Source organism: Pongo abelii, chromosome 4 (assembly GCF_028885655.2).
Source record: "Pongo abelii isolate AG06213 chromosome 4, NHGRI_mPonAbe1-v2.0_pri, whole genome shotgun sequence".
NCBI classification, from domain to species: Eukaryota; Metazoa; Chordata; class Mammalia; order Primates; family Hominidae; genus Pongo; species Pongo abelii.
In genome coordinates, this window is record NC_071989.2 from 10,321,633 (window position 1) to 10,382,580 (window position 60,948).

Consider the following 60,948-nt stretch of genomic DNA (forward strand, 5'->3'; position numbering starts at 1 on the left):
AGCCTCTCAAGTAGCTGGAACTACAGGCATACACCACCATGCCCAGGTAGATTTTTTTTAGAAATAGGATCTCACTGTGCTCTCCAGACTGCTCTTGAACTCCTGGCCTCAAGCGATCCTCGCGCCTCACCCTCCCAAGTACGTGTTTATTCATTAATTTTGCCCCACTGACTCCCTTTTCTCAGCAAGTTTTACCATTTTACAAAATATTAATATTTGATCAGTGATGTTTAAATAAAGCACCAGCCATAGTTATGACAGTATTTTCAGAGACGGAGTTCTTTTCTTCAGTTTCTGCACCTTGCATCTATTCACTGACTCATTGAAAATTTTACACATTTTACAAATTTTACCATTTACACATACTGTCTGTGTATGTATGTGCTTAATTTTGTAAAAACAATTACAATCAGGTTAAGGAAATAACTATAATCTAATGTTCATTAAAGTGAAGATCGATCTCAAAAGATAATTATAAAACTACAGCTTAATTCTCTCATAACCTCAGATGTACAAATTGATCTACAAATCTAAAGACCAATCTTTTATTCTTCCCCAAATGGCAGTGAAAAAGACTAAAGAGGCTCCTGAAGGTTTAAAACACTGGAGGATAAAATTTCCATTATGTTTAATATCATTCTAGCAGTGATACTCTGGATCTGTGATAGATTTTAGAGGGCACTGAACATACTGGATTTGAATTATAATGATCAAATCTATCAATCATTATCGTAACAGATTTCTTAATTAAAATACATTATAATTATAATGGTTATAATATCTTTCTTATAAGAAGCCTGCTTTTCAGACTTCCTTCACTAATCCATGTAAAAGGAGGGAGGCAACAGATACTATTAATAATATCTCCATTTCATATTTTAAATACAGAAATGAAATGCTTAGCACAATGTCACCTGACATCACAAACATTTTTAACACTAGGCCAAAGGAGAGAGAAAACAAGCATAACAAACTAAGCATCTGGCACCTGTCATTTAGGGACTAAAAATTTCTACTCTAGGTCAAAGATTTTACAGGTTGAATGTGAACATAACAGTATGAAAGCCCATACAAGTATCTCTGAACTGTGATGACATTTAGATGTTACTAATACAAATGGGATAAAAACACTGAAAATGCCCTCTTTGAAACAACAGCAATGAAAAATATAGCGGTTCCTACAAAGTTTAAGAAAGTTGTTCATAAGGGCCAGGCACAGTGGCTCAAGCCTGTAATCCCAGCACTTTGGGAGGCCGAGGGAATTCGAGACCAGCCTGACCAACATGGAGAAACCCCGTCTCTATTAAAAATACAAAATTAGCCGGGCGTGGTGGCGCATGCTTGTAATTCCAGCTACTGGAGAGGCTGAGGCAGGAGAATTGCGTGAACCCGGGAGACAGAGGTTGCGGTGAGCAGAGATCCCGCCATTGCACTCCAGCTTGGGCAACAAGAACAAAACTCCGTCTCAAAAAAAAAAAAAAGAAAGAGAAAGTTGTTCATAAAGATTTTAAGTTGTCAACAGGAGAATTTTCTGAAAATAAAGGAGATAAAGAAAAAAATATTTAGAGCTAGCACATACCTACATATTTTCTCACCATCCCACTATCTAGCATACAGTCAGAGAGCTTTTTTCTGCAAATGGAAAATTTCACATGAATATAGGCAAATTGGAAACCTAATTCAGTGATGACACTATTTTCACACTTTTTAAATTTCTGATGGTATTGATAAAAGATATGTATTTGTTCTGGTAGTTGCCTTTATATATTTATAGTGCCTTTATACACCTTTCTTCTCACCATTTTACTATCTGCTTTTCAGTCTTCACTGGAATCCTTTGACTGCCACATATTAGCTATATAACAAGCAATGGTCTTTTACCATTTTCCCCTTTCTCTCTTTTTTCCTATATCTTAGTAACATTTTTTCAACTTTGTCAGAACCTATGACTTTTGCATATTTTTTATACTCACATTTCCACTCTAGTTTTAGTCTTAATTCTACAATAATATATATTAAATTGGCATCATTAGTCCTTTTGCTAAAATTTCCCTAGTTGTTTGTAAGTTTGATGAAGCTCCTCTTCTGGTAGATACCTCAGAAAAGGTTCCTGAGTACAGTATTCCCTGAGTTCCTGTACACGTAGAACTATTTTTATACAGCTTTGATTCTTAACGAACAGCTCAACTGAATGTAAAATTCTTGGCTTGCACTTTCTTTCCTTGAGTTTCTTAAAAATGTTGCTTCACTGTTACTTTGCTTTGTACACTGCTATTGAGAAAGCTAATGCCAGCCTAATTTCCTTACCCTTCTAAGTAATATTGTCTTTTTGCATGGAGGCCCTGGGGAATTTTTTCTTTGTCTTTAAAATCTAAAAATTTTACTACACTATTATAGCCTAGAGTTGATTATTCCATTCCATTGTTCCAGGCATATCATGGGCCATTTCAATATTTAGATTAAGGTTTTCTCTTATTTCCAGAAAGTTTTCTTGAAATATAGTTTTAAGTATTAGACCTGTTTCATTGTTTTATTTTTCTTCTTCTTCAAATATGCTTTCATTTATTCTTCTTTCTTTAAACATAGTTTTAATATTAGTTCCGGTCCATGGGTGGTAGTAAATCTTCTTCTCTTTCTCCTCCTTTGCTTCCTCCTCCTCCTCCTCCTTCCTCAGTATCGTCTTCTTCATCTTCATTGTCTTCTTCTTCTCCTTCCCTCCCTCTTCCTCTTCTTCAGTTTTACAAATGTTAGATCTGCTTTGCCTCTCTTCCAATTCAATCACTTTCTATCTGACCCTTTTTACTCCTGTCTTTATCTCATTGTTATATTCTTGGTTGTTTGCCTACCTTTATTTAATAGTCGTATTAAAATTTCCAGGTACAAATAGCTTCACTAATAAATTTTACCACTGCTTAAAGAAGGAATAATAGCATTTGTGTGTCTAATTCTACATAAACTCTATCAGAAAAGAGAAAATAAGGAAACACTCCTGAACTAAAATGGCCAGCATTGTCCTGATACCAAAACCCAAAAAAGACCTTCGCAAGAAAAGAAAACTAAAGATCACTATTCTTTATGAATATAGGATACAAAATTTGTCACCAAAATATTAGCAAATGAAATCAAGTAATCATAAGAAAGATTATTCATTATAACCAAGTGCAATTTATCTTCGCAACACACGGCTAGTTCAACATTCAAAAGTCTATTAATGTCATTCATCATGTCAGCAGACTAAAAAAGAAAACATGCGATCATCTTGACAGAAACAGAAAAAGCATTTTGAGGAATGCTTTTAATCAAATGATTGACATCAATTCATTATTTGTAAAACCTCAGCAAACTAGGAATATAATACAACTTTCTCAAGCTGATAAAGATCATGCTCAAAAAAACTACAGCTAAAGTTAACATAAAGCTTCATGGTGAAAGATTGAATACTTTCTTCCTAACACACGATAAAAGGCATGGATGTCTTCTTTCCCCGCTCTTATACAACATCAAAGTGAAGATCTTCAACCACGGCCATAAGGCAAAAAAAAAAAAAAAAAAAAAAAAGAAGGCATACAGATTAGAGAAGAAATAAAACTGTCCCAATTTGTAAACAAAATTACGTATCTTAAAAATCACAAAGACAGCTTCACCAACATGACGAAACCCCATCGCTACCAAAAAATACAAAAATTAGCTGGGCATGGTGGCACATGCCTGTAGTACCAGATACTTGGGAGGCTGAGGTGGGAGAATCGCTTGAACCCAGGGACAGAGGTTCCAGTGAACTGAGATCACACCACTGTACTCCAGCCTGGGTGACAGAGTGAGACCTTGTCTCAAAAAAAAAAAAAATCATAAAGAATCTACAAAGGAACTACTTGTAAGCTTAGCAAAGTCATGCTTAATATATAAAAATATATAAATATATAAGTACATAAAAATCAGTTGTAATTCTATGTACAAGGAATAAAACAATTCTAATTACAAACTGAAGTTTTTTAAATACCATTTACAATAGTACCCAAAACATAAAATACTTAGGTATAAATCCAAAAAAATGTGCAAGATTTAGATACTGAAAACTATAAAACACTGATGAAAAATTTTAAAGACCTAAATAAATGTGAGATAGACCATGTTCATAGATTAGAAGACTCAATATTGTTCAGATATTAATTCTCCCAGTTTAATAGATTTTATGTAAACCCTTTCAAAGTCCCAAAGACTTTCTGGTAGAAGTTGATAAGAAATGCCAATGAAAAGACAAAGCAATTTCAATATCGAAAACAATGTTTAAAAGGAACAAAGTTGGAGACACACCATCCAATTTCAAAATGTACTATAAAGCTACAATACTTAAGACTGTATAGTATTAAATAAAGGATAGACACATAAATCAGTGGTACAAAATATACACTTCCGAAATAGACTCACATTTACTTTGGCCAATTAATTTTCAACACAGATGCAATGGCAATTCAATGGAGAAATAATAGTCTTTTGAACAAATAGTACTGTACCAATTGGGTAGCCATATGCAAAGAAATAAACCTTAATCCATACCTTATCCCATAAAAACTAACCCAGAATGAATCATAGGCCTAAACTATAAAACCTAAAACTATAAAACTTCTAAAATTACACATAGAAGAAAATCTTTGTGACTGTAGCAAAGATTTCTTAGATACGACACCAAAACACAATTCATAAAAGAAAAGACTGATTAAATTTCACTTCATCAAAATTAAAGACTTCTGCTTTGCAAAAGACACTATTAAGTGAATGAAAAGAAAAACTAGGCTGGGCACAGTGGCTCATACCTGTAATCCCAACACTTTGGGAGGCCGAGGCAGGAGGGTTGCTTGAAGCTAGGAGTTCAACACCAGCCTGGGCAACAAAGCATGACCCTGGTCTCTATTTTAAAAAGAGAAAGGAAGAAGGGGGAAAAAAAAAGAAAGAAAGAAAAGCCCACAAACTAGGAGAAAATACTGGCAAAACACATTGAGCCAAGTGCAGTGGCTCACGCCTGTAATCCCAGCACTTTGGAAGACCGACAAGGGCGGATGACCTAAGGTCAGAAGTTTGAGACCAGCCTGGCCAACACGGTGAAACCCCATCTTTACTTAAAAAAAAAAATTATATATACAAAAATTATCTGGGCATGGTGGCACACACCTGTAGTCCCAGCTACTCGGGAGGCTGAGGCAGGAGAATTGCTTGAACCTGGGGGGCGGAGATTGCAGTGAGCCGAGATTAGGCCACTGCACTCCAGCCTGGGTGACAGAGTGAGACTCCATCTCCAAAAAAAAAAAAAAGTCTCATAAAGGATTTGTATCCTAAATATATAAGGAATTATCAAAACTCAATAGTAAGTAAACAACCCAATTTTTAAAATAGTCAAAAGATCTGAACAGACACTTCACCAAGGAAGATTCATAGGTAGCAAGCAAGCATATGAAAAGATGCTCCAGAGTATGTCATTAGAAAATGAAAAATGAGACCCTAATAAGAAACCAGTACATCAGGACAGAAGGGAGAAAACCAAGAAAACCACGTGCTGATGAGGAAGCACAGCAACCGGAGCTGTCATACACCGCAGGTGAGAATGCCAAATGGAACAGCACACTCAGGCAGCTTGGTGGGCCAGGCCCAGGGGCCCCCTGCTCTGTGCAGCCTGGGGTGGAATTATATGGTTTGGCTGTGTCTTCAGCCAAAATCTCATCTTGAATTGTAATACCCATAATCCCCACATGTCAAAGGTGGGACCAGACGGAGGTAATTGGATCATGGAGACGGTTTCCCTGTGCTGTTCTTGTGATCATGAGTGAGTCTCACGAGATCTGATGGTCTTATAAGCGTCTGGTATTTCCCCTGCTTGTACTCTCTCTCTTCTGCCCTGTGAAGAATGTGCCTGCTTCTATTTTGCATTCTGCATGATTGTAAGTTTCCTGAGGCCGCCCCAGCAATGCGAAACTGTGAGTCAATTAAACCTCTTTACTTTATAAATTACCCAGTCTTGGGTATTCTTCATAGCAGTGAGAGTGCGGACTAATACAGGTAGCAAGCAAGCATATGAAAAGATGCTCCACATAGTATGTCATTAGGAAAACACAAAATGAAACCCTAATAAGAAACCAGTACATTAGGATAGAAGGAAGAAAACTAAGAAAACCAAGTGCTGATGAGAATCCAGAGCAACTGGACTGTCACGCACTGTGGGTGAGAATGCCAAAGGGTACAGCACACTCAGGCAGCTTCTCATAACATTCACATATAACCCCACTTACTTACACAACGTCAACAAAAACTCATGTTCACAACAGAAAACCTGTATGCAAATATTTATAGTGACCTTATCCATAATCATCAAAATGGGGAAAATCCAAATGTTTCCCTACTGGTGAATGGATAAACAGACAGGTACATCCACACAATGGACCGCTACTCATTGATGAAAAGTAATTAACATGCAACAACATGGATGAAACTCAAATGCATTATACTAAGGGAAAGAAGCTGGACTCAAAGGGCAATTACATTCTGTGCGATTCCACTTATGTGGCATTATAGAAAAGGCTAAACTAATTGCACTCCAGCCTGGGCAACAGAGTGAGACTCCATCTTAAAAAAAAGAAAAGAAATACATAAAAGGCTAAACTATAGGGACAGAAAACAGATCAGTGGTTACCAGGAAGTAAGAGTTAGAGAGGAGCTGACTTAGGGGGCACAATGGAATTTTGTGGATAATGGAATTTTTCTGCCTCTTGATTTGTGGTGATAGTTATGTGACTGTATGAATTGTTAGAACTCACAGCACTGTAAACCAAAAAGGGTGAATTTGTCTCTATGTAAATCATACCTCAATTTTTTTAAGTGTATGACTTTCATATTCTTCTGTTAACACCGGGAAACATTAAACTAAAACATTCCTACGTAGCACTTACATAACTTATCATTATCAACCTACACTCAGAAGATATTTCTATTTTCTCAGGACAGAATATTGGTTTTTTTGAACAAATGATTGAAAACTGAAAGAAAATACTATCAAGCCCACTTTGAACCTTTCTCCTGCTGTGGGGGAAAATTGTCTATAAATTGCAAATCACTGTCCTTCATCATTTCCCTTCACACACAAATTGAGCAGTAAAATCCTGTTTCTTGTTTTAATTTCAGCAATAGTTCATTTGCTTCTGGGAAAGAATTCATCATAATCAATCTGATTATTTTCATGTTTGCTAGCAGTTTGCATGATTTGACCAATAGTCATATGGATAATTTGAAATACTTGTTCGTTCAGATCAGTCTAACAATAATCCATTGTGTTCTGTAGCAAAGTAATTCTTTATGCCTGAAAAAAAAAATCAGAATCATCTGTTTTAATGCAAACTTTCCTGATACAGGATAAAATTCCTGTCTTAAATGGCATTGAGTAAAACCAACCTGAAGAAATAATCACCAAATGACTGAAGACACAAAACACCTACTCGTGAGCCAAACCGTGAAGCAGAATAAAATGTAAATCTATCATGTACTTATCTCATCTCAGAGAACAGCCGAGCACTCAAGCTTTTCTTCTTCTTTTTGCCTAAGTGGGTGGAAATGTTTTCCTTTCATTTACTGGAAACAAAAGTGATGCCGCATCAGCAGATAGACTACAAAATAAAACATTAAAAAAAAAAAAAGATGATGCCTAGTTAAATGTAAACAAGGCACATGACAGGAGACTCCATTAGGGCATGAATTTTGCAATCAAAAACTGTATTGGGAGCCGGGCTCAGTGGCTCACACCTGTAATCCCAGCACTTGGGGAGGCCAAGGCGGGCAGAGCACCTGGGATCAGGAGTTCAAGACCAACCCAACCAACATGGTGAAACCCCGTCTCTAATAAAAATATGTGCCACATGGTGGCACGTGCCTGTAGTCCCAGCTACCAGGGAAGCTGAGGTAGGAGGATCACTTGAATCTAGGAAGTGGAGGTTTCAGTGAGCCGAGATCGCACCACTGCACTCCAGCTTGAGTGACAGAGTGAGACCCTGCCTCAAAAAAAAAAAAAAAAATTGTATTGGGGAAAATGTACATGTGGAAAGAAAAGGCCTATGATCCTATCGAGGACAGAAAGAGCACACAGCACATGCCAGGACCCACGGGGCCCAAGATGCAGTATAGATAGGACAGCCAAAAATACACCAAGTTAGCAGTGGAGGGAGGACGAGAGAAGTCAGCTCAGCCAACCAGTGAACAGGAAAAAACCAATAAGTGGAAAAGAATTCATAAATTGTAAATAAAATCAGAAACATGATCAATGTGAAATAATTCTATTTTGGGAACAAAAGACATGTTTTGACACATCATAAATGAAAAATGTTAGTAGAGTGAAATGTTCTCTCAATTAGTCATTACGCTAAGAGAAAATTTGTTATTAAAAATTCCAATTTGGACTAACTGGACTTTAGGAAGGTCCTTATAGCCAAAACAGAGAAACAGAAGCTAGAAGAGAGCATCGAGTAGATTATTAGCTAAATAAACAATCAGCCAGGGTGCGGTGGTCCCAGCACTTTGGGTGCCCAAGGCAGGTGGATCGCTTGAGCCCAGGAGTTTGAGACCACCCATGGGAAATATGGAAAAACTCTGTCTCTACAAAAAAAAAATTAAAAAATGCTAAACTTAGCCGGGTGTGGTAGTGTATGCCTATAGTCCCACCTACTCAGGAGGCTGAGGTGAGAGGATCAATGGAGCCCAGGAAGTAGAGGCTGCAGTGAGCCATGATCATGCCACTGCACTCCAGCCTGGGCAACGGAGGGAGAGCTGTCTCAAAAAAATAAATAAGTATATAAATAAACATTCTCCTAAGACTGCTTAACAACAGCACAAATCAGATACAATTTGTCAGCTAGGGAGGTCTCAGGTGTCTGATCACAGCCCTGTCTCAAAGTTTGCATCTGTTCCTCTCAAACAACATAGACAAGAATACTGATCGCATGGTTATTAAAGTCACATGTAGCATAAAGTACACAGAGATTACCAAATGATTGATTAAATTTACACCCCAAAAGCCCTAAATAACCCATAGCAATGGGGCAAATCTAACATGATGAAATTTAAAAAGGAATATATTTCAGGTTCCTCTCTTGCTTCAAAAACATAAAACCCACTTGGGTCAAAAATAACTCCACTTACGTGGTTTATATAAGATATATTATGTGGCATATGTGGCTTATCAGAAGCATAAGCAAAAACTCCACAGAAGTTGAGAGTGTGATGTCCCAGCCTCGTTCAAGAGCAAGGAAAGGGGTGGTCTGTTCTCCTCTGCACTAGGTGGGCCACACCAGCGGCTGTGTCTGGCTCTAAGAGCCACATTCCAGAAAGATGATTTACAACCTAGCTTCTGTCAAGTAGAGTTACCAGCCTAGGGGACCATTGGGTTATGTAAAGAACTGTAAGAACAGAAGACTGACTGGGGACACAAGAGACCTTCCAGCATTCCAAGTTCTAGCCCATAGTGAAAGTGTTAGATTTGCTCAGTGTGGTCCCCAGAGGGTGAAATTAGGGCCAGTAGGTGGCAAATTCTAGAGAGCCAGGTTTTAGCCAGGTATAGGAAGACATTTCCAAGCTAGGTGTGGTCCCTGTAATCCCAACACTTTGGGAGGCCAAGTGGAAGGATCATGTGAGCCCAGGAGTTCAAGGCCAGCTTAGGCAACATAGTGAAACCCCATCTCTATAAAAACTTTTTTTAAAAATTAGCCAGGTATGGTGGTGCATTCCTGTAGTCCCAGCTACTCAGGAGGCTGAAGCAGGAGGATCTCTTGAGCCCAGGAGGTCAAGGCTGCAGTGATTGCACCACTGCTCTCCAGCCTGGGCAACAGAGCAAGACCCTTTCTCCAAAAAAATAAAAAAGAAAAGAGAAAAGAGGAAGACATTTCTGACAGGGGTGCCTCAAGGTAAAACAAGCTGCCTTAAGAATTGGGAGCAAATTGCCAGTTTCTGGACACATTTCTGCAGAGGCTCCAAAACCACAAAAGAAATATTTCAGATGAGGGCTGATGGTCATTTGGGGTTACAAACCTAAAGGTTCCCCTCGGTGCTGTTTGTGTGTGTCATTTGCTCTTCACCCAATATGTCCACTTTTAGACAATACAAAAAGCAAAAGAGAACGTGTCTTGTCTTTTATCCTGCTGTCAAAATCTGGTGCGGGGCATAACCAGTTCTAAAAGGTAGCATTAAACTTTCAGAGAAGGCAAGAAAGGACAATGGGGGCCAAGGGCAGAGGGAGGGCCACTGGAGACCAGACATCACCCACCACGGCCAGGGGATGGGAAGGACCCACCGAGAAGGGGAGTTCCGCCCAAGGCTGCTCCCTGGCTCCTCCACGCTGAGTCTGAGGCCTTTCCCTGCCCACCCACCGTCTGCCTCTTGCTAACCTTTTTGGCTCTTTAAGCTGCTGGCCTAAATCTCACAAATAGTGTGTTTCTGTCTTTTTATTTTATTATAAAAACGTAACAGAAAAAAAGGGAAAAGACTAGTTTTAAAAAAATCAAATCATGAACTATTTTCCCAATGCAAGTCATCTGAAATTCCCTTCTCCATCTTCGGGAAAGCTTCGCTCTGAATGCTAGTGGATTTGCCCTGAAGTACCCCAGCTCTGATTTCCGGAGCATTATTTACTACTGTATGTGGTCACGACAGTTCAGTCTATTTCAGTCCCACAGCAACACTGAGTATTTCTCTCTTCCATACTTGCTTTAAAAAGTTGCAATTCATATGTGAATCAAAGCTAATCTTCTATTTAAATATGCAAGCCTTCAAAACTTTTTATTGAAAAGTCATGAACACAGTAAAAAATGCAGAAAATATTTTAAAATATATAATGAAGAAGAAGTCTTCCTTTCATGTCCCAATCCCCATCCACCTTCCCCAAAGGCACAAGTGATGACCAATTTCTTGTATTAAACTATGCATAGATTATTTCTTTCTTTTATTTATTTTTGTTTGTTTGTTTGTTTTTGAGATGCAGTTTTGCTCTTTCACCCAGGCTGGAGTGCAGTGGCATGATCTTGGCTCACTGCAACCTCTGCCCCCCGGGTTCAAGCAATTCTCCTCCCTCAGCCTCCTGAGTATCTGGGATTACAGGCACTCGCCACCACACCTGGCTAATTTTTGTATTTTTAGTAGAGACAGGGTTTCACCATGTTGGCCAGGCTGGTCTCGAACTCCTGACCTCAGGTGATCCGCCCGCCTCAGCCTCCCAAAGTGCTGGGATTACAGGCGTGAGCCACCACGCCCGGCCTGCACAGATTATTTCTAACATGATATGCAAGTGCATGTGTACGCTCACACACACATATGTGTGCATGCATCAACACGTGAACACTCTTTTTCACATAAATAGAAGCAACTCTCACACTGTTCTGCCCTTGTTTTTGCACTCAACAAGGTGTGCTACACTGGTCACTATACCACCAATTAACTCACACACCACTGGCATGCAGAGGAATGATGTCAGAGTAACCTGAAAGTTGCGTTGGTTCATAGGCAATGTTTTCTAGGCAAGGGGAGCTTAGTTTTGAATTACGAGTGTAGAATAAGGACCTTCAGCAAGAAAGGAAATGGCTCTCCACATGAAGATCTTTCAGTAGTGTCTTAAGAAAATATAAAAGGAGTGCCTGCATGGCCCCAGAGAGGGGCACCCCACCTTGCCAGTCCCCACCTTGTCGGTCCTGGGCTTGCAACAAGGTGTAAATCCTTCAGTGCTCATGTGCCTGTCATCCCCAAAGCAGCATCCCCACGCCACTATTATTATTAATAGTATCATCATCCCCTCAAGCAGTTTCAGCTCCACTGAGCTACCTGCTTGGACTGCCCAAGTTACCTCCCTATGTACCAGGATTGCTTCTGTCAGTGTTCAGGTTTGGAAGCTGCACATGTCTCGAGAGGGGTCCCAATAACGCTGCCTTTTCTGTAAAGCTGGTTAGGTTTAATGTGTGCCGGGCAGAGTGCATGTGATGGCAGAGAAGCCTGTATCTTGGGAATCCCACGTGAACTGGTGCAGGTCACTGGACAGTCTTCCTCACAGCTGCTCCATACACTAGCTGTGTACTTCACTAGTCCCCAACCAACGCCCGTCTAGGCTGCATGCAGTGACTTACTAATTAAATGATACTGTAATTAACCTGGAAAGACATGGTTATGAACTGAATTGTGTTCCCCTCCAGAATTCATATGCTGAAGTCTTAACTCCCAGGACCTCAGATCATGACTGTATTTGGAGACAAGGTCTTTAAGGAGGTAACTACAGGGCCGGGCACAGTGGCTCACGCCTGTAATCCCAGGAGGCCAAAGCGGGTGGATCATCCGAGGTCAGGAGTTTGAGACCAGCCTGGCCAACAGGGTGAAACCCTGTCTCTACTAAAAATACAAAAAACTTAGCCAGGCATGGTGGCAGGTACCTGTAATCCCAGCTACTTGGGAGGCTGAGGCACGAGAATTGCTTGAACCTGGGAGGTGGAGGTTACAGTGAGCCGACATTGTGCCACTGCACTCCAGCCTGGGCGACAGAGTGAGACTCTGTCCCACAAAAAATAAAAATAAAATAATAAAGATATAATTAATATAATATATAAAATATAATAAATATAATAAAATAAAAACAGCAATATGTAATCTAACACTTAAATCAAAGATCAGTGGGCACGTGAAAAAAAAAAAAGCCATGTGATAAAATCACAAAGGGTAAGTGCCTGGGATGAGGCGTAGGAAAGCAGAAAGGGAAAATCCCCTGCAAGGTGGCAGCTTTACCTGCCTCACAATCCTGCTAACTGCTAGCTGTGCTTTACCTGGATTTAGCCTAATGCATCATGTCACCCTGTTGCTCCTTTAACTCTCACAGTGAACACAAGAAACACTACAAAGCCACTTTACAGCAAACCCTATCGGACCGCGCCACTTTCATGTACCACCCCGTGTGGGATGCACATGCATTTTGTGAAATTATTCTGACATTTGGATTCTTTTAAAAAATAATTGTGTGGCCCACTTTTTCATCCCACGATATTACAGAGAAGAAAGCTAACTTGATTCCTTCTTTCCGGCTTCGAATTAAACCTAGTGATCAATGAACTATTGTTTTATCAGTCTTTCCTGGATAATGTTCACACCATAATATTAAATTAGAAAAAGAAGACATCTAATTTCCCTCACCTATAAAAGTTATATGATCTTTCTGCTCATGTTCAATTCACATCAGTCCATTGAGTCACAAGTGTTCCAACTCCAATATAATCGTGATGTGTCATTATTACAGGAGCACCTCATTCTGAAGAAATAAGGTGTTCTGCCTAAGAGGAGTCCCAGATAACTGAAGTTTGCTATTTGAGCACAGGAACTTTATTGTGTTATTTAAATGCAGCTATCCTTACATTTATATAAATGTACAGTTTTCTATTTAAATATATAGCCCGCATTGTCTTTGGGGGATAATAAGTTCCTTGTGTTTAATAATTGCCATGGCAAGTGGTATTTCCATTCATCATGAAATCACTTATTTCATAAGTGGAGTTCTTCCAGGAACATGACACTCAATGTAATCAGATGAGGAGACAAGCCAAGACGTTCTGAGGTTCAGCGGCAGCTCTGCTCCTGCTGAACTCAGGGCCAAGGCCCCACTGGCCAGTGGATGGAGTGAGCCCCTGGCTTGGTCTTACCCCTCAGGATGGTGGCCTGCTCCCCAGACTCAGAGAAAAGCCTGACTGTTATTCTCCCATCTCTCTCACAGCCATTGCCATTCCTCTGGCCTCAATCTCGTAACCTTAATTCTATGTGCCCAATCTTTCTGTTCCCTAAATTCTCAACATGGAAGCTGACATCTCATCTCTTCCTGCCAGCCACTTTGCTGGCCAGCCTACAGCCTGGCCTGCTTTGGCTCAGAGGCCCAACACTGATCCCATCAGTTGGGGAAGGGCTGGGAAGGGGCAAGGGTTGGTCCTCATAAGGCTGCTCCCTTGGCAAAGAAGCAGTGTCACTTAAAAGAGGATGAGACACCACTAGTGACATATTCCCACCAGGGGCTTCAAGAACAGCCCCCCAGTTCTAACTGGCATGGAGTAAGCATCACTGTGTTAGCTCCAGCTAAACCCTCTGGGATCTGACAGATGCCAACTTTCTCTTCTGAGCATCCACACTTCTGGCTGGATTCTGATACAGTTTACCTTCATCCATCACCTTTGCCAATATTTTGGCTACTTTGTTAGGCAATACCAGAGTGAAAAACTGCCACAGCGCCCTCATGTTTGGGGGGATGCTAGGTTTAGATGGAGTTACGTGACACACTTTTATTGCCAAAGGCTGCTTTAGTGCTTCACAGATCTTCTGCGGAGGTCTGCCGAAAGGATTCAGGTGGCCCTGCTCAGACTGGAAAACTCCTCATTGTTCAGGGTCATTTTAGGACTCCACGCCTGCCTGTGGATGGATCCCTTCTACAACATCCCCACCAAGTGGCTGTCCAGCCTCCGCTCTGCATCTCCAGGAAGAAGGAACTGCGCCCACAGGCAACGCAGTCTAACTTTTAATGACTTTGTTAAGACGGTACTTTGTATTGAGCTTAAACTTCATATCCCTTCAACATCCACCCAGTGACCCTACTTTGCTCCCCAAAGCCAATCAGAACAGGTTTAGTTTCAGGGGAGCAACTGAGTGTAACAAAGACCTGGTGCTCCTGTGTCTGGCTGTGATTCTGAGCAAGTTAACTACCCTTGATTTAAAAAAAAAAAAAAAGGAAGACAGGGCTATGTCCTTGCGGAGGAGAAGGGTATACAGTGCATGGAAACCCCTGGCACACAGTCGTGTCCACTACCTTCCTTTCATCTGCATGGCAGCCCTGCAGATATGTGAAAATATCTGTCATGCTGCCGCCAAACATCCTCTCGTCCAGAGTAAACATTCATAGCCTCTTTAATTGTGCCGCCTAGGATATGTTTTCAAGGCACTGACCATCCGGAATGTATTTCTGTTGATTAGTGTGGCTTCTGTTCCTTTTTCTATTTCTAGTTTTTTATCTCATCCATTCTAAACCATTGTTAGTTTAGGGACAGGCCATACCAAAGGCATCCCCCATTGTGAACCAGGAAGGGGAGGCTCAGAGGAGAACTCACCCAAGAACCCCCCCATGGAGGGATGGTGCCAACTGTACCCCCAGTTGCCACCCACAGGGACAGTGGAACTTCTGCAGCCTGTTTAACCAACCAGCTGGACTGTCATGCTAGAAGTATGGTTGGCCTCTTCCCAGCCATCCCACCGGAGAATCCTTTGGAAGTATGGCTCCCTCCACTTCCCATCCTAATGAGGGCTAAGGAGATGTTGACTAGAGCTGGGAGAAGAGTGGATAGTGCCAGGGCTCAGGACTTGGGGTGGCTCTTCTAAGTTACCAGCTCCTATACTTGCTAACCCTATCTGCCAAGAACGACAGTCTGAAAGTGACCTTGGTTTCCCTAATTCCTTTCTAATCCTGAGAAATAGTTTCCTCTCCTATAAAGCTCTCTGTGGTATGAGGACATGGCTGAGGCTATGCTGTGGCTTTCCCATACCCCTAAGAACAGGACGCCCTCCTGGGGTGACTGGTGTTCCTCAGGAGCCATCTGATCACCTGGGAAGTCTGGTTCAAATGCACAGCCCTCTTGACTTGGTAGAGTTCCCCCAGACACCACTCCTAGGAGCTACTCTGTGAGTAGGGCTCCCTCCGCCTGGGAAGTCTCCATCCCTCACATGCTCCAGACGCACCTTCCAGTCCTCTAGTCCTCTCTGGGTGGGGAGTGGCCTCTCCATGCCTGCACCACACACTGTCGGCTCCCCTTGCCCCAGGTCAGCCTTACAACCCTCCTTCCTCCTTCAGGATGATGTAGGGTGCAAATGACACAACATTCATGTAAAAGCAGCATAAAACATGGGCTTATTACTTCACATAACAAGACGTCTTGCAGTACGAGACTCAGGGTCAATGCAGCAGCTCAGCAGCATACCCAAGACCCAGGGTTATTCCGTCTGTCTGCTCCACCAGCCTCGGCATCTTGGCTTCCATCTTCGCTTTCCCCTGCATGGTTACAGAGTGGCTGCTAAAGCTCCAGGCATTATCGTCTTACATAGCATGTCCAAAAATAGGAAGGATGCTTGCTCATTTAACACCTTCTATTAGCAACAAAAGCCTTTCCCAAAGCTCCTAGCAGACTTCCCCTCAAATCTCACTGGTAGGAACCAGGTCACATGCCCACAGCCCACCCTAACACCCATGGCAAAGGGGAATGGAATTGGGTAATTGATAGGGCCTCTCTTCCCTGAGCACATTGATCCTGACACCTGAGAAATGGAGGGCTCTGCTGGCAAGACAAAGAGACGGGGGTAGGAGGCAGGCAGTGTCTGCACACCGTCTTCCCGGCCCCCTAGTGTCTCTGCTCCAGAACAGGCAAGCTGGGTCAGAGGCCTACAGATGTTACTGCACAGCCAGGTGAGAACAGCTCCATGGTCCAGATGACTTCAGGCGTCTTAATTAAAGGCTGGTCACACTAAGGCACATAGGGCCCCAAGGGTACTTCTTGTTCTTCTGTTTGTTGACTTAAGTAGACTCCTGAAGTATGCACTGCAATGACTACAGTTTTTCCCAGAATGTGCTCAGCCAGCGATAAGCAAAGAAATAAATGCAACGGCACAAGCTCAGAAGACTCCTGGACTTCAGAACACTTATTTCTTCACAGCCAGGTCTTTAACACCTTTGGCCACCAGGGAAAGTACTTTGGCAGAGGAATGGAATCCAGCTGCATGGCTTAAATGTCAAATATCTTGCATTTCTTCTATTCTGTTGAGCTGTAATGTATGTTGTGCATACCATCTCTCAGCAACGATGAACACAGTGTATCTGGAAAGTCTCATTTCTTAACTATTTTGAACTTGATCTCTCGTGCACTTAATGGAGCTAAGCATCTGAGGGAGTCTGAACACCAGAACTAACCGAGGGTCTGAGGAGTCCACCTGAGACACCTGGGGAACACAGGGTTGCATTCCTGGGGGTCATGCTTTTGGAGGAAGATGCATTCAGATGGGAGTTTGCTTAAGTCATCAGCCCAAGTGTTCATGGAAACCCCCATTTCTGTTTATCACAGGTCCTGTAAGGCTACATCACCCCTAAACTATACTTCTTTTATTTTCAATTTTATTGAGATAGAATTGGCCCCTGATTTCAGTCTGTACCTGCATTTATAAATCCTATTTTTGACAGCCAACACAGTAGCTCTCATTACCTGATTCATGTCATGTACAAATTTGATCAGCGTCCTTAACCTAATAACTGATAAAAATTTAAATCAGAGAAGCCACACTAACCTCTGCAGGAAAATCCTTACTGTACAGTTTACTTAACAAGCCACAATTTCAAAAAGCAGTTAAAGATCCTGCAGACTCCAAATCACAACACTTCTATGAAACAGCCCGTTTGAGGTTGAGAGACAAGCATCATCTAATTCTTGTGAAAAACTAAATGCTAAGTTATTAGTAACTTAATTAAAAACAAAAATGCTAAGTTATTAATAACTCTGCACATAGCTTGATGCCTGTATTAGTCTGTTGCCATGCTGCTGATAAAGATATACCTGAGACTGGCCAATTTACAAAATAAAGGGGTTTAATTGGACTTACAGCTCCACATGGCTGGGGAAGCCTCACAATCATAGCGGAAGGCAAGGAGGGGCAAGTCACATCTTACGTGCATGGCGGCAGGCAAAAAGAGCTTGTGCAGGAAACTACCCCTTACAATAACCATCAGATCTCGTGAGACTTACTATCATAAGAACAGCATGAGAAAGACCTGCCCCCGTGATTCAATTACCTCGCACTGGGTCCCTTCCACAACACATGGGAATTCAAGATGAGATTTGGATGGGGACACAGCCAAACCATATCATTCCATCCCTGGCCCCTCCCAAATCTCATGTCCTCACATTTCAAAACCAATCATACCTTCCCAACAGTCCTCCACAGTCTTATCTCATTTCAGCATTAACTCAAAAGTCCACAGTCCAAAGTCTCATCTGAGACAAGGCAATCCCTTCCACCTATGAGCTGTAAAATCAAAAGCAAGTTAGTTACTTTCTAGATTTAATGGGGATACAGGCATTGGATAAATACAGCCATTCCAAATGGGAGATATGGGCCAAAACAAAGGGGCTACAGGCCCCATGCAAGTCCAAAATCCAGCAGGGTGGCAAATCTTAAAGCTCCAAAATGATCTCCTTTGACTCCATGTCTCACATCCCGGTCACACTGATGCAAAAGATGGGTTCCCATGGTCTTGGGCAGCTCCACCCCTGTGGCTTTGCAGGGTATAGCCTCCCTCCTGGCTGCTTCATGGGCTGGTGTTGAGTGTCTGTGGCTTTTCCAGGTGCACAGTGCAAGCTGTCAGTGGATCTACCATTCTGGGGTAGGCCCTCTTCTCACACCTCCACTAGGCGGTGCCCAGTAAGGACTCTGTGTGGGGGCTCTAACCCCACATTTCCCTTCCGCACTGCCCTAGCAGTCCTCACTGCCCACGAGGGCCCCGTCCCTGAAGCAAACTTTTGCCTGGGCATCCAGGCATTTCCATACATCTTCTGAAATCTAGGCGGAGGTTCCCAAACCTCAATTCTTGACTTCTGTGCACCCACAGGCTCAACACCACATGGAAGCTGCCAAAACTTGGGGCTTCCACCCTCTGAAGCAACAGCCCGAGCTGTACCTTGGCCCATTTTAGTCATGACTGGAATGGCTGGGACACAGGGCACCAAGTCCTTAGACCGCACACAGCACAGTGACCCTGGGCATGGACCACATAACCTTTTTCTCCAGGCCTCCAGGCTTGTGATGGGAGGGGCTGCCATGAAGACCTCTGACATGCCCTGGAGACATTTTCCCCATCATCTTGGGGACTGACATTCAGCGCCTTGTTACTTATGCAAATTTCTGCATTCAGCTTCAATTTCCCCTCAGAAAATATGTTTTTCTTTTCTATTACATTGTCAGGCTGCAAACTTTCCAAACTTTTATGCTCTGCTTCCCTTATAAAACTGAATGCCTTTAACAGCACCCAAGTCACCTCTTGAATGCTTTGCTGCTTAGAAATTTCTTCTGCCAGATACCCTCAATCATCTCTCTCAAGTTCAAAGTTCCATAAATCTCTAGGGCAGAGGCAAAATGTCACCAGTCTCTTTGCTAAAACATAACAAGAGTCACCTTTGCTCCAGTTCCCAAGTTCCTCATCTCCATCTGAGACCACCTCAGCCTGGACCTTATTGTCCATATCACTATCAAGCTTTTGGTCAAAGCCATTCAACAAGTCTCAAGGAAGTTCCAAACTTTCCCACATTTTCCTGTCTTCTTCTGAGCCCTTCAAACTGTTCCAACCTCTGCCTGTTATCCAGTTCCAAAGTTGCTTCCACATTTTTGGGTATCTTTTCAGCAACATACCAATTTACTGTATTAGTCTGTTTTCACGCTGCTGATAAAGACTGGGCAATTTACAAAGAAAGAGCTTTATTGGACTTACAGTTCCATGTGGCTGGAATATCTTACGTGAATGGTAGCAGGCAAAAAGAGCTTGTGCAGGAAAACTCCCCCTTATAATAACCATCAGATCTCATGAAACTTACTCACTATCACAAGAACAGCACAGGAAAGACCTGCCCCCATAATTCAATCACCTCCCACCAGGTCCTTCCCTCAACACGTGGGAATTCAAGATGAGATTTGGGTAGGGACACAGCCAAACCATATCAATGCCTCTATAAATCCACCAGGAACACTTCTAGAAAATGTTGAACACCTCCAAGGCCCCACAGAACCCTCCTCTACCCACATCTTCATGGCAAGGAGCTACCATGGATCCCCCTCCAAGTGTGCCCAGACCAGTTACAGGACTGGCTACAGTGGAAGGCAACTGAGAGGCCCACAGTAAGAGCTGCCCTCCCACTAAAGCCACACACCACAGAAAGAACTCATTCTTCATAAGGCGACTGGAGCTACTGGAAAAGGGACAGACACTAGCTGCCAAAAACCTGGCTGAAGTCCACAACATCGCATCCCCTCATCTCAGACTCACACAGGTGCTCTCTACACCATCACACACTGTTTCTTTCTTTCAGAGAACTCCACACACACTAAGATTCCCTTGCTTGTTTGTTTGTCTCTCCTTTCCAGAATAGGAATTCCATGAGGCCAGGGGATTTGCATGTCTATTCACCACAGAATCTCAGAGCTTCTTCTACGGTAGATACTGAATACATATTTGTTGAATAAATGAACGTGTCCCCAGATGTTTCTCATTTAAATGAAAATTATCAAACTGACCAATTTTTATAAGTTTAGTTAAAGATGTGACCATCTTACTTCATTACATCTCCATTAAGACAGTTTGGTATTTCAGTTACAGGTGTACAACTGGGAGTTCAATTCTTTTCCGTGATAAGTATGAATGACTCAAGCTACCATTCAATATTCACTTTACAGATATATGAAGCTTGTGTACTCATATTCAAAGGTTTTCATTAATTCATCTTTTATCTAAATCAGTCAAGTCTCTTCACATAAATGAGAAATATTAAATAAGTGGCAGCTCTCAAGAAATAAAAAAGTGACTAGCAGAAATAATCTGCAACTTCTGTGAATAAGATTTTTCTCAGTGTCTAAAATAACAAACACCATTTATGGACCACAGACTAGGTGCCATGAGTTTTAGAAATTGGTCCCCAGTCCGCTTTTATGTGTACCATTATCCCAATGGCAGAGATACACAGAAAGCCAAGGCTCAGAGGCAGTAAGTCATCGGTCCAAGGCCTCTTGCTGATGACAAAACTGGAATCTGAACCCACGTCAGGCTTACATTTACACATACATGTATACAAATGTACACATATACAGCTTAGATTCCATAAAATACAGTAATCTAGTGGTGGAACAAATTATTTCTAATAAATGTTATAAACTATAAACGCCTCTCTGAATCCTTTAGAAAATTAATTTTGCCATGAAGTACAAAAAGGAAAGAGATACAACTTAAGTATGAACAAAGTTATAGGAGACTGCAAACATTTGGTAATATATACTGTCTTTAAAAATCATTTCTCCTTATCGAGGCATTAAGCCATATTGTTTATAATGTGAAGAGCTATTGGCATCTTATTTTCCTACCCATAACCATGACCATCACTTATTCATCTTTTCATGCATCCAGGTGCATGGAAAGGCAGTAAGTACATTTTTTAAGAAAATAGCATCAAAAGCAGATTTTAAATCTACCTGTTTTTCTTCTGTTTGTTTTCTCCAACAGTTAAGGAAAGTAACAGTAATTTCTCATTCCAAACCAAAGACAATTACGCTCCTTTGCTAAGGACACAGCTGTAAGTCTCTACAAGATCAGGGATGACTACAACATTTCAGAACAGCACACTCAGTAAGGTTTATGCTTGAATGGGCGGCTGCAAATGCATCGATGCTCAGGGCCTCTTTTCAAGGCCTCTAAAAGTGCTCGCATCATATGCCCACACTGTGTCTATCCCCTCCCCTGTGATGTGGTCCGGAGTCCAGTGTGGGAAAGGGAACCGGCAAGCAATGACTCGTGCATCATCCTCAAGTTCAAGTTCAAGTTTCTTCTCCAACTGCAGCATCTGTGGGGAGTAACAGCTATTATTTTAATGAGCAGTGAGTCAGAGGAAATGATCCCAAAATTTCCTCTGTATTTAAGAGTCCCTGAAAATACCTGAGCAAAAATTACTACTTGTTAAAAAGAGCACTCTGGGACACAAACACATGAACAAACAATCCACTGAAATACAGAAGATACACTGACAGCAGTTGTAAGACTATCTTCTAGCATTAATTATAAAATATGCCATTTTTAACAGATGTCTATCATAGATTTATAGTTTTCTAAATAAAATCAGGATGTGGCAGTAATTATAAGAAGAAGAAGTTTTAAATAACTTACTTCAACACTTCAATATACCTAGTCTCATATATTTAAGACATTATTTTTCCACAATTTTTTAAGAGAGAGGGGTCTTGTTATGTTGCCCAGGCTGGTCTCAAACTCCTGGGCTCAAGCAATCTGCCCACCTCGGCCTCCCAAAGTGCTGGGATTACAGGCGTGAGCCACTGCACCCAGCCACATTTTTCCACACTTTTAACATCTCTGAAATCAGGACACATCACACAACACTAATTGTCTTAGAATTATAATTAGCAATTTTTTTGTTTCTCAATAGCAATGGTGCATCCTAAAATCAAGATCTACAGTCAATGAAATGTGATACAGTTAGACCACGAAAAAATATACACAATTCTACTAACTGGAAATATCATGAAATATTTCATAATTTTTAAAAATGTATCCATAATATACTGATAATGAATTTCTTGATAGTTAGCCTAACTTATACCACCGTTGTACCATTTTATTATCAATCTACCAATAAAGAAGAGTTTTTATTATTTGCCAAAAGTATTGATATTTTAATTACATCGACAAATTAACAACTACTTAAACATTTATCTGCAGATCCTAAAAATATATTACCACCTTCACCATCTTCACATCCTAAAAATACTTTTTTTTCTACTTTCTTCTTTTAACTTGCTATTTTGGGATAATTTCAAACTTCCAGAAAAGTTGCAATAACAGAACAAAGAACTCCTGTATACCTATACCCAGGTTCAAATAATTTTTTTTTTTTGAGACAAGATTTATCGCCCAGGCTGGACTGCATTGGTGTGATCTTGGCTCAATGCAACCTCCGCCTCCTGGACTCAAATCATCCTCCCACCTCAACCTCCTAATTTTGTAGAGATGGGGTTTTACCATGTTGCCTGGGCTGGTCCTGAACTCATGAGCTCAAGCCATCTGCCCGCCTCAGCCTCTCAAAGTGTTGGGACTACAGGCGTGAGCCACTGCACCTGGCCTACAAGTTTACCGATTTTCAACATTTTGTCACATTTGTTCTCTTCCTCTCTCTTTGAACATTTTTTTCCTAAACCATTGGAGAAAAGGTTGCATACAATATGCTCCTTTACTTCCTTAATACTTCAGTGTGTATTTTCTAAGAAAAATATTTTCATACATAATCCCAGCACAGTTATATTCAGGAAATTTAACACTGTATTCCAATATAATAATTCCAAACAACACTGCGATTCTGTCACTGTCCCGATAATGTTCTGTATAACATTTCCCAAGGGTATGATCCAGTCCAGGATCATTTTTGCATTTAGCCATAACATTCCTTTGGTCTCCTTAGATGGAAAACAGTTCCTCAGTCTTTCTTTGGTTTTCGTGACAATAACATTCTTCAGTTATCGGACCGAGTGGCCCTGGCGGTGGGTCCTCTGATGTATGCTCATGAGCAGTGCGGTGTGTGGTCTTTGGCAACACCCCACCTGTGAGGCTGTGAACTTACCAGGGCTCCACAGACACCCAGGAGGCCCTTCTGCTCTTGATGATGGCAGTAACCACACAGTGAAGGTGGTGTCTCCATTGTGCAGTTGCTATTTTTCCTTTTATAATGAGTAGTTTGTGGGGAGATGCTTTGGGATGATGTAAATCCTGTTACTCATCAGACAGTCCCCACACTTGAAATAGCACTCACGGATGATTCTGGCCCGAATCAATCTGCTAATTCTGTCCTTTCTTCTAGATGTACAGTTGGCACTCTACCGTAAGGAACGGCTTTCCCCTCACCTGCTCTGCCTCTCTCTCTCTCCTTATCTACCGATCTGCTATAAGGACAAACACCTATATTCTTATTTCATTTGATGGGTTATAATCCATTACTGTCCTTGTGTATTCAAATGCTCAAATTCTCCTAATTTGGCCACTGGGAGGCTCTTGCCGCTGGCTTCTCTGTCCTTTGGACATGCTGTTATCAAATACTGTGAGCACTTCCTTACATTCAGGCTCAACAAAATGTTCCTGGCTTTTGTATCTTCCCTTCCACAGTCCTGATTCGGCCTTTTTCTCAAAGATTCCTGGTTCCTCTTAGTGAGAAGTGATATTTTGAAAACAAGATCTAAGCAAAAATTACTCCTCTAAAACGAAACAGATTAAATCAAGATGAAATTCACAGGGCTTTTATGATAGGGCTTTTATTCCTGGCCTATATCTTATAAAAGTGCTTAGAAAAACTCTTCTACATGACCTACGGCTGGAATGAACCAAATTCTAATTCTTCATTAGAATCAATGCCAAGATAACACAGAATAAATTCTATTAAGGATGGAGGAATTTCTATTCTTTTAACAGCCAGTATAGGATTAAAAAAAAAAAAAAGTTTTGTTCCTTGAGGGAAAAATTAAATAAGCAAAGAATGAAACAATATGTGTTTTTCCAAAATATCAGAGATTTCTTATGGTAATTTTGTTCATAAAAAGGACAATTGTAAACTTATTCATGATACTATTATTCTTTTCTCTTTTATAGTTTCTTTTATTTCCAAATGATTGTCATATGCTAAGTCAAGATAAACATAAAAATGAAAGGAGCTATTTCCATCATAAGAAATTAACTGACTAAATTACACATAAATATGCAACGAACCTGGTGCTTGATATCATACACAAAGAGAAGCCGTGATGTGTCATGTCTGCCTAACGGAATTCAAAATTATTCATACAATTATAGGTTTCAAAGTGGCAAGAACTCATCCTATTCTAATTACGTCTACAAAACTTTAAACATAGTTCTCAAAGGTATAAGATAACCCAGCCCTGCCACACACACACACCCCGCCCCCCAGGAACCCCGGTTTCACTGGGCCGCCAGGGTAACTCACTCCTGGCACTTCCTCCTCCCCAGGATCCCCTCTCAAGTCCTACTGGTTGCCCCTAATTTCCCAGACCTCTAATGCCAGGGTCCAGAGCTCAGGCCTTCAACAGCTCATCCTCATGCTCCCCAGGGAATCTCAGCTACTCCCAGGCTCCATCTGTGCGGATGCCCAACAAACCTACATCTCCAGCCCGCCCTCTGGCCCAAACCCCAGACTCCTTCTCACCCACCACCGCCAGCCTGATGTCATGTACACCCAAACTTCACATGCCCATGCTGACTTTCCCAGCCAGCTCCGCCTGCACCTTCCCCAGCATAGTTCAAAGCAATCCCAAGCGTGTGGCAGGATGGCCCGGTGGTCTAAGGTGCTAGACACAAGCTTCCACTTCCCAAGGCAACTCCAAACTTCCAGTAACTTGGGCCAACACCCTGGGGCTGCCTGTGACCCCGCCTTTGTCTCTCTCCCCAACGTCAGATCTGCCAGCTAGTCCTGTGGATTTTATCTTCATAATGCACACAGAATTTGATGCTTCTCACCAGCTACTCCATGGCCTGGACACCTGCAAGAGCTTATAACCTGTCTCCCACCTTGTACCCACCCCTGCCTCCACATGGCAGCCTGTGACCCTTCTCAAGCCCAGCCAGCCCTGCATTCCTCTCTGCTCACCCAAGGCTACTCCCCTTCCAAGGGCTGGTGTCCTTCCCATCCTGCTTCCTCTCTGACCTCCCCATGCACACTCATGCCACACCTGCCTGCTTGCCGCACTGCCCCCCACCCTGCCCGAGGCGCTCTTCCCTGCACGCCCCCTCCCTAACCTCAAAGGTCACCTTTGCAGGGATCCTGTCCCTGCCCCACCCCGCCCTTGCTTTACTTTGCTCCATAGCACTTTTGCTTCTGCTGTATGATGCATCTTCTACAGGCGTCTCATGTAATATCTGCTCTCCCCACTAGCATATGAGCACCTAGGGCAGGTGTGTTTTCTCTTGCACTCACTGAAGTATTCCAAGCGATTAGAACAGGGCTTGCTATGGTGGCCCCACTTGTCAAATGAATGAAGGAAGGAAGGAAGAAAAAGTGATTCAGCTATGAGTTATTTTTCTTTACTAGAACATAATGATAATATTTTTGTTCATCAGTTCATAAAAGCCAAGCATGGTGGCTCACACCTGTAATCCCAACACTTTGGGAGTCTGCAGCGGGAGGACTGCTTAAGCCCAGGAGTTTGAGACCAGCCTGGGCAACATAGTGAGACTCCGTCCCTACGAAAACTAAAACCCTTAGCTGGACATGGTGACACACGCCTGTATTCCCAGTGACTTGGCAGGCTGAGACAGGTGATCGCTTGAACCCAGGAGGCTGGGGCTGCAGTGAGCCAAGATCACACGCTACTGCACTGCAGTCTGGGCAACAGAGTGAGACTCTGTCTCAAAAAAAAGAAAAAAAAATTCATAACAGAATTTGTAACTAAAATCAGTCATTCTTTGAAATTATGAAAGTAGATAGCTTTCTGGGAAAAGTATAAATAATGGGTATACTTAGACCACATTCATTCATTCAACAACCGTTTACTGAGTGATGCCTGTGCCAGGGCTGTAGTGCTGGAGGCCTGGGCCAGCTAGAAGAAGAAAGGCCTGGTCCCTGCTCCTGAGCTGATGGTGCAGTGCACACAGCTAGCACTGTCGAAGCCTTCAGACAAAGAAATGCACAATAACCCGTCTAAGGACAGGGCAACAAGGTACTATATGAGAGCAAAGCGGGCCGCTGGAGCTCGTCTCATTGTCATCAAGGACTGCCTTGCAGAGGAAAAGACAGCTGGCCCATGAGTGGTCAGTGCTGTTCAACGAAGTCCAGAGCCAGGGGGACCACAGTCAGAAAGAAGGAAACACCCCAGGCTCTGGGAAGAGCAGCAATGGCGAGGTCCAGGGGGCCGAGAGAAGGACGGAGGGCTGGTGCAGAGAGCTGAGGGCAGCATGGCCCAGGGGAGGCTGGAGGAGAGCAGGGGCCACTGCACGCCAGCCTCAGGGCCACAGTGAGTGTTTGGGCCTTATCCCTAAAAACAGCAAGAAGTCACAGAAGGGTTTTACACAAGAAGAAGGTTGATCTGCTCTGCACTTTGAAAAGATGCTCTCAGTGCATAAGCTCACGTTAAACATGGATGTTCACAACCCCACAACTGGCTTGACCAGATCCAGATGGGATTCCTGCTCCTTTTTGGAAAGATACATACTTGTGTGGAAATGCTAGGGCACCTCTGATTTTGAGCTACAACTGCAAAGAGCTGTTAGGGATCATCAGTCTGGTATCAGAAGCAGGGGTGAGGGTTTACAGCCCCAGGGATTCCTGGCTCTGAACCTCCCCAAGGCTCCCTTGGCTCTCTGAGTATCTACCTGGGCATCAGCAGGGAACGTCACATGGCATGCTGGCTTTGTGGAGTCACCCAGCCACGGCTGGGATGGTCGACTGGCACAGCACACACCGCCTCCCCTCATGGCCTCCACTGAGACACAGCTTGATGAAGGCTGAAAGTAGGGGCCTCCACGCACAAAACTCAGCCTTCCAAACCAACAGAAGCCATCCCAGCCTCCGCACCCCTGACCGACCCACCAGCGAGAAGACAGCAAGCTGGCCAAATCTCTACTACAGGGAATGTGGACACTTTGTATCTTTTATCTTTCAGCTGCTCCCCTTTCTCCTTGGGAATAGTGAAATGCTACATGTTCCTTATTTCAGATTTCTCTACATACAGAAGAAAGGACAGTAATCGCAAAAGTATTCATAAATAATAAGACTCTTATTTCCCCTGATTGAACAGCTCCATAAAGTGAGTCAGTCTACTTCAAACATGGTAAGAAGCACCCGGAGTCGGCTCCACAGGTCCTGGAGTGACGATGACTACCAAAGGCCACTGCTGCCCCCCGCTGGGACAAGTAACCCTGATTTCATCATCCTGCCTCTCCACAACGCATGGAATTTCCAGTAAATGCTAACGTTCTATTTTTATAAAGCACAGATTCAAATTAAAGTTACTTGTCTCCAAAAAGCTAACAATTCCATTTTAGAGCGAAAGCCCAAACATCACAGGTAATAAATCACCATCAAAATTACATATCAATCTATGATCCCAATCCGTTTTTTAAAAATGACCAGGGAGTGTGCCCTTCTACCTCATTTCACTCCTATAAGAAAAGGCTGAATACCAAAGTTTGGTCTTAATTTTAGGCCTAATGAGAATTATAAATGTACAGGATACTGTCACTTTCAAGAACATTTTACAAGACCCGGCACAGTGGCTCACACCTGTAATCCTAGCACTTTGGGAGGCCGAAGCAGGCAAATCACTTGAGGTCAGGAATTCCAGACCAGCCTGGCCAACATGGCAAAACCCCACCTCTACTAAAAATATAAAAATTAGCCGGGCGTGGTGGCAGGTGCCTGTAGTCCCAGCTACTCAAGAGGCTGATGCAGGAGAATTGCTTGAACCAGGGAGGTAGAGGTTGCAGTGAGCCGAGATCATGCCACTGCACTCCAGCCTGGGCAACAGAGCAAGACCCTGGCTCAAAAAAAAGAATATTTTACAAAAGCATTTCTAAATTATATTTTAAAAGCAAAGAATATGGCATTATACTGAAGGTCGTAGTAGTAGAAATACATTTCTCAAGCACTGAAATGTCTTATACAAAAATTTGGGTATTAATTAAAAAACAAAATGTAAAAAGGTAAATTGTCTTTTTAAAAAATGAAAACCCTATCAGCTATACCACAGCATTTTAGCAAACATTCAATTCTGCCAATTTTATTATGGCTACAACGATAGACTTTGGAAAGTGAAAAGGGATTTCTTTCCACGGTCTGTGCAGCAGCAATACAGTAAACGCTTCCCGCCACGACCATCCTTCCAAAGGCTAAGGAGGGCCATTAACACTGTGGCATTTTCACTCTTGAAAGTACATAATCAAAGTTCAATACGCCATCCTTTAGCAAATCAGTAAACTGAGGTAAACTGAAACTACTCAATGCTCATCCACCCAGAAAATTATCTTCCTTCCAAATGGGAGGAATGATCAATTCAGAGGGAACATCCCATTAACTTTCCAGAGCGATTTCGGCGAAGTGGAAGTGAGCGGCTGTGAAAACTGCAAACTACATTAGATACGGGGACCTCAGAAAGCAGTTTCCAAACTGGAATGTTTAAGGCTTAGGGAAATCATTGAGAATTTCATCTGAAGCCAAAGTTTAAAAGTATGACTGAATCTTTTATGATTAAACTTCTAAGACTCTGAAGTATTTTATTAAACCAATGAACTGAAATCCAGTGTTCCCTAAAACCTCTGGGAGGCCATCACCCTCACACGGGTGAGTGGTGGTATTGTGGCTGGAAGGGCCTTCAACATCATCTAGCCCCAAACAGAGAGCAGGAAAGTGCGTACTCACCATTTGAGGCACACCGAAAATAACAACGTTCGAGTACTGCGAAAAAGTAACCTGAACAAGGTGGGAAAACAATCGGTAGATTAAGTGCAAAAAGCCAAACGTGAAGCTTAACTTGTTTCACAGAAATGGGTACCAGTTTTCCATTTTACCAAATGGTGGGTTTTGACAAACTCCTAAGAACAGCAGCCCTCCTTAAGATTTCACAAGGAAAAGAGTAACATGTTCATGCTCTCATTCATTTTAATTCAATCCATTACAGTTTTCCAAACGCTACCCTGTAAGTCATCCCATCTCATCCTCAGGGCGACTCCATGCAGGGCACGCCCCAGTGGTCATGTGTCAGACAGCTAGTGACCCCACTGTGACCCCACTGTGACCAGCTGGTGGCACCAGGGCCACATGTTCCCGTACCAGTCCACTCTACACCACCAGTTTCCCCAGCACACAGGAGACTTCAGAACCATCTGTTTTTTTGTTGTTGTTGAACCATCCTTAAAATTCGAGTCCCCCTCCTCTTCTCTAAAATACTATGTAAAAAAGTGCAATAAAATGGTCTTTAGTCGAAAAACTGGGGGGAAATGTGCTTTGCCAGTTAAAATTCTTATTGCCCAATAAAAGCCTTATTTACTCTACAGAGAGATCGTTTATGCACATATGGCATAAAAAAACAATGCAAGCAAAACTCAAGTGAATTTTTGTAAGCTACTGATGACAATATTACAATGGAAAATTCTTATTTAAGAAAAAGCATTTTATGGAACATTCCTAAAGCAAAATTACAGGGCATTTTTAGAGTTTTTAGAGTACAAATAAATTTGGAAGTATCTTATACTTTATGAGGATAAGAAATAACCGTGATAGCATGATTCTCTAGCAACCATCTCTGTGTCTCTCTAAATATACGAATATGCATACACACAGTCACACAGGCACACAAACGGAAAAGTCTAATATTTATCAATAATAATTTATAGGATTTCCAAATAAGATGAAAAATCTTATTATTTTGTAAGAAACAGAAATGACAACATTTTAATTTAGTAAATAAATTCTTGGAATTCACAAGACCTATCATACAAAAACTTTAAGCTTCTCTCTAAAGGAGACTATTTGGAAAATGTATCAATTTTACATATTTCATTATGCCAGAATATTCACTTGGATTTTAATTATTTTTCTTTTAATACATTTTTCAGTTCTCAGTCATACTAATTTTGAATAATAAAATTTTCCCTTGGATTTCTCTAAGGCCATTCTCTGCCTTACATACCTTCCACAAATCCGAAATATAAAATTTGGCAGATCCATGCACACCTTCTCGCCAAGCACGGTATCTGGAATACCAAACTAGCCATGGGTTTAATTCATAACCAACTGCTGTGAACCCTTCCTTCGCAGCCGCTATGACCTGTAGAGAGAGGCAGGATTTATTCAAAATAAGAAGAAAAAATGAACATACATGGTCAAACAATATGAATATTTCCTATCGATGGTTTAAACATCCAATCAAAAAGCGCCTCCTGTGACTAAGACATCATTTAAAAATGTGTCTCTAAAGCGATATAGCTTTGTGGACAAGGTAATAGTCAACCCATGTAACTTAGTTTTCTTGATTGGTTAAAGATTTCACCTCAAGTATCAGAATAGACATTCAGGTTCACTTGGAACACCTCCATAATTGATTCTAGGTCAGCCAACCCCCAGGGAGGTCGAACGAACAAAACATTGCTGAAAATCCACTGCATCTCTCCATCAGTGGGCTAGCACAGCAGCAGGGAAATGAAAGTGTCTGGGAGGATGGTTTTGTGAACAAGTAATAATATGCAATAAAAATAACCTGTCAATGAAAAATCTGCAATTAGTTACATATTTCCTTTGTAGTTAATGACTGTTCACTCAAAACAGAAAACAGGTAAAAGTCAAATGAAATGAATCCCAATAACATCAACTGTGGAATCCCACTGGCCTCCGGAGAGTGGGAGGGATGTGGGGCAGTCCTGGGTTCTCTCTGCCTGTTCTGTACTGCCCCACTCTTTAAGGGAGCATCCCTTGACTCAGCTGTCCCACCTAAGATAGTTCCCAAGTACTACAGTGCTGCAAGAAAACATTTTCTCAGAAACCACAAAGATACTGTTCATATATGTAAAGCATTCAAATATGGATTTTAAAACTTTCTCCTTGATTTACTGATATGGTTTGGCTCTATGTCCCCACCCAAATCTCATCTTGAATTCCCATGTGTTGTGGGAGGGACCTGGAGGGAGGTAACTGAATAATGGGGGCAGGTCTTTCCCATGCTATTCTCATGATAGTGAATAAGTCTCACAAGATCTGATGGTTTTATAAGGGGGAGTTTCCCTGCACAAGCTCTCTCCTTGCCTGCCACCATCCATGTAAGACATGACTTGCTCCTCCTTGTCTCTCACCTTCCACCATGATTGTGAGGCCTTCCCAGCCATGTGAAACCATTAAGTTTAATCAACCTCTTTCTTTTGTAAACTGCCCAGTCTTGGGTATGTCCTTAGCAGCAGCATGAAAACAAACTAATACATTTTTTTTTTTTTTTTTTTTTTTTGAGATGGAGTCTCGCTCTGTCACCCAGGCTGGAGTGCAGTGGTGTGATCTTGGCTCACTTCAGCCTCCGCCTCCCAGGTTCAAGCGATTCTCCTGCCTCAGCCTCCTGAGTAGCTGGGATAACAGGCATGTGCCACCATGCCTGGCTAATTTTTGTATTTTTAGTAGAGAAAGGGTTTCGCTATGTTGGTTAGGCTGGTCTTGAACTCCTGACCTCGTGATCTGCCCACCTCAGCCTCCCAAAGTGCTGGGATTACAGGCATGAGCCACCGCACCTGGCCACTAATAAATTTCTTAGAAACAAATAGTGGCTCCCAGAGGGGAGTAGAAAGTTATTATTTAATCGGGGCAGAGTTTCAGTTTTGCAAGATGAAAAGAGTTCTGGAGATGGGTGGTGGTGATGGTGGCACAGCAATGTGAATATGCTTCACACCCTGAACCGTATACCTGCACATGGTTAAGATGGTAAACACTACAGTATGTCTATCTTAACACAATTTTAAAAGTAAAAAAAAAAAATTAAATTAAAAATGTCTTAACTTTCTAACCTCCTCCTGATTATTCTAGCTCAGAATCACAAAATCAGTCTCTAAGTCTGCAGGAGCTGGTGAAAGGCGATAGAGCCCTGCTGGCCTTCACGCTAAATGCTTCCATAGCACCAGCCTTTCCCACTGCTGCTGGAACTTTTCAGCTCATCATTGGGATGAGGCTAAGGATGGTGCCACCCTGCCCACAGAGGAACCTGCTCTGAGACACCCACTTGCCCGTCAGTGGCCTTTTGTCTTTATTTATAGGTGCCCAACTGGGGTCAAGTGAGAGAAGTTCATAAAAAGTCTGATCTTCAGCTTAGCGAGGGTCAATCACTGGCTCTTTCTTATTTTAACTCTATATTACCCCAGGAATTATTACTTATACATGGACAAATAGAGACAAACGCAGAAGCAAACAACTATGGGGCAAAAATGTAAAGGAGTGGAACGCCATGATTTAACATGTTTCTTCTCATGCCACCTCTGTCGGCCCACATATTTTAACAGACAATTTGATAATTACCAGTTAACTGTTCTTTTTCACCTGGCATGTCTACAGCGCACTTCCTCCTTTGAGAATAAATTAAATCTGGGAAAAATGAATTCCAAACACACTGGTAGTTTAATAGTTTGGTCAAACAAACACAAAATGAAATGAGCACTCTTTCAAGCTGTCAGATTTAGTAAGTCTTTGTGTAAGCCTTACTAAACGTAAAGCAGAAATTTTAAGTTCTGGTTCCAAACCTTAAAATGTTTTAGCAGAACTCACAATGCGTCCGTCGCCACTACCGATGTCTACAAGGGATCCTCTTCGGCATCGCAACATTTTCACAACATTTTCAATCTGCTTCGTAGTTGCAGGTACAAACGGCAAACAGACTTTTCGAAGGGCTGGCGTTACAAACGGCGTGGCTACAGCATACACAGCCACCAGGGTGCCACCCACAAGCCCAGTAAGTAAGAACCCCCAGTTGCTTTTCTGCAAACTGTTGGCTTCAAAACTTGCAGGTAGAACATGTCTTGACTGACTTTCTTCTTTAAGTGTTTCTAGGGGTATACCTAGATTGAAAGCAAGCAGAAAAGACACATGTAGCACCAAATCTGAAATCCAAGAGAGTATTTTTTTCTACAATTCTCATTGACAAATAAACTCATGCTTTTTAAAGGATAATTTAGCTGAATACAAGCTAAATGTGAAGTGTAGGATCCCACAATAAGTTCTAAATCCTATTAAGATATTTTGAAGAACATTATTCAATACTACGAGAAGACTAAAATCTTTTCTTTCCAACACATTGATTTTTTGTGTGTCTAGGAGTCATCCTTAGAAAACAACGTATTCAAACTTATCGAGTAACTTATTAATTTAATATCCATTAGTACAAGTTTTAATCATGCACTACATATTTTTACGTTCTGAACTAACAAAGTCTCATAAACAAATAAGCATAAAGATGTCTAATTATTACCCAATTTCAAGTATAATTAAAGGATTCCACATCAAATCTGGTCTGGCATCTACAATCCAGTTTCACAAATACAATTTTAAAGTAATAGAAAAGACAAAAATCAGGTTTTAACAAATATCTTTTAAGTATGATAATAAAGAGACTTTTACAGCCGATCCAAAAAGAGGAAAAAATAAGGCCGGGCGCGGTGGCTCACGCCTGTAATCCCAGCACTTTGGGAGGCTGAGGCGGGTGGATCATGAGGTCAGGAGATAGAGACCATCCTGGCTAACATGGTGAAACCCCGTCTCTACTAAAAACACACACACAAAAAAATTAGCCGGGTGTGGTGGCGGGTGCCTGTAGTCCCAGCTACTCAGGAGGCTGAGGCAGGAGAATGGCATGAACCCGGGAGGCGGAGCTGGCAGTGAGCCGAGATAGCACCACTGCACTCCAGCCGGGGTGACAGAGCGAGACTCCATCCCAAAAAAAAAAAGAATAAAAAATAAGAACAACATTTTAGTACTATCATAAACATAAAATAATGCAGACCCTCAATCACTGATTACAAAGAAATGAATGGTACCTTAAATATCCTCTTGAGATTTGTCCTTTAAAATGCATTTAAATAGGATCTCAAGGTTTTGAAATTAATATTGACTTGAAATTGATTTTCAAATTGATTAACGAGGAGCACAGTACAGGAGGTAAAAGCAGGACTCCTCCAGAGCCAGCCGAAGTTAGCATCCCAGCTCTGCCACCTCACTAATGATGGGACCCTGAATCCCTTGTCCTTGCTGAACCTGTTTCCTCATCTGCAAAGAGGGGTCACAGGGATATTGTGAGGATGAAATGAGTGGATGGAGGTAAAGCACTTAGAACAGGGTCGAATGCAGTTATAGGTTTCCTAAACTGCTGTAAGAAATTGCCACAAAATTAGTGGCTTAAAATAACACCATTTATGGCCAGGCGCAGTGGCTCATGCCTGTAATCCCAGCACTTTGGGAGGCCAAGGCGGGCAGATCACCTGAGGTTGAGAGTTCAAGACCAGCCTGACCAACATGGAGAAGCCCCATCTCTACTAAAAATACAAAATTAGCCAGGTGTGGTGGTGCATGCTTGTAATCCTAGCTACTTGGGAGGCTAAGGCAGGAGAATCGCTTGAACCCGGGAGGCAGAGGTTGCAGTGAGCCGAGATCACACCACTGCACTCCAGCCTGGGCAACAAGAGTGAAACTCCATGTCAAAAAAAAAGAAAAGAAAAGAAAATCACCATTTATTATCACACAGTTCTGGAGGTCAGTCTGAAATGAACTGGCAGGCCTGCGTTCCCTCTGGGGGCCCTCAGGCAGGTTTTCTTATCTCTTCCCGCTTCCAGAGGCTGCCCACATTCCTAGGCTCTTGATCCCACATCACTCCAATCTCTGCTTCCATCCTGACATCACCTTCTCTCACATGCCTGGCTCCCTCTTAATTTATAGGAACCCTAGTGATAACAACGGGCCCACATAAATAATCCAAAAGAATCTCCCATCTCAAGACCATTGATTACATCTGTACAGGTGCAGGAATTAGAATGTGGACGTTCCTGGAGAGAACATTTTTCTTCCCACCACACCCATGAACTATGGCAATCTATTCTGGTGCAGTACAAATTTGAACCCAAGACACACAGAAAGCTGGCACACAGCAGCAGGTCACCCTCACGGCGGCCAGCCAATTGCCAGCATCCCCCACTCAGCGTGGCTTTGTTCTTGATTCCTGAAGCCCCTTAAAATGAGTTGTAAAACTGATTTCATAGTGGAAAACCAAGTGGGTCAGGGGAGGGGGCGGTGGGAGGAAGAATGCTACTAGTGCTAGTGCTAGTATTAATGCTAGTGATGGTGGTAAAGAAAATTAACTTTAAGAAGGTGATGGCATTTGAAAGAAAGCAAAAGCTTTAAATAATTTCAGTTATAATTTTGGCATTTTATGGAGGAACTTACAGGTATACCTTGGAGATATTTAGTTCCAGACCACTGCAATAAAGTGAGTATTGCAATAAAGCAAGTTACACAAATATTTTTGGTTTCCCACTGTATATAAAAGTTATGTTTACACTATGCTGGAGTCTATTAAGTGTGCAATAGCACTGTTCAAAAAACAATGTATGTACCTTAATTTTAAAATCTTTTATTGCTTGACATTTTGGTCTGATTTATCTTCAAAAAAATTTTTTTAGTTTTTAAAAAATAGTTTATTGCTAAGAAATGCTAATGTCATCATCTTTTCACTGGCGTAGGATCTGGCCTTGACATTAGTGGTTGCTCACTGATGAGGGTGGTGGTTGCCGAAGGTTGGGGTGGTTGCGGCAATTTTTAAAAATAAGACAACAATGAAGTTTGCTGCATTGATAGACTCTTCCCTTCATGAAAGATTGCTCTGTGGCATGTGATGCTGTTTGACAGCATTTTACCCACAGTAGAACTTCTTTCAAATTTGGAGTCAATTTTCTCAAACTCTGCCACTACTTTATCAACTAAGTTTATAAAATATTCTAAATTCTTTGTCATCATTTCAACAATGTTTACAGCATCCTCACTAGTAGTAGATTCCATCTCAAGAAACAACTTCCCTTGCTCATCCATAAAAAGCAACTCCTCATCCACTGATATTTTATCACGGGGTTGCAGCAACTCAGTCTCATCTTCAGGCTCCACTTCTAATTCTCTTGCTATTTCGACCACATCTGCAGTTACTTCCTCCACTTAAGTCTCAAAGGCATCCATGAGGATTGAAATCCACTTCTTCCAAACTCCTATTAATGTTGATACTTTGACCTCCTCCCATGAATCATGAATGTTATTAATGGCATCTAGAATGGTGAATCCTTTCCTGAAGGTTCTGAATTGACTTTGCCCAGATCCATCAGTGTAATCACTATCTATGGCCTCTCTAGCCTTATGAAATGTATTTCTTAAATAACAAGACTTAAAAGTCAAAATTACCCCCTTGATCCTTGGGCTACGAAATGAATGCCGTGTTGACAGGCATGAAAACAACATTCATGTCCTTGTACACCACCACCACAGCAATGGAGTAGTAACTAGGTGCATTACCAGTGAGCAGTCATATTTTGAAAGGAATCCTTTTTCTGATCAGTAGGTTTCAACAGTGGGCTTAAAATATTCAAAAATCATGCTGTAAAGAAAGGTGCTGTCATCCAGGCTTTGTTGTTCCATTTATAGAGCAAGGCAGAGTACATTTAGCATCATTCCTAAGGGCTCTATGATTTTCAGAATGGCCAGTGAGCATTGGCTTCAACTTAAAGTCACCAGCTGCACTGACCCCTAACAAGAGAGTCAGCTTATTATTTGAAGCTTTGAAACTAGGCATTGATTTCTCTCTAGCTTCCAATAGAAGGTTGTTTCATCCATATTGAAAATCTGTTGGCCAGGCACAGTGGCTCACGCCTATAATCTCAACACTTTGGGAGGCTGAGGTGGGCGGATCACAAGGTCAGGAGTTCAAGACCAGCCTGACCAACATGGTGAAACCCAGTCTCTACTAAAAATACAAAAATTAGCCAGGCGTGGTGGCACGCACCTGTAATCCCAGCTACTCGGGAGGCTGAGGCAGGAGAATCATTTGAACTCGGGAGGCAGAGGTTGCAGTGAGCCAAGATCAGGCCACTGCACTCTACCCTGGGTGACAAAGCGAGACTCCGTCTCAAAAGGAAAAAAAAAAGAAAACAAAAAAAAAAGAAAATCTGTTTAGTGTAGCAACCTTCATCAACAATCTTAGCTAGATCTTCTGGATAACTTGCTGCGGCTTCTCCATCAGCACTTGCTGCTTCACCTTGCATTTTCATGCTCTGGAAATGGCTGCTCTTTCCTTAAACCTAATGAACCTACCACTGCTAGCTTCAAACTTTTCTTCTGCTGCTTCCTCACTTCTCTCAGCCATCAGAGAACTGAAAAGAGTTAGGGCCTTGCTCTAGATTAGGCTTTGGCTTAAAGATATGCTGTGGCTGGTTTGATTTTCTATCCAGACCACTCAAACTTTCTCCATATCAGCAATAAAGCTTTTTCACTTTCTCATCATTTGCGTGTTCACCGGAGTAGCACTTTTAATCTCCTTCTAGAACTTTTTCTTTGCATTCACAACTTGGCTAACTGTTTGATGCCAGAGGCTTAATTTTCAGTCTATTTCAGTTTTCCATATGCCTTCTTCACTGAGCTTAATAATTTCTAGCTTTTGCTTTAAAGTGGGAGAAGTGTGACTCATTCACTTGAACACTTGGAGCCCACTGTAGGGTTATTAATCAGCCTAACTTCAATGTTGTTGTGTCTCAGGAAATAGGAGGGCCCAAGGAGATGGAGAGAGATGGAGGAATTGCCAGTGCAGCAGTAGGAACACACATACATTTATCGATTAAGTTCACTCTAACGTGGGCATGGTTTGTAGAGCCCCAAAACATTTACAATAGAAACATCAAAAATCCCTCATCATAGATCACCATAACAGACATAAAAATAGTGGAAAATTTGAAATATTGCAAGAATTACCAAAATGTGACACAGAGACAAAAAGTGAGCACGATGCTGTTGAAAAAATGGTGCCAACAGACTTACTCCATGTAGGGCTGCCATAAATCTTCCATTTGTAAGAAGCACACTACTGAATGCGGCATGTTGGTTCATACCTGTAATCTCAGCTACTCAGGAGGCTGAGGCCAGAAGATAGCTTGAGCCTGGGAATTTGAGACCAGCCTGTGCAATAATAGCAAAATCCTATCTCTAACAGCTACAACAAAAAAGTGCACCATCTGCAAAGTGCAATAAAACAAAGTATGCCTCTATTTGCTAAAGTGGTAGTCATGCATTTAATTATTTAAGAAAAGTCGGCCAGGCACAGTGGTTCATGCCTATAATCCCAGCACTTTGGAAGGCCGAGGCAGGAGGACTGCTTGAGGCCAGGAGTTCAAGAGTAGCCTGGGCAACATAGCAAGACCCCATCTCTACAAAAAATAAATTAGCCATGTGTGGTGGCATGCACTTGCAGTCCCAGCTTTTTGGGAGGCTGAAGCAGGAGGATCACTTAGGCCCAGGAGGCCGAGGCTGCAGTGAGCCATGATCGCACCATTACATTCCAGCCTGGATAACTGAGCAATATGCTGGTTGTCAAAAAAAAAAAAAGAAAAGTCAAGGCACATTTGTACATTTGTCACGCCCTCTATAAAAAATTATCTTGTGGACATTCTAATTGTACAGTACAACAGTTAAGAGGATTTGGGTTACACAGTTCTGGAGTCTCAGAACTTAATTAGTTGTTTAACACAAGGTAAGTTGTTACTAAGGCATGGTTTTCTCCTCAGTAAAATTTGGAAATAATTTGTTTAAACACAATTCAAGCTAGGCATGGTGGCTCACGCCTGTAATTCCAGCACTTTGGGAGGCTAAGGCGGGCGGATCATGAGGTCAGGAGATTGAGACTATCCTGGCTAACACAGTGAAATCCTGTCTCTACTAAAAATCAAAAAAATTAGCCAGGCGTGGTGGTGGGCGCCTGTAGTCCCAGCTACTCGGGAAGCTGAGGCAGGAGAATGGCATGAACCCGGAAGGTGGAGTTTGCAGTGAGCCGAGACCGCGCCATTGCACTCCAGCCTGGGTGACAAAGTAAGACTCCGTCTCAAAAAAATAAAATAAAATAAAATAAATAAATACAATTCAAAATTGGCCAGGCACAGTGGCTCATGCATGTAATCCCAGCACTTTGGTAGGCTGAGGCGGGTGGATCACCTGAGCTTAGGAGTTTAAGACAAGCCTGGGCAACATGTCAATACCTCATCTCTACCAAGAATGCAAAAAATTAGCCAGGCCTGGCGGTGTGCATCTGTGGTCCCTGCTACTTGGGAGGCTGAGGTGGGCGGATTGCTTGAGCCTGGGAAGTGGAGGTTGCAGTGAGCCGAGATCACACCACTGTACTCCAACCTGGGTGACACAGTGAGACCTCATTACAAAAAGGAAAAAAAAAGATTTTGCAATAATACTATTCTCATAGGATTCTTGGAACAGGTAGATAATGTATACAAAGCATTTAGCACAAGCCTGAGAGGCTAAGTAATGACTATTAATTGCTATTCTTATTCTCAATACTATCATATGCAAGGAGGGGCTCAATTTTTAACAGCTTTGAGATATAATTCATATACATACAATTTGCCTGCTTAAAGTATACAATTTAATGTTTCTTTTTATATTCAGATATATGCAACCATCACTACAGTCAATTTTTGAACATTTTCATTACCTCAAGAGGAAACCCCTTATCCTTTAGCTATCACTCCCGCATCCACCCTCTATCTCCCAGCCCTAAGCAACCACTAATCTATTTTTTGTCTCAAGAATCCCCTATTCTGGGGCTTGGCACAGTGGCTCACGCCTGTAATCCCAGCACTTTGGGAGGCCGAGGTGGGCGGATCACTTGAGGTCAGGAGTTCCAGACCAGCCTGACCAATATCGTGAAACAACATCTCTACTAAAATACCAAAAAAAAATTAGCCAGGCATGGTGGCGCACACCTGTAATCCCAGCTACTTGGGAGGCTGGGGGCAAGAGAATCGCCTGAACTGGAGAGGCAGAGGTTACAGTGAGCCAAGGAGCCAAAATTGCACCACTGCACTCCAGCCTGGGAAACAGAACAAGACTCTGTCTCTCAAAAAAAAGAAAGAAAAAAAAAAAAGAATCCCCTATTCTGGACTTAAAGGAATGGAACTGTATAGTGTGTGGACTTCTGTAACTGACATTTTTTACTTAGCATGTCTTCAAGATTCATCCAGGTTGCAACTTGTATCAGTTCTTTATTTCTTTTTATGGCTTAATAATATTCCATTGTATGGATATGCCATATTTTTGCTTACGCATTTGTTCACCAAGTTTATTAAAGAAACACAAGTCAGATGACCCAAATTTCATTTTTCACCTGTGTCGATATGTACCTTTCAATTCAACCAGCAAAAGATACAATAAAAAGTTCCTGTTCTTCACGGCCTCCCATCTAGGCAGATGAGGGGTGGGGTCCAAGAGAGGCAGACACAGGGCTGGTTGTGAGAAATGCTATAACACAAACAAAACGCTACAGGCATATGGGAGAGGCAGAGGAAAGACTGATTCCAACAATGGGACCAGTGAGGTGTTGGCAGAGAGAATATTTGAGCTGGAGCCAAAAGCAGCAAGCCTTGGAACCAAGGTGTGGAAGGCAGGGAAAGCCTTTCTGGAGCACAGAGTGAGAGATAAACAGGAAGGCAGGCCTCTGAAGGCCAGGCTGAATGTATATTTTATTCTATGTGCACTGTGATGAAACTTTTTGAGCAAAGTCACTACAATATTTGTGTTTTTAAGAAAGGCAACACAGGGGCAATGAGTCTCTTGATGAAATCGTTCTATTTTCTGTCTCAAGTTTTGGTGCCTGCAAGTCTTGCAACGTCACAAATATTTGCATGGGGAAATCAAGATCCATACCCACTGCCGGAGCTTTGGAAGAAGTTACTATGTACATCCAATATAGGACTACATTGTTAGCTCCATTCGGCAAAAACAATTGATTCCTTTTTGAGATGGGGTCTCACTCTGTCGCGCAGGCTGGAGTGCAGTAACACAGTCACAGCTCACCACAGCCTTGACCTCTCAGGCTCAAACGATCCTCCCACTTCAGCCTCCCAAGTAGCTGGGACTACAGGCACATGCCACCACACTCAGCTAATTTTTTTAATTTTTTTTTTTTTTTTTAGAGACAGGGTCTCCCTGTGTTGCCCAGGGTGGTCTCAAAACTCCTGGGCTCAAGCAGTTCTCTCGCCTCAGCCTCCCAAAGTGCCTCCATGCCAGGCCCTGTATTGATTCTTATCAGTGAAAATCAGGCCCTCAATATTCAAAACTAAAATCAAGACTGTTTCTACAAATCCTTCTAATGGAACATGTTCAGACTCCCAGACTATCCCATATATAAATGGCAAGAAACTTCTGTCAGGTGTTCTTTGGAACAAGGAGCCATCCTATTAAATAACAGCTGCAGTGGCCACTGGCCACTGGCCACTTTCATTTAGCACTTAGTAGGAGTCCATCCTTGAAAGTCAAACACAGAATGAGGTTAACTTCTACTGTGTCCAGGCCCTGCTTGCTTACTGACTTCTAATATTGGTTGAAAACTTCAATTTTCAGTGGCAGATTTGGATCAGCTGAAGCTAGAGGCAGTGACAGATGCACAATAAGGTACCCAAGGTTCTTATCCAAGTTCAAGCCAAAAGAAAAAGGCCAGGAAGACAGAAGGAGCCTGTTTGGAATAGTTACTAGCCACGTGTTTAAAGCGGGCTTGTATCAGAATGTCACAACTCGTAAGGACTGTTCACTGTGCACTTGTAATGTGCACACCTGTTTAATAACTACAGCATATGTTATGTCCCTTTAGCATATATTCTTACGTCCTTACGAAGCCTTTCTTATACTAGTCTAATGTCATTTGTGTCCTTTTGACATACATGAGCTATTGATATTAGGAAAAATCCTCTCTCGCTCCCCAGTGTTTTGACAGGGAATAAACTACACAGAAGATGCCATAGGACATTCTATTTTTCACAACAATCGAAGGAACCAAATGAATTGCAGAAGTCACCATTTTTAATGAGGAAACACTGAATTGGCAAAGCTAACGTGAAATAAGACCTGACTTCAAAATCTAAAATGTCCTTGAAGTGTTACTCTACGTCTAGCACGTAAGTATGCCAAGCATGAAGAGTTAACAGATCACCAACCATCCCATGACAAAGTCAGTCCTCCCTGTTTTTAGAGACAGAATCTCGCTCTGTCGCCCAGGATGGAGTGCAGTGGTGCGATTATAGCGCACTGTAAACTGAACTCCTGGGCTCCACCCATCCTCCTGCCTCAGCCCCCGGAGTAGGTGGGAACACAGTCGCCAAGCCTGTTCTTGAGTTTCAGGTCAAATGTTATAGTGCATGTATTCATTTCAGCATTTATTGAGTACCTAATAAAGTCTGGGAATAATACAACTTTATTAGTTAAGTCCCTGCCTATGGCAGTAGGGAAGAAGCAAGGCTGGAAATCCTCAACAAATAAATCTAAACCTAACAAATATTAAGTCATCATCTTGGAGGGCGGGGAGGAAGGCAGCATAAGAGATTTAGAGGACAGCTGCGGTTGCCAAGATTTTTCTGAGGCAGCATAATACAGGGCTTAAGAGTGGGACCTGCCGGTCACCGCGGTGGCTCATGCCCGGCACTTCGGGAGACCTAGAGGTGTACATCACTTGAGGTCAGCAGTTCGAGACCAGCCTGGCCACTACGGCCCAACGCCGTCTCTACTAAAAATACAAAAGTTAGCGAGCTTGGTGGTCTGTGCCTGTAGTCCCAGCTGCCTGGGAGGCTGAGGCACGAGAATCACTGGAACCCGGGAGGCGGAGGCTGCAGTGAGCCCAGACCGCGCCACTGCACTCCAGCCTGGGCTACAGTCTTGTCTCAAAAAAAAAAGAGCGTGGGACCCATTGCATCAGGCTGTGTAACTGTTTCTTACTAGCTGTATAACAGTGGCAAGTTACTGAACCATTTGTGCAAAATGTAATTTATTTACCAACACTGTGTTCAGCTTGCCAGGCACCGTTCTCCTTGAATCTCACAGCAGCCCTGTAAGGTAGGCACTACTGTTACCACCGTCACTTTGCAGACAGGGAACCCGAGGGACAAAGAAGTTAAGGGATTTCCCCAAAGCCACAGCTAGGAAGAGCGGCAGAACTGCGATTCCAATCCATCAGTGTGCCTCCACTATCCCTATTCCTTAAGATCGTGCTAAAGGCTGAGTCACTTGCGCTAACTAGCCTACAACAGTCTCTGGGGAAACGCGCCCGCCGCCAAGGATCGCCAGAACCGGCGCGGGCACGGCGCGGCGGCCAGGAGCTCTGGGCACCGAACGCCAGGCTGGAGGCCAAGGCAGCCGCCAGCACCCGGTCACCGCCTCGACAGTGGAGACCTCAGCTGACCGCGAGCCCCCAGCCCACCCGCACCCCTTCTCACGCCCTCAGGAGCCAGCCATGCCGCTCCAACCTCACCTCCTCCTCCCTCCATCGCGAGATTTCCAATAGCGTTTCAAAAAAAAAAAAAAAAAAAAAAAAAAATACGGAAATGGGTCCTACCATCTTCTCGGAGCCGGAGTGCGAAGAAATGAAGAAATAGTGCTTTAAGTCAATGAATTCCCCTTGGGACCCACTATCGAGAAACTATCAATGGTAAAGTTTTAAAAAATGACAAATTCAATCTGCTCTTGACTTGTGTGTCCTAAGGTTTCCACTAAGTGTCTTCAAACCTCCCCCCATGGCTTCCTGGATAATAGAAGTTCCCGAAGGCCGCCGATTCCAGAAGCTACTGTCTGGCGTGAAATTAGTCTCAGTAGAAACATAAGTCCCGCGCCTCTTGTGCTGCGCATGCGCAAGCTTTTGGGCCCTCCCGCGAGAGCGAAGTGAGTTCTCGCTTCCGTAGCGGTCTCCGCCGGTTGGGGGAAAGTAACTCCGGCTGTTGCACCATGGCGTCCATGGGGACCCTCGCCTTCGATGAATATGGGCGCCCTTTCCTCATCATCAAGGATCAGGACCGCAAGTCCCGTCTTATGGGACTTGAGGCCCTCAAGGTAATGGCACAGGAACCTGCTCGCGGTGGGCTAAGGGAAGGCGGCCGAGGCCGTGGCTCTGCGCCTGCGCGAGCTTAGGAGTGGCTCTGCCATGTGCTCCCCGGAAAGGTCGAGAATCTCCGTCTCCCGGCTGTCTCCGGCCGCGCACCCCGCTCACTGAGCTCGGGAGAGGCCGGCGCATAATCCTGGGCTCGGAATGTGGGGGCCAGCCAGGCTGGGCCGCCAGCGCTCTTCGGAGCTGGGCGGGGCTGCTCAGTCCGGTCGCCCGCGGGAGCGAAGCGGGACCGCCTCCCCGCCCGGCCCCTCCAGCCTGATGGCCGCGTGGGACTGCGCTCCAGTGGGAGGGCGCCGGGGAGATGTTCCGTCACCTGTCGGTTAAGGCGCTGCTGCTTAACGTTTCGCTGGTCCACCCGCAACGGCCCTTCCGTTTTCTTTGTCACTGGTAAAGGTGTGGTCACTTAACAGGGTATTTCATTTCTGAGTGTTTTTTTGCCCACCCTTGAGGAAAAATAGCGAAGAGTGAAAAACGGACGCACATAACCGTAATACAAGGCGGTGTGCAGTGAGAAGGACAGCTACGGAGAGGGTGCAGATAAGCGTGGTGCTGGAGAACCGCTTTAGATCGGGGTAAGAGGTAGCATTCTAGGGAGAGGAAACGGTAGAAGTAAAGGCTTGGGCAAGAATGTGCGTGGCATGTTGTAGAATGGAAGAGCCATCCGGTTTTAATAGAGCACTGACTTCTTTAACTTAGAATAGTTCCCGAAGGTGGAAGCTATTGAATGCCCAACATGGAAAATACAACGTTATCTTTGGGGAAGAAGGGGAGCCATTGAGGGGGTTTTGAGCAGAATTTCAGTAGAGCTGCACTTCAGGCAGCAAAGCTTGAGATAGACCGAAGGGAATAAGGAAGACCAGAGGGGTTAAAGAAACCAGGGCAGGGGTGCAGGTAAGAAACATCTGAGCACCAGACGTTGACAGAAAATGCAGAGGAAGGGACACTCCGAGAGGGCCTTCAGGGTTTGTTATAAAGTGAATTCATAATAGACCGTTCCACCAGGTCTCAGGTGTCCCAGTTCACTTAGTGTCGTGGAGGTTTACTTACACAAAGAAACAATACAGTTCCCCCATGGACTCTTTGTTTGACTTAGTGCTAGTTACACAACCTCTCGGAACCTCCTTTTCCAGGGGAGGTGATACGCCTCCGTGAAGCTGAAGACTTGACAGTGATATTAAATGGAGTGACTTAGAGGGGCTGCACGGTGGTTGATCCATGGTAGGCACTCAGTATTTGTTTCCTTTCTAGAAAGAAAAAGTTTCAAGCTACTTGTATTATGTATTCCATTTTATTTTCCACTTAACAGGGACCTGCAGAGAAAATAACATCCAATACACACACCTGGTATAACAACATAACTAAAACTAGGTTGTTTTGCATCAGCCATTTTGTTCTAACTGCATGCATTTGTGCCCAGAAGTCTCACCCTCTGAGACAGGTGTTATTTTACAGAACTGCGGACTTGGGCCCAGAGCAGTTGAGAAATTGTTCTAAAGAGCAATTGCTACTAAAGAGCATTACCATGGTTCAAGGCCAGCGCTGTCAGAATCAAAGCCAGTGGTCTAGAGCAGCATTCTCAAGTTTGACATTATTGACATTCGAGGTCGGATCATTCTTTGCTGTGGGAGCTCATTTGGACAGTAACCTGGGTGTTTAAGTCTCTTAAAAGAGTTGGATGCTGTGGGTAGTCATCCTGTGAGTGTTGAGGCTCAGTAGTTTAGGGATGTACACTTGCTCCCTGACCGCATAGAACGTCCAGCTAACTTGAAGAACCAAAATATATGGAAATTGAAGGCAACGGTGAAAGAAATGTATAGGCCAGGACGTGAACGTTTTAATGGTAATGGTCACAGTTCTTTCTCTCTGGTCATTTAGAGCCTTAAAGGTAATATGTATTTTGTTGAGATTCTTCAGTTGTTTAACATTTAACTGTATAATATTTCACCTTAAAAATGCAGGCATTGACCGGGCGCGGTGGCTCACGCCTGTAATCCCAAAACTTTGGGAGGCTGAGGTGGGTGGATCATGGGATCAGGAGTTCAAGACCGGCCTGACCAACATGGTGAAACCACGTCTCTACAAAAAATACAAAAATAAGCTGGGCATGGTGGCACGCACCTGTAATCCCAGCTACTTAGGAGGCTGAGGCAGGCGAATCGCTGGAACCTGGGAGGCAGAAGTTGCAGTGAGCCAAGATCACGCCACTTGCACTCCAGCCTGAGTGACAAAGCAAGACTCCGTCTCAAAAAAAAAAAAGTGCAGGCATTAATTGGCTTAGGAAGGAATCATGTTCTAAAACCCTTTAACCTAAAACAGAGCAGGCTAAGTTTCCAGGCCAGCCAGCATAATTCTGTTTTATCTATAATATGTATTGTGCCTTGATGTTTGAGACTCTTCCCTCTGGAAACACACAGAACTAGCAGAAGGAAGAAAAAGGTTTTTTCCACTTTCCCGAGCAGTAGGGCAAAATAGATCTTGGGATTTCGGGATCTCTCCAATTTGCCAAATTCTTTACATCCTTTTCTTTCTGCCTCTTGCTTTCTTCTCCTTAAAAAAAATAATAATAATTTTGTCACTCAATTTGGTACCTAATGTGAAAAAATAAAAAACAGGTAACTTTTTTATTATCACTTTGACAGCTACTTACCTTCCTTGGAGGGCCGGTTGTGGGCCGGGCGCAGTTGCTCACACCTGTAATCCTGGCACTTTGGGCGGCCAAGGCAGGTGGATCACCTGAGGTCAGGAGTTAAAGACCAGTCTGGCCAACATGGCGAAACCCTGTCTTTACTAAAAATACAAAAGAAAAAATGAGCAGGGCATGATGGCGTGTGCCTGTAATCCCAGCTACTAGGGAGGCTGAGGCAGGAGGATCGCTTAAACCCAGGAGGTAGAGGTTGCAGTGAGCTAAGATCATGCCACTGCACTCCAGCCTGGGCAACAGAGCAACACTGTCTCAAAAAAAAAAAAAAAAAAAAAGGCCAGTCACTAACTTTGATCTATAAATATAATTACTGGGATTTCAGGTGGGCGGAGGAAGATTTTTAAAGCAAGAACATTTTTTCTTTCTATTTTGTAACGGGGTCTCGCCATGTTTCCCAGGCTGATCTCAAACTCCTGGCCTCAAGTGATCCTCCTGCCTCAGCCTCCCAAGTAGGTGGGGTTACAGGCTCTAGTACTGCAGCCAGCTTAAAAGATTACAGTTCTGCAGTAAATCATAGTGTGACAGTAAGATGTTGTATGTTTACAGTTGGACTGTTTCTCATGAGTACAGGCCCCTCCTTATCTGCAGATGGAGAACCCGCAGATATACAAGCCTAGATGCAAGGGACTTGAGCGTCTGTAAGTTTGGGTATCTTCGGGGGCTCCTGGAACCAATTCCCCATGGATGCTCAGGGAGGACTGTGTTGCACGGTGGTGTTGCAAGGCCCGTAAGGTCATAATCATACTGTCCCTCTTCTCAGCTGTAAATGGGCTGGTAAAAGAATCTGTCTCAATGTGTTGAAAATTCAGCGAGATGACACAAAGCATTTGGTTCTCTTTCTTTTACGTAAGAATTGCTTATTAAAACTGGAGTTGTAAATGTTATAATACTTAAACCTGTCTGTTGCCCCTTAAATGTAGAAGCTTCTAGAAAATAGAAACTAAGTCATAAGTGCTTTTTGTAATCATCAGATGTGTGCTTTTAACCATTGAAATTATATGTAACAGTGTGTGCTTTTTCTGTTTCATTAGTCTCATATTATGGCAGCAAAGGCTGTAGCAAATACAATGAGAACATCACTGGGACCAAATGGTAAGAGTCCACCATTCCATGTTTTTTAGCAAAAGATTTAAATCCTAAAACTGTCAATACAAACCTCTCTACAGAAAGGTGGAGTATTGAGGGGAGGCATCTTACTTCCTTAACACAGCCAAAATTTTTTAGTGTATTTCAGGTTTCTTAAACATGGTTATAATCGTGTGCAATTTTAGGTCGGACTTTTTTTTTTTTTTTTACATGTAACATCATTTCATTAGCATTTTCCAAATCATAGTTGTCTTTTGAGATTAAGACTATACTTAATGATGCTCCATAATTTTTTGCCAGTTATGTTAGCCAATCTAAAAATGCCTTCATGCAGCTACTATTTTGTGTATGTCACATTATTTGTATATAATAAATTGCATAGATTAGAGCTGGGTCAAGAGGTCTTTTTTTATAGTTTGTGATATTGGTTGCCAGTTTTTTGCCCAAAGCCTACTAAACGTTGTTTTTTTAGGGCTTGATAAGATGATGGTGGATAAGGATGGAGATGTGACTGTAACTAATGATGGGGCCACCATCTTAAGCATGATGGATGTTGATCATCAGATTGCCAAGCTGATGGTGGAACTGTCCAAGTCTCAGGATGATGAAATTGGAGATGGAACCACAGGAGTGGTTGGTAAGAAAAGACAAAACATCGTTCCTTTCTCATTTAAGAGACGTCATTTAAGACCACAGGGCTAACACGCCTGCCGAGATTGTTGTCTCTGAATCAGAGCATGAGGAGACAGACAAATCCAAGTTGAAGAATACGCTACAAAACAAATGCCCTGGACTTTCAAAACTGACAGTGTTACAAAAGAACAGAAAGAGGGCTGGGGATTGTTAGGCAAGGAGAAATGTGTAATGATTGGACACTGATTTTGTTTGTCTTTTAAGCTATAAAGAATGTTTGGGAAACGTGGAGGAATTTGATTTTGGATCATGTACTACAATGCTGAGTGTCCTGAGTGATCTGTGACCATTATATTGCAGATGTGTAGAAGAATGCCCTTGTTCTCAGCTGTATACCTAAATACTTAGGAGTGACATGTCATGGTTTCTGTAACTAATTCTCACATAGTTGAACAGAAACAGTATGTACATGTAGAGAAAATGTGGCAAAATGTTGATAAGTAAACTGGTATTCATTTTAGTATTGTACCTTTTTTTCTGAAGATTTGAAATCTTTAAAAAGTTGGGGAGATTGAAGACAAAATATCAGTAAGGTTACCTTTTCTGCAGATGAAATTTGAATTCATTCAACAGATATTTATTGGATACCATTGTATGCCAAGCACTGTTCTCGGTGCACTTGGAGAGCTGTAGATTTAAACAAAATTCGTCTTTGTGACCCTAAAATGAGGAGAAAGGAGGATGGGGGTGGGGGGAATAAATAATAAACAAATGTTTTAGTCTTATCACCAGGTTGAATTTCACTGAATAGACCCTGGCCTAGGAAACATAATAGCTTTTTACCTCTTAGAAAAATGTTCTTTTTACCTTATATTCTTTAGTTACATTCTTTACATCACTGAGGGTTGAATGTTCATCTGTAAGGGGACACATGTCCTATTTGACCTTCGCTGGAACTAAAACGAGGCTTTCTTTTAAAAATAGATGGCTTCTGCCTCTAAGATGACTTCCAGCTTAATTCCAGAAGCTGCTTCTTTCCATGATAGCATCTAACTTGTGCTGATTATACTAAAAGTGAAGTTTTGTTGTTTTCCTGAACTGATTGTCTGCTGGCTTATTTGCAGTCCTGGCTGGTGCCTTGTTAGAAGAAGCGGAGCAATTGCTAGACCGAGGCATTCACCCAATCAGAATAGCTGATGGCTATGAGCAGGCTGCTCGCGTTGCTATTGAACACCTGGACAAGATCAGCGATAGCGTCCTTGTTGACATAAAGGACACCGAACCCCTGATTCAGACAGCAAAAACCACGCTGGGCTCCAAAGTGTACGTTTCAGTAGACGATATGATTACACATTTGTAGAGGAGGCAGTTTGTTTGCCATTTCTTAAAGGCAGCACAAAATGACCACTGGTGGATTTGTATCGATTTGATTATTTCTTTTGATTACTTGGTTTTGCTTTGTTTTTAATGTAGATGTAGACACATTCATTTTGTATTTAAGTTGAGAACTGAATTTCTAAGTTCAGGTATAAATCCCCTTGACAATATTTGCAAAATACAGTTATTTTAATTTAGCAGAATAGGTTGTGTTAAAAATCAGCTAGGGCTGGGTGCAGTGGCTCATACTTATAATCTGAGCACTTTAGGAGGCCAAAGCAGTAGCCTGCTTGAGCTCAGAAATTGAAGACCAGCCAGGGCAACATAGTGGGACCCCATCGCTACAAAACAAAAAACTAGCCAGGCATGGTAGCATACACTTCAGCAACTCCAGAGGCTGAGGTGAGAGGTGAAGGCTGCAGCAAGCCATGATCATGCCACTGCACTCCAGCTTGAGCAACAGAATGAGACCGTGTCTCAAAAAAAAAAAAAGTAAACTAGAAAGGGTCCTATGTGGAGGATGTGTGAATTTTCTTAACACTTCTTTTTATAATTTCTTTGCTGGGGAGCCATTGGGGGTGGGTTCCACTTTTTATTCAGCAAATTGCCTATCCAGAATTATAATTTAGTAAAGAGAGTCTTGAAAGTGACTTGTCTTCTGGTGTTTTCAGCGTTTGCGTAATATCTGTTTGCCAGGCTTACTGCCAGGTCTTATGGGCACTTAAGACACAGCTCCTCTCCCAGGAGACTCTAAGCAACCTCAGCCAAGGGGTGCACTGATTATGAACAATGCCAAAGACTTAAGGTCTGTTGTTGCCAGTGTAAACTGCTTTATTACATTATATTAACTCAGTGAGAGACGTTTTCAATTGTGTGCTCGTGGTGGTTTTAGCAAAAAGGAATGAGGGATCTTCTAAACTCAGAGTAGTCAGGGAAAATGCAGGAAAAGTATCTGCTTCTGTTGCCTTTTCCCCTGAGCAAAGCCTATGTTAGGGCAGAAGCCTTCAGCAATGCCTGCTATCCTCCTCTAACCACAGATCTCAGCAGAGACTAGCTCCCTAGGCAAGAGTGGGTACCCTAGGGGTAGCCTCTTGTCACAAGTATAACATTAATTTTCTCATGAAAGGAGGACATCATCACTTGAAGTGTACAAATCTGTTTTCTTGTTGCTTTATAAGTTGGCCTTGTTCTGTTTGCAAGTATTAAGTCATCTACTTAAGATACAGCATGTTTACTTTCATGGTTCTCTTTTATAGATAACTTATGATTTCAGACATTATTTCAAGTGCTAGGTTTCCCGGGTTGTTTTTCTTGGCTCAAAAATTAATTTATTGAGCAGTCTATTCACATGTTGCAAAGCTTGCAAAAAGGTAACACCCTCCATGTGTAATGGATGTTGTGGTGAATTCTTGGAAAGTTTAAATGCCCTGTCCAGTCCTTTCAGTTCCTGATTAGTGCTACACTTCATTGAGATAAGATTGACTCTTCCTGAGTGATTACTTACCTTTCCCATTCTGTTCTGAACTTGTGAAATAGTAACAGTATTCTGTAAAAGTGGTGCATTCTAAGAAGACCTTAATTCATGCCAGACTACAGTGGTTTCTTGAGTACATTCATAATGGAAGGAAATAGTAGATTTCAGAGTTAGCGAAAATAAAGATGTAATTTTTTTCCCATCTAAGTATACAGTCCCCTTTAGGGCCCATGGATCACAGGTTAAGAATCTGTCCCAGACTGTTGAAAATGCAGTTTGAGATGGCATTCCCTTCTAGAAGACTCAAAACATCATTTGATTTATATCTTTGAGTAACATTGTATTATGTGGCCTGCTTTGGTTGCAGTAATTGTGAAACCAATGAAGTTTGTTTTGTGGTGTTTTCATCAGGGTCAACAGTTGTCACCGACAGATGGCTGAGATTGCTGTGAATGCCGTCCTCACTGTAGCAGATATGGAGCGGAGAGACGTTGACTTTGAGCTTATCAAAGTAGAAGGCAAAGTGGGCGGCAGGCTGGAGGACACTAAACTGATTAAGGGTGTGATTGTGGACAAGGATTTCAGTCACCCACAGATGCCAAAAGTAAGCCATTGCATTTCACAGCTTCACATTGTTGGTCAACTCTTAATTCCACCAATTAAAATGTCTTTATGTTCCCCCATAGAAAGTGGAAGATGCTAAGATTGCAATTCTCACATGTCCGTTTGAACCACCCAAACCAAAAACAAAGCATAAGCTGGATGTGACCTCTGTCGAAGATTATAAAGCCCTTCAGAAATATGAAAAGGAGAAATTTGAAGAGATGATTCAACAAGTAAGTCTTACCAGAGTCCTCAGTAGAATTTAAACTCCCAAAGGATACAGTTAGTTAGGTTTGGTTAGTAAATATGTGTAGTCTTTCTTCACTTCTAAAACATACACAGGAAAAAACCAAATTGCATAGAAAGGCATAAACAGGGAAGAATTCTAATTGTGTCTTCAAATGGTAGCATGTTCAGGCCAGGTGCAGTGGCTCACGCCTGTAATCCCAGCACTTTGGGAGGCTAAGGCAGGTAGATGGTGAGGTCATTGACACCATCTGACTAACAGGGTGAAAACCCATCTCTACTAAAACACAAAATATAAGCCAGGCGTGGTGGCAGGCACCTATAGTCCTAGCTACTGGGGAGGCTGAGACAGGAGAATTGCTTGAACCCGGGAGGCAGAGGTTGCAGTGAGCTGAGCTCGCACCACTACACTCCAGCCTGGGCGACAGAGTGAGACTCTGTCTCAAAAAAATGGTAGTGTGTTCAGGGTCCTGAAAGAAGTGACCCTGTTACCTAAAGCCGTGCTTTCAATTGTACATATTATATTTGCTCTCCTGGACAAATTTAACGTAGCTTACCTTGCCTTTAAGATTTCTGACTATACCTTTTAGGCAAGAGTTAATGAGTAACTGGAGTTAAACCAAAATGCACTTATAGTTAAGTCTAGTTTGGGTTCATGAATACCTTAGCATAGGTGTGCTTTCTGTCTGACGTAGCAACTCCTCTTTGGGGGCTCCATCCATGGTAGTTGAGAACATCAGTACTCAAGAAGACAGGAACATGGGTTGGTTAGAGCATTATTTATCATAGCAAACCAACTAGAGACTGTTTTCATGTCTGCTCTTGGGAAAGTTGTTGAATGTACTCATTGATGGTGTGGTTCTTTGTGCCTACAATGTACCATGCTCTGTTGTAGGCACTAAAGGTACAGCAGGGAATGAAGCCAAGCTCGTGCTCTTGAGGCACAGATAAGGGAAGAGTGGGTACAGCTCCATTACAGACACTGGTCAGAGACGTGACCTGTAAGGAGAGGCCAACATTGGGTGAGAGCAGTGCCCCTGGGGGAGGAGCATTCCAGGCTGAAGACAGATGGGGATGCTCTTGAGCCAGGAACGTTGTTGGCTTGTACAAGGAACAGCCAGCCTCAGGGATTGGAGCATGCTGGCAGGAGCTTATACATAAAAGGCCATCATCTGGGCCGGTGGGACACTGGTCATGAGAATGGTGCCTCAGCTGTGCTGGGGGGTCACAGATAAACTGAGAGGCCAGGGATGTTACTGGATCATGCTGGTGAGGCGCAGGTTGCTGAGAATGAGAAAGAAATGGTGATGGGACTAGATGCTAAAATGTTAAAGAATGAGAGGCAGGGACCCAAAGAGGAACCCTGTAGGTGACTAAGGAGCAAGAAGGACCCCTCTCCTGTTTTGAGCACGTGAGAGGGAAAGCAGCTGCCATCTGAGGAGGGTTGCAGGGGCAGGTTGGTTTTCAGGGGTTGTGACGGAGAGGTTGTATAAGGAGGCTGCTATTCTGGACTGAGTTCCAGAGGGTCAGGGAAGGAAGAGAGGGAGAGCCAGGCAGTAGCGGGTGGTCTGGGAGGCCTGATGGGGACAGGTAAGCCAGAGTTGTGGGGCATGGTGTGGCAGTCCCAGGTGAGCACCAGAGGTGGGGTGGGCAGCCTGATCGTTGCCCTCCCAAGGAAAAGTTACTTTGCCATTCACAGGTCAGGGTGAGGGTGCTTCTTACTGGAAGTAGGGTTGCCTCTGTGGGCGCCCGAATTAGTTTATGGATCCACTGAGGATTGTCCACTCAGGTGAGACGGGCAAGTTGCAAGTGGTTCATAACATTGTTTGTTTAAAACATACTCAGATGAAACTACTCTGTAGGTGTTTGTGATAGGACAGAGCAGGGTATTAGCTTTGTTTGTTGACATTTCTGTTGGTTTTGCATCAGTATAACAATAGGGTTCAGCATGAATTACTGCTTGTGGTTTTTAAAGCATAGTTTAAACAATGAGGTGATCCCCATTGATAAAATATTCACTATTTAGAATTTGGAACTGATAGAAAAGTGGACGCTTGTCTATTTCCTTCCTTCTCTTTCCTTTGCTTTTGTGTTTTGAGTGCACCTGCCTTACACCCAACTGTACCTCTCCTTTTTTCAAACATTGTAATGAAGAATAAATACCCACTTTCTCTTGATATGATTGTGGTGTTTCTTTTCCCAGATTAAAGAGACTGGTGCTAACCTAGCAATTTGTCAGTGGGGCTTTGATGATGAAGCAAATCACTTACTTCTTCAGAACAACTTGCCTGCGGTTCGCTGGGTAGGAGGACCTGAAATTGAGGTAGGATGTTCCACGTGAAGAGACTTTGAGAAGTAGGGGTTCAGCTTATGTGTTGAGGGGTGTTTTGATAGCCCTGCCTTAAATAACTGCATCACACCAAGGCTGGCAGATGAGGGGAGGGTGAGCTGGGAGAGAGGAAAGCGCTGGAATCTTTGTTACTGTTTGGATAATGGTGCTGTGTGTTTCTGGTGTTCCCTGGCATTTTGAAATTCTCTCCCTGTGTTGTCTCACTTGGCCCTGTCGTTGACTTACTAAGGCTGGAAGACCTGGTCTCATCCAAATATTAACGGCAGTCCCAGACAATGGTGCCTCGGTGGTTCTCACTGCAGCGCAGTGCAAGGAACATGCAGGCTGGGTTCCCAGAGTGAGGGAGGGCTGCGCAGAGGGGAGATGAGGGCATGAGCTTAGAGGACGGGCGCTGGGTGATAGATCCAGGCAGCACCAAAGCCCCAATCAAGATGCCCAGCTCAAGAGCCTTGTTACCTAACAAGGTGCTTTGGGTTGAACTGGAGATGTTTTGGTCAAAGTGGGGCAGCAGTTCTAGTGAACAAGTTGGTCTTAGATCAAGTTTTGCTCATTTGTGGCCCAGTTTTGAAAGTTAACTTCACCAGTACTGTCTTCGTCCTTCTCCCTGACCACCCCCATTAGCTGATTGCCATCGCAACAGGAGGGCGGATCGTCCCCAGATTCTCGGAGCTCACAGCCGAGAAGCTGGGCTTTGCTGGTCTTGTACAGGAGATCTCATTTGGGACAACTAAGGATAAAATGCTGGTCATCGAGCAGTGTAAGAACTCCAGAGCTGTAACCATTTTTATTAGAGGAGGAAATAAGATGGTGAGAATTCAACTGTTTGTCCTATACTATTGCTTATTTTGCTTCATGGTCTGGCTTTTTTGCCTGTATGTATTTAACAGAGACACAGCCACCATAAGAAAAATAATCATGTTTCTCAAACAATGATGTATCATGCTGTAAAATTACTGAGGACCACGTTAAATTGTTAATTTCACAAGGCACATTTGCCTTTCTGCTGACCCTTAGAGTATACAACATACACTATGAGATTTTTATATCTTTTTAAATACTTAAACACAGTTTAAATATTCAAGTCCTGGATTTTAGAATCTTTGATACAATTACCTTAGGGGTTGGTTAAACTGCTAGTCCTAGCAACATAAGACTCATTTTAATAACAAATTACAATATGGTATTATTACCAAGGATGACTTACATCTGTCCCTTAGGTAGAAAAAGAGAACCCAAGTGAATAAATTGACGATCTCTGTTCTTTGAGAATGAGTTTTTAGCACATTGTGATAGATCTTTGCGAGGTTTGTCTGTTTTTGACTCTTGCTTGACCATATATCCTAGAATGAGTCACTGGCCGCCTCTGCCTCTTGAATTTTGTTAACTATGTTGCAGGAAGGAAAGCTAGAAAGATACAGATTATCCGATAGTGGAGGCCATCTAAATATTAGAGCACAGCCTCTCTGTCTTTAAAAAGGTGCCAGATACTTGGCTCTCAATTGAATAGCTCTTGATCACATTAATTTAGGCAAAGCTGTTTTCCTTAGATCATTGAGGAGGCGAAACGATCCCTTCATGATGCTTTGTGTGTCATCCGGAACCTCATCCGCGATAATCGTGTGGTGTACGGAGGAGGGGCTGCTGAGATATCCTGTGCCCTGGCAGTTAGCCAAGAGGCAGATAAGGTAAGGGATATGTGCAGACTTAGTGAAAGACTCAGGCCTCGCTGATGGTGGAGAGTGTGAGACTGCGGAACAGCAAGGTGCTGGACGCAAAACAAAAGCATCGTGAGCTGTGTGTAGGTGACAGGTGTTTTAATCTAAGTTAATTCCCACGTTCCTGTATTCAGATTCTGGTTACCATAAACTAGCATTTCTCAGCTGTTTTCAGACAGTTCATCCTTGAAATAATAAATCTCTAGTCTTTTAATGTTATTTGAAATTCAAAATTAATATTATAACTTAAAATAAAGCCGTAAGAGCTGCTGTATTTTGAGACATCTCTCACATGTATGTATACCCTCTCCCTGTATTCTGTGGTGACATAATATTCTGATAGATACAAAAATAAAGACAGCCTGTTCTTAAAATTCTTTGTGAGCTGACTTTTCAAAGTATGTGATAGTTGTTTTCAAGGTGCCGCTGGGTTGCTTTGTTTCGCCAAGTGCACTCACCATACCTCTGTACCTTTCCAGTGCCCCACCTTAGAACAGTATGCCATGAGAGCGTTTGCCGACGCGCTGGAGGTCATCCCCATGGCCCTCTCTGAAAACAGTGGCATGAATCCCATCCAGACTATGACCGAAGTCCGAGCCAGACAGGTGAAGGAGATGAACCCTGCTCTTGGCATCGACTGTTTGCACAAGGGGACAAATGGTGAGGAGCTGTCACGCCTCTGTGTGGGGTGTCTGATTTAAACTGAATAATCATCCACTGTATGTGCTGTGAGATGATGGTGTCTTTTTAAATATGTAAACCCACTTCAGGTGTTCAAGTCCTGAATTTTAGAATGTTTGATTGCCGTAGGAATTGGTTAGATTACTAGACCTAGCAACATAAGACTCACTGTAATAACAGTAAAGTGCATATGGTACTATCACCAAAGATGACTTAGGTTTTAATCTCTGGTTTTTGGGAAGTAATGCCATATTGCTGTTTTTACACAAATGTCTGTCAGTGGACAGCATATATATAACAGCTCTGAAGTGGGCTTTAGTTCACAGTTCACTGTGTGGTTAATCCTGCACACTGTGGAGCATTTTCTATATGTAATACTATAACCTCTGTAGCCACTTGTGTAGCTCAGCTCCCAAAAAGATATGGTGGCTGTAGCTTGTTGAAACAGTGGTCTCAGGCATTTCTGTACTAAATCAGGCCATGTCTATAATCCATTCACAGAATGTGACAGTTTTTGCTTAAAGGTATAGGTACATTCTGCTTTCCATGCTCATATTCCAAGGGTTTCAATAATAGCAATTCTTTGTGAGGCAAATATGTAATGTTTCTAACTTGAATGCCTGGTTGTGCTCAAATTTAGCATTTCTAGGGCCAGGTGCAGTAACTCATGTTTGTAATCCCAGCACTTTAGGAGGCCAAGCCAGGTGGATCACCTGAGGTCAGGAGTTTGACACCAGCCTGACCAACATGGTGAAACACCATCTCTACTAAAAATACAAAAATTAGCCAGGCCTGGTCAGGGCAGGCACCTGTAATCTCAGCTACTCAGGAGGCTGAGGCAGGAGAATCGCTTGAACCCGGGATGCAGAGGTTCTGGTGAGCCAAGATCGCACTGTTGTACTCCAGCCTGGGCAACACCTGTCTCCAAAAAAAAAAAATTAGCATTTCTAGATCTTTCTTGGAAATATCATACATTTCAGCTCTGGTCACATTCACTTACTTTAGATTTCCTAAGTTAGGGTGTGGATACTTTGTGGGATAAGATGTTACTGAAAAATTTCACCCTGTAGCTAGTCATTGGAGACAGCCCCCTCCCAACAGCTCTCTCTTTACCAGGTTCGAGTTCCAGAGTGTCCTAGTAATGAAATTACATTCATCTGAAAATGAAATATAACTGAAATTAGTGGCTTCCTGCTTGGCTTCCAGGAGTTTGTATTTCTTAAGTCTTACTGTGATTCCATAAATCAGAAAGAGCTGGTTATTGATAGTTTATGGTATGCTATTTTAGGATAATCAGTGTCCTTGTATTTTTCAGATATGAAGCAACAGCATGTCATAGAAACCTTGATTGGCAAAAAGCAACAGATATCTCTTGCAACACAAATGGTTAGAATGATTTTAAAGATTGACGACATTCGTAAGCCTGGAGAATCTGAAGAATGAAGACATTGAGAATACTATGTAGCAAGATCCACTTCTGTGATTAAGTAAATGGATGTCTTGTGATGCGTCTACAGTTATTTATTGTTACATCCTTTTCCAGACACTGTAGATGCTATAATAAAAATAGCTGTTTGGTAACCATAGTTTCACTTGTTGAGAGCTGTGTAATTGTGGGGGTACTATCTCAACTGCTTTTGTATTCATGGTATTAAAAGAATCTGTTTAAACCTTTATCTTCGGGTTTAAGAAACATTTATTGTAACAGTGATTAAATGCTGCCTTAATTGAAGGGGTTTGGGTGGATTTTTTTTTTCTCAAAATAAGCTGTAGGGAGTATTTTAACAGCTTAAACATGAGCTCTCAAGATGCACTTTCGTGTTGAGAGGAATATGGGCTTGATCCTCTTCCTATCTAAATGGGTGGGCCCTTTGATTGTAGAGGGTCCATCACAGAATTACGGGATGCCTTAAGTGCTGTTACTAGGTTGCTCACAGCCTAACCTAGCATGTTGTTCAGAGCTGATGGAGACCCATGTGAGCCTTTGCTTTCGTCTGGCCCTGGTCCCACCCTGAACACATCTCATGTGCAGAATCAGAACCAGCATGTGCAGAGCTGACCCCCAGCACAGGCTTAGGGCAGTTCAGAACCCACTGTTTTCCTATCAGAAGGACACAGTTAAGTGGAGTTTAAAGTAAACTACAGGAAATAAGGGAGAAATCTTGCAGTTACCATGTTCAGATAGGGTGACTGAAATTAATTGTACTTGCTAAAGTAGTACTAGCTAACTGATGGGCCAAGACTTGCTCCAAGAACTCTACCGGGATTGTCTGTTCTCGCAACCCAGTGAGGCAGATAACACTTTCCTACTGTTCACATCTTACAGGTGAGTACTACTAATTTGCCAGCATCTCACCACCAGCAAGTAGTAGGGCCAGGTCAATCCCAGGCAGTCTGACCCCAGAGGGGCCCAGCTCATCCCCTACCCTATTCTGCTATTTGCTTGTTAATGATTCTCTAGATTTTCTAAAATAATGTTTCTTAACATCATGATGATAAAGCTCGTCTTGATGAACTTTATCACTAGTTATGCCACCTTAACTAGTCAGATTCCCTAGAATTAGGAAATGGTGACTTGTCTAAATTTGTTTAAGTGATGAATTTGGGTTACCTTCTCATGTGAACCTGGAGATTTGCCAGTCTTAACTATTGGGTCATTGTGTTTTCTCTATACATTCATGCATTGGATGTTTTGCTAAATGACTCCTGTGGATTTAGGAATGTGTGCTAATAGCATTCTTCCTAATTTTCATGTTTATATGGAACTGTGCAGTTGAGTATTGAAAGCTTTAAACTGAGTTTATTTACAAGGACTGATTCTAGCCTACGGAGAACATACAGCAGCCGCCTTTGGACCACAGTCTTATCTGAGGGGTCTATGGTTGTATCAGAAGAGCCACTAAACCAATCCCCCTTTCCAAAATTGAACCTCACAGACATTCCTGATGTTTTTTTGTGGTTGAGAAACTGGTCAATGAACAGAAAAACTTTTGAGATGTTTCACAAGCCTTTGATTTTTGTTTCATTTATTTGTAATAAGCCTCTTCCAGGTGATGTCTTATCTTTCACGTTCCAGATCACTCAAGTTTTATTTTGCTGATACTTTGGCCACACCCTCTCCTTCCCCATGTGGAGCAAAAGCAACTTAGGGCGCTTGACCCAAAGGTTACATTCCCATGTAGGTCCCCATGTATTACTGCTGGTGCCCAATTTCTACACCTGCTGGACTCATTGGAGGTTTGTTAAATGTCCTGTTTTTAATTTCAGCCTGCTCAATTTCTATGTGGGGGTGGTTCCAGGATGTCCTGTAGGTGCCAGATTTCATGGATGCTCAAGTCCCTGATAAAAATTATGTGGTATTTGCACATAACACATCCTCCTGTATACTTTAAATCATCTCTATATTATTCGTAATACCTAATATAAATGATACGTAAATGTCATACTGTATTTAGGAAGTAATGACAAGAAAAAATCTACATGTTCAGTACAGATGCAATTTTTTTCCCTGAATGTTCTCAACCTGATGTTGGTTGAATTCAGATGAGGGTCAACT

The 60,948-nt window shown here is 42.6% G+C and overlaps 2 protein-coding genes across 7 annotated transcripts; one reads left to right on the plus strand and one right to left on the minus strand.

The window, feature by feature from the left end:
- Positions 1-20,352: 20,352 nt before the first annotated feature.
- Positions 20,353-43,950, minus strand: ATPSCKMT (ATP synthase c subunit lysine N-methyltransferase). Of its 2 annotated transcripts, XM_009240586.3 has the most exons (5): positions 43,897-43,950; positions 33,123-33,412; positions 30,564-30,657; positions 29,250-29,300; positions 21,643-21,668 (listed from the first exon to the last, which is right to left on the minus strand). In XM_009240586.3, exons 1-5 carry the CDS (start codon positions 43,910-43,912, stop codon positions 21,643-21,645), a joined length of 477 nt encoding a protein of 158 aa, XP_009238861.2. In that variant the 5' UTR covers positions 43,913-43,950. The 2 variants fall into 2 exon arrangements, with proteins under 2 accessions (XP_009238858.2, XP_009238861.2); XM_009240583.4 differs by lacking the exon at positions 29,250-29,300 and having other exon boundaries at positions 20,353-21,668; positions 30,520-30,657.
- A 227-nt stretch (positions 43,951-44,177) lies between these two features.
- CCT5 (chaperonin containing TCP1 subunit 5) lies at positions 44,178-59,068 on the plus strand. 5 transcript variants are annotated; one of them, XM_024247097.3, is made up of 12 exons: positions 44,806-44,919; positions 45,657-45,744; positions 48,259-48,319; positions 48,786-48,950; positions 50,071-50,269; positions 52,209-52,401; positions 52,484-52,633; positions 54,850-54,969; positions 55,618-55,803; positions 56,544-56,681; positions 57,191-57,371; positions 58,708-59,068. In XM_024247097.3, exons 2-12 carry the CDS (start codon positions 45,742-45,744, stop codon positions 58,833-58,835), a joined length of 1,524 nt encoding a protein of 507 aa, XP_024102865.1. In that variant the 5' UTR covers positions 44,806-44,919; positions 45,657-45,741; the 3' UTR covers positions 58,836-59,068. The 5 variants fall into 5 exon arrangements, with proteins under 5 accessions (XP_024102864.1, XP_024102865.1, XP_054411381.1 ...); XM_054555406.2 differs by having other exon boundaries at positions 44,897-45,098; XM_024247096.3 differs by lacking the exons at positions 44,806-44,919; positions 45,657-45,744 and adding an exon at positions 44,178-44,471.
- Positions 59,069-60,948: the final 1,880 nt, after the last annotated feature.

Bases quoted from the DNA above. Each gene is read 5' to 3' on its own strand.
- ATPSCKMT (XM_009240583.4), bottom strand. The intron at 30,658-33,122 runs GTGAGTTCTGCT...CTCTCTCTACAG, and splicing joins GTAGTGGCGACGGACGCATT to GTCATAGCGGCTGCGAAGGA. The intron at 21,669-30,519 runs GTATGTAAGGCA...TACTCCCCACAG, and splicing joins ATATTTCGGATTTGTGGAAG to ATGCTGCAGTTGGAGAAGAA.
- CCT5 (XM_024247096.3), top strand. From the start codon at position 44,367: ATGGCGTCCATGGGGACCCTCGCCTTCGATGAATATGGGCGCCCTTTC. The intron at 44,472-48,258 runs GTAATGGCACAG...CTGTTTCATTAG, and splicing joins TGGGACTTGAGGCCCTCAAG to TCTCATATTATGGCAGCAAA. The intron at 52,402-52,483 runs GTAAGCCATTGC...GTTCCCCCATAG, and splicing joins GTCACCCACAGATGCCAAAA to AAAGTGGAAGATGCTAAGAT.